Consider the following 72,089-nt stretch of genomic DNA (forward strand, 5'->3'; position numbering starts at 1 on the left):
GTTTTTTTCTCTCTATTGCAACAACATTTCAGGTTTTGAGAATGTCAAGAACAGTATGTGTACAATATATGGCGCATGAGGGCTGCTAAGCGCCTTTAGGAGATATTCTCAGACATCCGTCATAAGGGTGCCCAATAAATTGGATTCTGTCGGACATTTTCACTTAGGTGAAAGAGTATTAGGCCACGGATGACTACCACTAGACGAGGGTCAAGGCCAATAAGGCTAATAGGGTATTTGCCACCACCCACAGGTAGGTCGCTATACACTAGTGGCTCCACTGCAGATACAACTACTGCTAAGAAGATGGTATGTATCATTTGAAAAATGATTAGAAGTCCTACCTTATCTTTCTAATTTTTAAATAAAGAAAATTTTGATTTGTTTATTTTTTTGATGTTTTTAAAAATAACATATATATAAATTTTTTACTCTTTTAAATATTAAGAGGATAATTAGGATTTCTAATCATTACTATCATTTTATACATATTATTCCTAATCTTTATGATTCTTGCCTTTAATTTCTTGTTTATAATCTCTCTATTTCAAATGCAATCTTAAATACACTCTAGAAGAGTGAGTTGGGTTACTCATCTTCCAGATGGGAGCTCTTCGAGCAAATCTACACGAAGAAGGATGATTCCAAGAAGTGAGTCGATCTTTGTTCTATAGAGACCATCATGACTTTAACTAGCTATATTCTCAATTTTCATATATTTTGCAATTTTCACATTTTAATTTTATATTAAATTTAACTAATTTATGTGTAAAAAACGGATTTTGCTAGGTAGGCAATGACTTTTATAAACAATATGAACAATGGACTCTAGAATTGACTCAATAAAATAAAAAGATCCACCTTTAAATTACCTCCTAAACTAATATTAAGATAACAATCTGTACACTTAGTGAATTGAACATCCAGTCATTATTTATTGTGTATGTGTAAATCGAATCAAAAGAAATAACCATCCAATTAAAAATAATGAACACAATCATCTGCATACCTATTGAGTTGACTATCTGATATATTTATTGTTCATATTGTTTAGTATTTTCACTGTCTACCTATATTTTTCTGTAAAAAAAAGTGCTATGAGGAGGCTTGGGAAAAAACTGAGGAAGACCGGGCCACCCAACTCTCTGCGGGCGTCAAACCCCCCTTCTATTTCAAAGAATGAGATCTGGACATAGACATTCGATGGGAAAAAAAAAAAGGACATGGCATATGATGTAGGTAGTGTCAACATCACCATCATTTCTTTTTCCAATACCAAATCACACCTAGTTGAATGGGATCCCCTCACGAAGACGGCATCAAACTTAGTGTGGATGGATCCATCTTTTTTCCGGCTAGTGAGAGCCTACAGGATCTTCTTCGCAATTCAAATGTTATATGATGAACACCGGAAGAACTTCGATCATGTCAGCAGAGCTATGGGTAATCTACTACAGAACTAGGAATCAACAAGCTGTTAGCTGATACTGATTCTACCTGCGCCTTGAAGAGGACTGAAGTTTGTTAGTTTTTCTTCCCCCCCCCCCCCCCCCCCCCTTTACATTTCTCTTCTTCATTTGAATTTTTGTCTTTCTCAAGTGTCAATAATTGCATTAATTATTTAATTTTATGGCATTTGAGATAAGACTTAATAGTGAGACTTGCATTTTTTATGAGTTTTCAACAACTAAACAGCGTGTGACATTTTCTAGCCATTTATTTCATTTTTCCTTTCTTTGTTTTTTTTTCCCTCATTTTTTCTGTGAATTTCAACTCTTCTCAAGTTTAATTGTTTTATTTTTTTCATTTCATCACCTTTTTTTTTTCAAGTTAAGACATGTTTACTAACGTTTTCACTCTTTTCTTTATCATTAGGTTCTTGAGTTTAATTTTGACACTACCCAATCGTGAGATAACTATTTATGCAGTTAATGTGAAAGATAGTTATGTTTTTACTGATATAGCGTTACATAATTAAATACACGTATAAAACTAATTTACACTAACAGTACATCAAAATTAAATTCTAGATTTTTTGTGTCATTTTATTATTTTTCATATTATAATTTCCATTGTGTTAACTCTCATGTTATTCATGTTATACATGTAATATATTTATCGTTTAATAAAAATTTTGATGTCATCATATCTCTTGTAATTAAATTTGTTTACTGATATTATTTTATCTTTAACTACTCAATATAATTTAACATATATAATTTTTCACTTATTACATTTAAGACTATCCAAATCAAGAATTTAAAATTTAGTATATGATAATCAAAATTTCACTTATATAAAATGGCTAACTTTTTTTAGAAAAGGAAAAAAGATTGTTTGTAATCCAATGTAATGATTAGTTAGTGTTTTTTTTAATATGAATATTATTTTATTAATTTTTAATTAACAAATCAGACTCTCAAATGTAAAGGGTAATAACATTTATAAAAAAATCTGATGGTTAGATTTTATAGTATACATATTGTTGGAGAATTTAATTTTTTTGAAGTAAAATTTTTTATTTTATCATAAAATAAATTAGAGGGTCTAATTAGTATATTTAAAATAAAAATTTAAATACTAAAATGATAAATTTAAAGATCAAATTCATATGTTTAAATATATTTAAAATAAAAAATAAAAAAAAATTAAAAATTTTTATATGATAAAAAAATACACCAAATTTCAACCACTTTAGAAAACATTCTTTAAAGATCAATATCAAAATTAAAAAGTGATATAAAATGAGGAGTACATACGGTCCAAATGTATCATGTATATTGTACAAGTGTCGCAAGTCTTTTTCGGTTCTTGTGTGATTAAGGGGTAAGGTAGTAAGAGTCATGCATACAATCTCAAATCAATGTAAAAATTTTAGGGTAAATTATATTTTTTGTTCTTGTAGTTTGATAAAAATTTTAAAAATATTTTAAATTTTTATTTTATTTCAATTTTATCTTAGAAGTTTTCGATTTGCATCAAATATATTCTTGGGGGTTAATTTTTTAAAAAATTTAAGAAAAATTTAAGACCAATTCAACAATAATTTCATAAGAACAACCCTCAACACAAGCAAATCAAGCATAATTTTCATGTATTATTGTTAAATTGGTCTTAAATTTTTTGAAAATTTAACCGTCGATGGTATATTTGATGCAAATAAAAAATTTTTGGGATAAAATTTAAACAAAATAAAATTTAGAGATATTTTTAAAACTTTTGCCGAACTTCAGAAACATAAAATATACTTTTCCCAAAATTTTTTATTTAAAGATACGAAAAAATTAGAAAGAAAGTATAAATGAAAATGATGTATTCTTAAAATTACTGGTACATAAACGATAAAAAGCTGTAATTTGCACAGGGTGTGAAAGATCTGCACAAATGTGGTGTACAAAATGTGATGACAACAGTACTACGTATTTATTTATTGGGTAAAGAAAAAATAGGTCCCTGACCTTTTAAAACGCGAACATTTTCGTCTTTCAATATTGGAAAATACATTTTGATCCCTCACCATGTAAATTCCGTGACAATTAAATCCTTTCGTGGAATTGGTACTTGAAACGGTAACAAAAATTGCTGAGGTGGAGGGGTGGAGAGTGATGTGTCCATTACGGTTGCTGAAGTGGATGGGGAACAAATTGTTGAAGGACAAATTAGTCCTTAATTACCAAAACAATGCCGTATGCATCCCACTTTCATGCGCATCATCCCAGACCTCTTCTTCTTCTTCCATGGCAGTTTCATCGCGCCCTTTCTTCACTTGCACTCCCCATATTGGTTTCACCCATGGATCTTCTTTCCCATACATCAGGCATATCAGCACATCGTTTTCTCTACATCTACATTGCAAACAACACTCAAAATCCTCAAGGTTTGAACCATAAATCATAAATGCATATCCATAGCCATAGCAGTATTCAAATTCTTAATGCTATAATTATTTTAGTATTCTACTACCTAGATAAAGTTTCAGCAAAAGATATTTCAGACTAAAGAGTAAACATGATTGAAGCAAATGATGCTGCGGCAGCAGGGTGCCTTGTGGTTTCAATTATGCGCGAAAATACACTATTTACATTTGTCGAATGATCTGCATAAACCTGATTGGCCTAGAAAATTCAATGCCCATACTTTATTATCATGCCCCCAAATCCTTAAGCTGTTTCTCATAATGGAAAGAACCAACACCAAAATCAGGAAGAAAAAGAACATTTGGTGAATCAATGTTTTCACAACCAACTTTCTCATAGTGTACATTAAATTTAGGTTTCCATTGCCAAAAACAATTACTTATAGGAGCACCAAATTCACCATTTGAACCATCTGGTAACCCTGGAACTAGAATCTTAGAAGCAGCATGTTCATCAATCCCTGCAATTTCATCTTCACTACCAATCACATAGCCATCAAAAGTTCCACTATAAACCCTGAAACTCTTTAATCTTCTGGACTCTTCTGGAATACTTAGTGACCTATGATGAAATCTCATGGAATCACTTTTGAATACGGGTGTTAGAACAAGAAATTCCATGATTTACAAAGCTTGGAAACCTTGATTGGCGTGAATTGAAGTTCTTTTCAACCAATTGGAACAAAAAATTCCATGATTTACAAAGCTTGAAAACTTTGATTGGCGTGAATTGAAGTTCTTTTCAACCAATTTCCACTTTGTCTGCACCACTTGGCAGCAAGGTGTGGAACCATAACAAAGAATTTTCATACCCAAAAACTGGGAAGTTCAGTGAGGTATTTTAATTAGAAAGATTCAATTGAGTCAATGGGTTTATTTATTCGTTCCTTGCAAGGATCTTCTTCTGTGAGATGAGAGAGGAAGAAAGGGCGCGATGAAACTGCCATGGAAGAAGAAGAAGAAGAAGAAGAAGAAAAAGAGGTATGGGATGATGGGCATGAAAGTGGGGATGCATACGGCGTCGTTTTGGTCATTAAGGACCAATTTGTCTTCCAACAATTTGTTCCCCATCCACTTTAGCAACCGTAACGGACACATCACTCTCCACCCCTCCACCGCAGCGATTTCTGTTACCGTTTTGAGCACCAATTTCACGGAAGGATTTAATTGTCACGGAATTTACACGGGCAATTCACCTAAATAAATTGTTTCATCTTCAAAATTACGCAAATACATTGTTTCCAAAACGAAGACGCAAATGCATTGTTTCACGTATCTATGGAAACCGCTACACAAACACAGAATCCGCTACCGCCAGCCGCGGATTACATTGAGTTGTGGTAGCATGGAAACCACTGTTGCCTGCCGCGATTTCTGCATGATTATAATTGGTCATAAACCGCTACTACCAGTAGCGGTTTATGTGCATTGGTTTACGTATGTAAACCGCTAGAGGCAGCAGCGGTTTACGTTGAGTATGAAAATAAATAGTAAAACTAATTTTTATCTAAAAAATAATTACAAAACAAATAATTAATGGTATATACTATTTAAATAATATCATAAATAAAAAAATTTAATTTATCATTTCACAATATAATTTAAAAAATATAAATATACATGTAATAAATTTTTTATTTGTATTTATTATTAAAAGTGAGACTAAATTACAAATAAAAAAATACAATACTCAAAGTATTAAATTATATAAATAATAAAATAATTTATTTTTAGCCAAAAGTTCACTAAATCATATTTTTTTCTCTTTAAAAATCACTTCATTCTCTTTTATTTATATCAACCATACAAAAGAGATTCGAAGAGTTTGGAACATGGGTTGTGTTCTTTACTGTTGATTTGCATTTGAGGTTCTAGTTAAATAATTTTTTTATTTGTGCAACTTTGTTGTTTTATGCCAAAAAAAAAAAACTATTTATATTTTATAGTTGATTGATTGGATAAATAATAGTGATAGCATCATAATTTTGATGAATAAAATAAAAAATATAAATATGCATGTAATAATTTTTTATTTGTATTTATTATTAAAATGAGACTAAATAGCAAATCAAAGAGTGAATATTCACAGAGTACTAAAATATATAAACTAAGACTAATTTTTTTTTATCTTCATCCCTTCTAAAACTCATGAATGATAAAATAATTTATTTTTAGTAAAAAATAGTGATTTTTTTATATTATTTTTAGCAAGTAGTGCATTTTATTTGATAATATCTACCATTAAAAAATAGCAAATGACTATACTATCCCACAATATATATATGATGTGCAAAATAATTTCTTGTCTTGAAATTAATTCTGGTTACTGAGATAAAATTTAAAATATTTTTTATTTTCTTACTCAAATTTAAATTTAAATTTAGAATTGATTAATGACTCATTTTTTTTAATTTCAATAAAAAATAAATTGTTTAGATGTAAAATATTTAGCATTTAATAATTTCAATCATTTAAATTTTAATTACCAAAAATTAGATTAAAAATTAATTATAAACTTAATAATCAATAATATATATTATATTAGTATCTAAATAATAATATCCAATGTATTAATTATTTATTTTTTGACAGAATTAATGTATCTATTGACGATTGATTTATTATCCAAAATTTTTTTCATAAACTTTGTAATATGTAAAAATAGTGATCTTATTTTTTATTATTATTTAAACATTTTTTCATAATTTTTTAATTGGATAATTAACTTAATTAATAACTTTTATTATTGCTTTTATATTAAAAAATATCAATTTATACTATTTACATATTTTTCACTACTAATAAATAAATAAATAAATAAATGTTTGCACTATTGTATTTATTATTCTAGATGATAACTTAAGTTACTTATTTTATATGTTAAATAATATTTTGTATGTTAATTTATTAAATGTTAACATGAAAACATTGTTCAATAAATTATATAAATAGTCATTATAAAAAAAATTATATATCATATATAATAATCCTTGATATATATAGTGTCATGTATATATTAAAATTATCTATTTTAATTATGTGAGTTATTATTGTTATTTTTATTTTTTTGTTATATTAAAAAAATAATATTTAAAACTAAAAAAGAGATAATTAATTTTTTTAATTTGAATTAAAAAAATATCTTGTAAATATATTCAACTTTTACATATATTAAGTGTTATAATATTAAATAGTATAGTATTTGCTATAACAATGACTCAAAATATTAATCCAAGATATATTTGGGCCTAATAAGACTTTAATGCAAGCAAGATCAACTAAAATCCATTGTTAAGGTCCCAAATCCGACTTAGGTTCATTACCTTAAAGGCCCAATGCAGATGAAGTCTACGCGTCCCCTCTTAAATCGACTCAGATTGGATCTCCGTTGCTAGTTAGATATATTAATGAATACTCAGATGAGCGTGAGAAGCCCCTTCCCATCTCTCACTCCTATTTAAAAAAAATGCCTCCATTCCTTCTCCGTCATTGCAAGTTCTTGTTTAATTACCCCTTAGGAAATGCAGATATCTTTGATAAACTTTTCAAAAAAATTAACACAAAAAGACATAATATAATAATCATAAAATCATCAGTTCAATATAATTTAACACAATTTATAACATATTTGTTATGAAAAATAACATTTCAAAAGGAGAAAACTAAAAAACATATTCCAACATAATAACATAACATAATTTTTTGGAACGATACTGAGCGATGTAGTGACGGACTTGAGAGGCAGAGAAAGTGAGTTAGAGAGAGAATCGAGAATGAAAATGAGTCTGAAAGAAAAAGAAAGAATTCAAATTGGAGGCAGAAATTAGGGTTACTAAATTCAAGAAATGAATTTATGAATATATAAATTAGGATAAATTAATAAATTTATTCCACGAGGCAGGTACTTATGTCTGTATCCCCATTAGGGGTGACAAACAGAAAAGCCCACCCTGTCTCGCCAAAAGCCCGTGATCTGGTGGGCTAGTCTGCCCCGCCCCGCCTAGTAAGGCAGTTTTAAATTTCTCCCCGTCCCGCGCTAATGGTAGGCTGGTGGGCTCTCTTTTTTTATAAATCATTAAATATTAAACAATATATATAATTTCACAATAATTTTAATAAATTTATAATTTCTAAAAATATAAAAAAATTATATTTATAAATATGTAATAAACATAATTATAAACCAAATTTTTTAAAACAAAATAATAAAAACAATATTGTCTAAAGCAAAACAAATATTGTCCAAAATATATAATTAAACATCTTCAAGTTTATAATCAATCAAACATAAAAACATAATCCAAAATATAATTTAGAACATCTTCAATTATTATCTTTATCCTCTTGTAGATTAATAAGATCATAGAAATTTGTAAAAAAATAGTCTTGACAAAATAAAAGCTTGGCCCAGCGGAAAAACCTGCACCGTCCCATCGAAACCCGCCAAAGCTCATGGATTAGGTGGTGCGGGATAGGCGGACTTTTTAAGTTTAGCAGTCTCAAATTTCCAACCCAACCCTCCTTTTTTGTCCGGTTATTCAGATCAGCTCGACGAATTTTGGCCCGTTTGCCACTCTAAGTCCCCATCCATTTTCGGGTGGTAGGTCGTGAGGATTTCACGAGTCCCCATCTAGCCCCAAAATGCGAGTAATCCCTGCAAATACCTTTTTTGGCTGTTTTTATGATCATCCTTATCCTAGAAAAATAATGCATGTAGTTGATAAAAATATACAATAAAAAAATTAGTATAATCAAGGAATATAAAAAATGAAAGACAAAAATTAAGATATATTTTTGTTAAAAAATTCAAGAAAAATATTGTGAATAAGAACCTCTTAATCAAATTTTAAAAAAATATTATAAAAAATTTAAAATGTTAGTAAATAAAATAGTAACTCTTTTAAGAATTATTAATCAAAATACAAAAAATTACATTTTCATTTCTAGATATAAAAAAATAATTCAAATTAAATTCATTTATTTTATTTATTTGTTTATTATTTATTAAATAGTTTAATGTTTATTTAATTTTAGTCAAATAAGATAATATAATTAATTAGTTATAATTAATGTTGTTCACCCTAATGGTTTAATTGAAATATATTGAAACTCTAAAAGTAAAATTAAAACTAAATATTAAGGATAAAATAAAAATAAAATTGTATTTGCCATCTTGAATTTTTTTTAATAAAAATTTTATTTAGACATATTTAAAATGCATCACTTTAATACAATAATATTTTTATTAAAAATAAAAATATTAATAAATATCTTTTATATTTGTTAGTAAATTATATACAAATAGTTTTTGAAGTATATCATTTTTATTATATAAAAAATAACTTAAATACTTTTAAATGTGATTATGATAATTTATTAAATATTATATTTTTTTTACTAATTTATATTTAATAATTTGCCTCTAACTTTTAATTATAGTAAAAATGTAAGATATGATGCCAAAAAAAAAAAAGCTAAAGTGACAAAAAATTTTTACTAACAAAAAAAATATATATTTTTTATTTTTTAGACACATATCTATCTTTTTAAGTTATACATTTTAATTTATATAAATTAATGACAATTAAATGTATAAAAAAAATACTAATTAATAAAAAAATAAAATTTAAGATAAACATGTCCTGAATAAGTTGAAATAAAATAAAAATTTTTAATTATGACCATTAATTATAATCACATATATTTACTTCAAGATTCATTTATACTTCAAAAACTCAGTATATTGATATTTTGTATTTTTATTTTTTAATTTTAAACTATTACAAATATTAGTTACTCTCCAATAATGACAATACTTTTAAAAAAATAAACATAATTAAATGATCTTAAAATTATATAATAATTTTTAAAATAACAATAAAATATATGATTACTTAAAATATAATATTTGTATAGTAATTGAAATTTAATTGCCAATATAAAAGTAACATATAATATTATTTCGTAATTAAATAAGTGTTTAATAAAAAAATTTAATATTTATATATAATAATATGACAAAATAAATAAAAGTTTGACTTTAATCATAATATAAATTGTAACTGATTTGATTTAATAATTTTAAAAAAAATTGAATAACCGTTTTTAGAAATATGCCAATCTAAATAATATAGGTTGAAGATAAAAAAATATAACTAAATTATATAATATAACATAATATTCCAAAAAAATTATTTTATAACAAATTTAATATCAAGATATTTATCATCATCTATGGTATAATCTAATTTTATAATTATTTAAACGTTGTTTTTATGAAAAATTGCATTATTTATTTTAAAAAAATACTCATTATTATAATTAAATAAAATATAAAATAGATATTAAACCAATTATTTCTTTTAATAATTATCCAGTCACAAATATCCATCAAAGACTTACAAAGTAAATATAATACTTACAACTTTTACACTACCACAATAAAATGATTATCACAAGTCTTTTTAGCATAAATTAAATAGAACAACATATAATAACAAAAAATAATCAAATCTAAAAAAATTATAGAATACCTGTCATACACTACGACGATTAGTATTGAAAAAGCTTTAACCATTTATTTTTTTATTGAATAAATTACTATTTGTACCCATAAAAGATACATATGTTGACAAATGTACCCATATAAGAATAAAACGATAATTATAACCATGGAAGATGGCTTCCGTGTGCCAAGAGTACCCAGATGTTGGTTATACAATTGGTCCGTAAGGGTATTTTTGGCACACGGAAGCTATCTTCCGTGGATATAATTGTCGTTTTATTCTTATATGGATACATTTGTCAGCGTTTATATCTTTTATGGATACAAATGGTAATTTATTCTTTTTTTATTAGCTATCTTTTTATCTACTCTGCACTTCATCTACGAATATGTTAAGGGCTAAACATATGCTTCAATCTTTCAAAATTTCATATTCTTGTCAAACACAATATTATTATGCCTTTTTTTTTTTTTACAGAAACCATTGAATGGAAGAACCGTTAGTAAAAAGATGAGATTCTCTTATAATATGTATGACTTTTTATAATAATAAAATAAAAATAAAAAGCATAAAATAATATTGTGTAAATTTAAGTTAATTTTAATTTTTTTAATAATCAGATTTGTCATAATGTAACTGATAAACAATGACAGTTAATACGGATTGAATATGTTTTGAGTATGCTATACATTTTATGATTTTGTACGGAACAATATTAATTTTAATTTATATATTTATTATTGGGTATTAAAAATAAAAAGTATTTGTATTATTAGCATTTTTCAAACCGTCCTGAACTCTGATCGTGATTAGACCTAAAAGATCACCCACCTCGTTGGGCATAAATTTAATTCAATCAATTTTCATTTGATAGTGCTATACATTCACATAATCATAGGAGAATCACGTTCGCATAATCATAGGAGAATTAACTTTAGCGAGATAACAATATGGTATTTAATTACCACATGAGTATTTTTATATATAGAATTATCAATCAATTATGTATGGCTTCTGATGAAAATAATATATTCAACATGGATATTATTTGTTACGTAAAAGATAACAGAATAACAAAGAAAATTAATTACAATGGATATATTCATTTAAATTTTTTTATATAATACTATAAAAAATATCATGGTCATCCTGAATTATTACAGGTTCAACTTCCATCGACAGTGGTAAAATACCTAAATTGAGACATTTTCAAACTATAATATTTGTCAAATAAACAATTAATGAAACAATAATTCATACCTTCTCATTTTGAGTATATTTATACATAAAAAGGGGTTGAAATAGTAAAAGTGATAAAAACGATGATTTTTATAATTTTGTGTGGCTATCTATATATCGAAGAATAGAAGACTATGATTATCTAGCAAAATTAATTTTATTTATTGCATTCAATTTGAATAAATAAAAAATCATCTTATTTTATTTTAGTCCTTAATTTACATGATTTAAATTTAGCTCAATATATATGATTTGATTTGATTTAATTATTATTGAAAAATATATTGAGAACCTATTTTATGCATAGAGCCATAGATTTGTTATTTTAATAATTAATTAATCTAATTAATTAATTAATACAGATAATTAGTATAATTAATTTGATTTAATAAATTAAAAAATACTAACAAAACATTAAAAGAAATAAATTAAAAAATACTACTAAATCAATTTGATATAAATGATAATAAATTATGTGATATTTAAATATCTAATTAAATCAATCAGTTGATATAATTGATTTATCATAATAAATTGTATTTAATGAGTTAAAATAAACAAATTGCTAAACACTCTCAAAAGCATGCATGTAACATCCTAAGTTAATATTCTACCTTTAAAGGCCTTTAAGTAGGGTGTCACACTTAATATGAAAAAGCAAAGAACTAAATCGTTAGTTAAGAAAAGAAGGAAAACACGCGCGAAACTTTGGGTGGAAATCGAGTAGTACTAAAAGGATGAAATTGAACAAAACTCAAAGGGGTTCAAGCAAACATAAAAGAATTCCCATGAACACGGTTCTAAAGGAGATAGTGCTTAAAGGTAACTATGACGAAAAGGAAACTAACGCATCCTAACTAGTTTCATCGAAGAAACTTCCATCCTTGTGTCATGTCCTATCCTTGGCTCGGGTTGTCGGATTCCTCTTCCTCGATTTCGGAGTCAGACTCGAGGTGTACCACCTTAGATGACCGCTTCTTAGATGCTGAAGCGTTCCTATCTAGGAAGGTTACGACGGGCAGCTGGGGTTCTTCTTCCACGAACTCTCGATCTAAGTAGATAGTTTGGAGCACGGTAGTAGTGGTCGCAACTACCCACGCGTGCTTCGAGGGGTCATACTCAGAAGTTACCTTCGGGGGACACTGCGTCGTCTCTATCCGCTGTGCCATGTTCCTCTGGAGACAGTATGGGAAAAGAAAGGGAGTGAGAACCTAACGTCTCAGTAGGAGTGCTATGCAACACCTCCATATCCATCTCCAGCCCACGTGCGGGATTTTTAAAAAGAGCGTATAACGTGGCATGTAATATGTATCTTTCTTGTAAAATATGTGTGCAAAAAGGAAAACATATAGGAAAATAGAAGGATAACATCTTAAGTAACATCAACATAATCATAATTAAATCTAAAGAAAAAAAAAAACATAAACATCAAACTTTCATTCATGCTTTCTTCTTTCTTAACTTTTAACTTTTATGGAAGGTATTGAGCTCAAACCGGTATAAATGAGAGTCCCCTTCCCTTACCGAAGGTTCTTATCTCGAGTGTCTTGGCGATCACCTTCCCTTACCGAAGGATCATCTCGATCGATCACCCTCCCTTACCGAGGGATCATCTCGATATCTTGTCTTTGGGGGTCACCTTCCCTTACCGAAGGATCACTCCCTCAGTTCAATTTACAATCAAGGTTATTTTGACATACACAAGAAAAGAGTTATATCAACAAAGATATCTTATTACATAAAATTGATGGGAGTTCCCTTCCCTTACCGAAAGTTCCCAAAGGTTTGTCGATCACCTTCCCTTACCGAAGGATCATCTCGATTCGATCACATTCCCTTACCGAAGGATCATCCCGATTATCTTGTCTTTGGGGGTCACCTTCCCTTACTTCCCTTCTCTTACCGAAGGTTCCCAAAGGTTTGTCGATCACCTTCCCTTACCGAAGGATCATCTCGATTCGATCACCTTCCCTTACCGAAGGATCATCCCGATTATCTTGTCTTTGGGGGTCACCTTCCCTTACCGAAGGATCATTCCCTCAGTTTAATTAGCAAGTAGGGTTATTTAGGCATATACAAGAATAGATCATGCGAGAGGAGAGACATATACCATGATAAAATAAGCATGTTGAATAAGACTTTATAAGAAAGTAGGTACTCTCGTCCCTAGAGGGGTATTAATAATATAAAATAAATGTACATTATAAAAGATAGAATAATTTAAATAGTTGAATAAAATAGTTATAAGAGAGCGTGTACTCTTTGACTCAAGGAAATATTAATATTAATCTAATGGTATAAAAGTCAATATAATTTCATGTAAATAAATGGGGGATATTAATTAGCTGAATAAAATAATTATAAGAAAACATGTACTCTTGACCCTAAGAAGATATTAATGATATAATGTATAAAATATAATCTAAGTGCATATGGTAAGAAAGTTGGTATTTGAAATACTTGGATTAGATATTATAAGAAGCATGTACCCTTGATCTTTAAAATAAAGGAGCAATAATAATATAATGATATAAGGGGTCATTTAGTTGCATATAATAAAATAGGGTTCCTTGAACAAGACACAAAAGGGATCATGTACTCTCAACATTAAAGGAATAATAATAATGAAAAGTCACGTAAATGCACATGTTAGAATTAGAGTATATTAACAAATAAACATGGTAGAAAGGTATGTACTTTTAACATTAAAGGATTGTTTATGATATAATGATATAGAAAGTCATGCAAAAGCTCATGGTAGAATTATGGCATATCAAATAACATGGTAGAAAGGTATGTACTCTTAACATTAAAGGATTGTTAATGATATAATAATATGGAAAGTCATGTAAATGCACTCGGTAGAATTATGGCATATTAAATAATTAAATAAAACATGGTAGGAAGGTATGTACTCGTGAAATCAAGAGATTATGACTGACAAAAAAATAGATAGACATGGGTAATATGGATAAGGGATAAGAAAAAGGGTACTTGATACCATGAGACACATAAACAATAGTAACCATGCATGGAAGACAAATAATTAGAACATACTACATGCCAACATAAGTAAGAAAGGCATAATTCCCTACTCTTTTTCCTAACGCTTCTTCGAGCTTGCCTCTTGTATTTGCCCACAGAATATTATTTCTTTGTAAAGAGAGAAGGGAGATGATTAGTATTTGAGAGGAGTGATTTTCTACCTATGGGTGCTTCCCTATTTATATACATTTGGGGATAGGGTGGTTGGGATATTTTAAATTCAAACAGAAGGCGGTTACTAGATTCCTATCCATAATTCAAAATTCTAAGCCCAGCTTCCAACTGACTTTCGAATTTCAAATTAAATATTTGTTTCTAGAAAGTGTGGTTGTTACATTATCACCCCCGTAAGAAAAGAATTTGTCCCCAAATTCCATGCCTGAACTTGGTCGATAAGGGTCATCTTAAATAACTTAGGGGTCTTACTGAAATTTCCTATTGTTGGAGAGAAAAGGAGATCCTCACCATGATTGTTACCTGTAAACAAGTTCGGGAACTTCTGTCTCATGTCTGCCTCTTTTTTTTTTTCCATGTGTAGTCTCTGGAATTGCCGCTACCCCATGCCACTTTTACCAGTTGTATCGTCTTGCTCCTTAGTTGCTTCATGCTTCTGTCTACAATCTCTATGGCTGGTAGTTCAAAAGTCAGGTCGTCTTTGAGTGTTACATCCTCTTGCTGCAACACATGGCTTGGATCGTGCTGGTATTTTCGGAGTTGGGACATGTGGAACACGTTGTGTAGTCTTGATAGATTTGGTGGTAGGGCAAGCTGGTATGCCGACTTTCCTATACGCCGGAGGATTTGGAATGGACCCAGGTACCGGGGGCTTAGTTTTCGTACCTTAAGAGCCCTCCCTACCCCGGTGGTGGGGTGATTTTTAGGAATACGTGATCGCCTTCCTGAAATTCGAGGGGTTTTCTTCGTTGATCTGCATAACTCTTTTGTCGACTTTGGGCAGTGCGCATTCTTTCTCTTATCCTCTTGATATCTTCTGTGGTCTGTCTTACTAACTCCGGTCCTAAGTAGCCTTTATCTTCTGGTCCGTACCAGCATAAAGGAGATTGGCATCTTCGCCCGTACAGTGCCTCATATGGTGCCATCCCGATGCTACCATGGTAACTGTTGTTATAAGCAAACTCGATCAGTGGTAGGTGACTCTCCCACTTCCTGGTCTGTCCAGGACACAAGCTCATAACATGCCTTCCAACGTCTGGATGGTCCTCTTCGTTTGTCCATCTGTTTGCGGGTGGTATGATGTGCTCAGGCACAATTTTGTCCCGAAATGCCTTCTGCAGTGCGTTCCAAAACCTCGAGGTAAATCTTGGGTCTCTGTCCGAGACTATGGTTGTTGGTACCCCATGTAACCTCACGATCTCTTTGATATATAGCGTGGCTAGTCTCTCCAATGAGTCGGTCGCCTTAACTGGTAGAAAGTGGGCAGTCTTTGTAAGTCGGTCAACGATGACCCCTATAGCGTCACGCCCCGCTTGAGTACGAGGTAGTCCTATGACGAAATCCATCGATATGTCCTCCCATTTCCACTCTGGGATGCCAAGGGGTTGCAATACCTTTGATGGTTTCTGATGTTCAATTTTTACCTTCTGACAAACCAGACATTTATTCACGACTGTAGCTAAATCCTTTTTCATCCCTGGCCACCAGAATATCTTTTTCAAATCATGGTACATCTTTGTCATGCCAGGATGAATGGTAAAATCTCCTTTGTGGGCTTCTTCTGCAATCTTGCTTTGAAGATCGCCTTCCTTTGGGACACAGATTCGACGTTGGTATCTTCACACCTTGTCCTCTCCTTCGGTGAAGCCTTTCAATTTTCCTTCTTTGACAAGGCGCAGGGTTTCTTGAAAATCGGGATCGGAACTCTGCACCTTAGTTATTTGTTCTTTGAATTGACTTGCCGCTGTTAGGTGGTTCAGACGTATGCTTTTTGGAGCGAGGGTGACTTGTAAGTTCATGTCTCTGAAATTCTTTATCAACTCTGCCTCTTTTATCATTAGCCATGATGCCTTGAGTACCTTCCGACTCAGAGCGTCAGCCATCAAGTTAGCCTTTCCTGGGTGGTAATTTAGAACAAAGTCATAATCTTTAAGAAACTTCATCCACCTCCTTTGTCGCATGTTGAGTTCCTTCTGGTCGAACAGGTACTTTAAGCTCTTATGATCGGAGAATACTTGAAACCCAACTCCGTACAATGATGCCTCCATGTCTTCAGCGCAAATACTATCGCGGCTAGTTCAAGGTCGTGAGTTGGATAGTTGGCTTCGTGGGTCTTCAGTTGTCTTGACGCATACGCCACTACCTTTTTGCATTGCATTAGTACGCAACCCAATCCTTGTCCTGAGGCATCGCAGTAAACTTCGAAGGCCATGTCGGGGTTAGGTAAGGCTAGTACTGGGGCGGATGTCAAATGACACTTTAACTCTAGGAAGCTTCTTTCGCAGTCTGGCGTCCAAGTAAACGGGGTATCCTTCCTGGTTAAACAAGTTAACGGCAGGGCTAGTTGAGAAAACCCTCTTATGAACCTTCTATAGTAGCCCGCCAATCCCAAAAAAAACTCCTTATTTCTGTGACTGACGTCGGCCTTTCCCAATTTAGTACCGAGTCTATCTTACTGGGATCTACTGATATTCCGTTGCCGGAAACCATATGTCCAAGAATTTGTACCTCCTTCATCCAAAACTCACACTTGGATAGTTTCGCGTACAACTTTTTCTCTCGAAGGGTCCCCAGTATTACACGCAAGTGCTCCCTGTGTTCTTCTTCTATCTTGGAGAAAATCAAAATATCATCTATGAATACCACCACGAAACTGTCGAGGTAAGGTCGAAAAATTCCATTCATGTAGTCCATAAAGACGGCGGGGGCATTGGTCAACCCAAAAGACATTACTGTGAACTCGTTGTGTCCGTATCTCGTTCGAAATGCTGTCTTTGGAATGTCTTCCTCTCTTACCCTTATTTGATGATACCCTGATCTCAGGTCGATCTTTGAGAACACTGTTGCACCTTGTAATTGGTCCATTAAGTCATCTATTCTTGGGAGGGGATACTTGTTCTTCACCGTGATTTTGTTGGGTTGCCTATAGTCCACGCAGAGACGCATGCTGCCGTCCCTTTTCTTCACGAGCAATACTGGAGCTCCCCAGGGAGAGGCACTTGGTCGGATGAATCCTTTTTTGCAGCAGCTCCTCTAGTTGGTTCTTCAGTTCAGCGAGTTCCAATGGAGCCATCCAGTAAGGGGCTGTGGAGATTGACCCTGTCCCAGGCATCAGTTCTATGGAGAACTCAACCTCTCGTGTTGGGGGAAACGAGGGTATATCTTCGGGAAAGATATCTAAAAAGTCTTGTACTACTGGTATCTCACAGAACTCCTGATGGGAATCTGCTTTTACCGAATTTAGCAAGGCATATCCTTGCCTTGTACGTGTGTCTTCGGAGGATCTTGGAAGATCACGTGTGTCTTGTATGGATTGAGAAGGGAAGATGACTTTTCTCTCAAAACAATCTAACAAGACTCGGTTTTTGTTGAGCCAATCCATTCCTAGGATGATGTCTAATCCTACTAAAGGGAGGCACACTAGGTCAGCAAGGTATGATCTATCTGAAATGAGGATGCAGACCCTCTGACAAACCTGCTGAGTTTCGACACTCTTACCGGCTGGGGTGGTCACTAGTAGGGCATATGGTAGTTTGGTCATGCATAAACTGATTCTACTAGTAGCAGATAGAGATATAAATGAATGAGAAGCACCAGTATCGTATAGGATAGTTAAAGGAGCTCCATTAATTATGCACTTACCCTTGATTCGATCTTCTGACTGGTGGGCTTCTTTGGCTTGCCTTAGGTTTCCTGTTCATGGGTAACTATAGGGAGAAGTTTTATCAGTCGTACCTTCTAAGACAGGATTTCTAGGATCGACTTTGCTCTGATACCAATAATGTAACATCCTAAGTTAATATTCTACCTTTAAAGGCCTTTAAGTAGGGTGTCACACTTAATATGAAAAAGCAAAGAACTAAATCGTTAGTTAAGAAAAGAAGGAAAACACGCGCGAAACTTTGGGTGGAAATCGAGTAGTACTAAAAGGATGAAATTGAACAAAACTCAAAGGGGTTCAAGCAAACATAAAAGAATTCCCATGAACACGGTTCTAAAGGAGATAGTGCTTAAAGGTAACTATGACGAAAAGGAAACTAACGCATCCTAACTAGTTTCATCGAAGAAACTTCCATCCTTGTGTCATGTCCTATCCTTGGCTCGGGTTGTCGGATTCCTCTTCCTCGGTTTCGGAGTCAGACTCGAGGTGTACCACCTTAGATGACCGCTTCTTAGATGCTGAAGCGTTCCTATCTAGAAAGGTTACGACGGGCAGCTGGGGTTCTTCTTCCACGAACTCTCGATCTAAGTAGATAGTTTGGAGCACGGTAGTAGTGGTCGCAACTACCCACGCGTGCTTCGAGGGGTCATACTCAGAAGTTACCTTCGGGGGACACTGCGTCGTCTCTATCCGCTGTGCCATGTTCCTCTGGAGACAGTATGGGAAAAGAAAGGGAGTGAGAACCTAACGTCTCAGTAGGAGTGCTATGCAACACCTCCATATCCATCTCCAGCCCACGTGCGGGATTTTTAAAAAGAGCGTATAACGTGGCATGTAATATGTATCTTTCTTGTAAAACATGTGTGCAAAAAGGAAAACATATAGGAAAATAGAAGGATAACATCTTAAGTAACATCAACATAATCATAATTAAATCTAAAGAAAAAAAAACATAAACATCAAACTTTCATTCATGCTTTCTTCTTTCTTAACTTTTAACTTTTATGGAAGGTATTGAGCTCAAACCGGTATAAATGAGAGTCCCCTTCCCTTACCGAAGGTTCTTATCTCGAGTGTCTTGGCGATCACCTTCCCTTACCGAAGGATCATCTCGATCGATCACCCTCCCTTACCGAGGGATCATCTCGATATCTTGTCTTTGGGGGTCACCTTCCCTTACCGAAGGATCACTCCCTCAGTTCAATTTACAATCAAGGTTATTTTGACATACACAAGAAAAGAGTTATATCAACAAAGATATCTTATTACATAAAATTGATGGGAGTTCCCTTCCCTTACCGAAAGTTCCCAAAGGTTTGTCGATCACCTTCCCTTACCGAAGGATCATCTCGATTCGATCACCTTCCCTTACCGAAGGATCATCCCGATTATCTTGTCTTTGGGGGTCATCTTCCCTTACTTCCCTTCCCTTACCGAAGGTTCCCAAAGGTTTGTCGATCACCTTCCCTTACCGAAGGATCATCTCGATTCGATCACCTTCCCTTACCGAAGGATCATCCCGATTATCTTGTCTTTGGGGGTCACCTTCCCTTACCGAAGGATCATTCCCTCAGTTTAATTAGCAAGTAGGGTTATTTAGGCATATACAAGAATAGATCATGCGAGAGGAGAGACATATACCATGATAAAATAAGCATGTTGAATAAGACTTTATAAGAAAGTAGGTACTCTCGTCCCTAGAGGGGTATTAATAATATAAAATAAATGTACATTATAAAAGATAGAATAATTTAAATAGTTGAATAAAATAGTTATAAGAGAGCGTGTACTCTTTGACTCAAGGAAATATTAATATTAATCTAATGGTATAAAAGTCAATATAATTTCATGTAAATAAATGGGGGATATTAATTAGCTGAATAAAATAATTATAAGAAAACATGTACTCTTGACCCTAAGAAGATATTAATGATATAATGTATAAAATATAATCTAAGTGCATATGGTAAGAAAGTTGGTATTTGAAATACTTGGATTAGATATTATAAGAAGCATGTACCCTTGATCTTTAAAATAAAGGAGCAATAATAATATAATGATATAAGGGGTCATTTAGTTGCATATAATAAAATAGGGTTCCTTGAACAAGACACAAAAGGGATCATGTACTCTCAACATTAAAGGAATAATAATAATGAAAAGTCACGTAAATGCACATATTAGAATTAGAGTATATTAACAAATAAACATGGTAGAAAGGTATGTACTTTTAACATTAAAGGATTGTTTATGATATAATGATATAGAAAGTCATGCAAAAGCTCATGGTAGAATTATGGCATATCAAATAACATGGTAGAAAGGTATGTACTCTTAACATTAAAGGATTGTTAATGATATAATAATATGGAAAGTCATGTAAATGCACTCGGTAGAATTATGGCATATTAAATAATTAAATAAAACATGGTAGGAAGGTATGTACTCGTGAAATCAAGAGATTATGACTGACAAAAAAATAGATAGACATGGGTAATATGGATAAGGGATAAGAAAAAGGGTACTTGATACCATGAGACACATAAACAATAGTAACCATGCATGGAAGACAAATAATTAGAACATACTACATGCCAACATAAGTAAGAAAGGCATAATTCCCTACTCTTTTTCCTAACGCTTCTTCGAGCTTGCCTCTTGTATTTGCCCACAGAATATTATTTCTTTGTAAAGAGAGAAGGGAGATGATTAGTATTTGAGAGGAGTGATTTTCTACCTATGGGTGCTTCCCTATTTATATACATTTGGGGATAGGGTGGTTGGGATATTTTAAATTCAAACAGAAGGCGGTTACTAGATTCCTATCCATAATTCAAAATTCTAAGCCCAGCTTCCAACTGATTTTCGAATTTCAAATTAAATTTTTGTTTCTAGAAGGTGTGGTTGTTACAATGCATGTCACGTCAACTCCATCATTGAGTGTAGAAACCTGGTTTTTATCTAATAAAATAGATAATAAATAGAATATATGAGAATATGATATGAGACATATTTTAATTATAAAATTGGTATTACATAATATATTTTTTTATTCTTATTACTTGTTCGTTGCTAATTTTTACGTAATTACTTAATAATTTTTGCCTATAAAACTATCAACTACCTAATACTATGATTTAATTAATAAGAATGATGACATTAATATTTTTTCATAAGTCTTGTTATTATTTATAATTAGGAAATAGCCATAAATAAATTTATTTTCTTAATGAATGTTAAATTTGTTGTCAAATTCTATATTACTTTTAAAATTTTAGCATAATTGAGTCTAATTTCTATATTTTGAAATGAATTTACTCAAAAAAATTAATATGAAATCACATTATTATTACAAATTACCTTTTTAACATAATTAGTGGTGCTTATTTGAACTATTAAATTTAATTTTTAATGATATTAAAGTCAATCTATTTTATTATCTTGTGCTTTCAAAGAATTTACACAACTAACATAAAAATATAATAATAAAAAAATTCATTACAATGGGTATATTCATTTTAACAAATATTCTTCTATCTAATACTATAAAAGAATACATTGACCACTTTGAATTACTATAAGTCAACTTCCATCCACATTAGTAGAATACCTAAATTGAGATATATTAATCAAACAAACAATCAATAAAATACTCATCCGTACTTTCTCATTTTTGGATTATTTATACATAAAAGAAATTATACATAAAGAAAAAGAAGAAAAAGAAGAAAAGAAGAGTTGAAATAGCAAAAGTAATAAAAATTATGATTCTTATAATTTTGTGTGGCCATCTATATATAGTAGACCAGACAACTATGATTATCTAACAAAATTAATTTTATTTATTGCACTCAACTTGAATAAGTAAGAAATTATCTTATTTTAATTTAGTCTTTAATTCACATAATTTAAATTTAGCTTAATATGTATTATTTGATTTGATTTAATTATTAGTTGAAAATATCTTAGTTGTCTATTTTATTTATAAATTTATTATTTAATGACTAATAAATTAATCAAATTAATTAATTAGTACACACAATAAATTTGGTTTAATAAATTAAAAGAATTAAATTAAAAAATACTAACAGAATATTAAAATAAATGAATTATGAAATATTACCAAATCAAATTGATATAAATTATATGATATTTAAATATCTAATCAAATCAATTAGTTGATATAGTTACTTTATCGTAATAACTTGTATTTAATGAGTTAAAAGAAATAAATTGGGAAATACTCTCAGAAGCATGCCACGTCAGCTCCATCATTACATGGAGAAATCTAATTTTTATATAATAGAATAGATTAGTGGTGCTTATTTGAACCATTAAATTTAACTTTTAATGATATTAAAGTCAACCTATTTTATTATCTTGTGCCTTCAAAAAATTTACACGACTAACATAAAAATATAACAATAAAAAAATATTACAATGGGTATATTCATTTTAACAAATATTCTTCTATCTAATACTATAAAAAAATACATTGGCCACTTTGAATTATTACAGGTCAACTTCCATCTATATTAGTAGAATGCCTAAATTGAGATATATTAATCAAACAAACAATCAATAAAACACTCATCTGTACTTTCTCATTTTTGGATTATTTATGCATAAAAGAAATTCTACATAAAGAAAAAGAAGAAGAAAAAGAAGAAGAAGAAAAGAAGAGTTGATATAGTAAGAGTAATAAAAATTATGATTCTTATAATTTTGTGTGGCCATTTATATATAGTAGACCAGACAACTATGATTATCTAACAAAATTAATTTGTATTTATTGCACTCAACTTGAATAAGTAAGAAATTATCTTATTTTAATTTAGTCTTTAATTCACATAATTTGAATTTAGCTTAATATATATTATTTTATTTGATTTAATTATTAGTTGAAAATATCTTAGTTGTCTATTTTATTCATAAATTTATTATTTAATGACTAATAAATTAATCAAATTAATTAATTAGTACACACAATAAATTTGGTTTAATAAATTAAAAAATACTAACAGAATATTAAAATAAATGAATTATGAAATATTACCAAATCAAATTGATATAAATTATAATAAATTATATGATATTTAAATATCTAATCAAATCAATTAGTTGATATAGTTAATTTATCGTAATAACTTGTATTTAATGAGTTAAAAAAATAAATCAGAAAATACTCTTAGAAGCATGCCACATCAGCTCCATCATTACGTACAGAAATCCAATTTTTATATAATAAAAATAGAAATAGATTTGTGTTAATTATTTTTTGAGTTATTTTTCTGAGTTAATTAATGTTCATTGTTATTAATTTTTTGAGTTAATCTTAGTTGTTAATTTTTTAAATTAATAATTGACTTATTATTTATTATTGTCTAAATTAATTATTTTTTGAGTTAATTAATGTTGATTATTAATTCTTTGAATTTCGTGTTTATTAATCACCTCTTCTTATTCATGGTTGCATTTACTCATTTGAATATGACTTTGATTTATTTGTTTGATTCTACTAATCAAATTCTTCAATGATATTTTACAGTAGTAGTTGTTTTGCACTAAAAAGAAACCTTCTTTCATAGCAACCTTTGTGAATTCTTTTATGGCACTGACAAAAAGTTATTTTTAGAGTTCAAATTTTGAATAGTTGAATCTACCAATAGAACTTTTAAGAAGAAGCTTCAGCTGAGTCTATCATTTGTGTAATAAATAATATATTTTAATTTAGGATTAAGTTTAATTTTGGTCCCTAACGTAGGGGTAAAAAATTTGTTTCGTTTCTAAGTTTTTCTTTTAAACAAAATCGTCTCCGAAATTGACAGTTGTATTAAAATGGTCCGACAGACAATTATACCCCTGAGTTCGTTACTCTCCTTGACTGTTTTTTAATTAATAATAATAATATTAATAATGATAATATTAATAATAAAAGAGAACGCTGTGGGAGAGGGAGGAGAAGATGTTGGGTCGAAGACTGCGAGGAAGAAAGCTGCACTAGGGTTCGACGAAGTGAAGGACGGGGACAGAGACGCCGATTGGATGGCTTCCCAGGATTCAAGATTAGGCAGAATTCGAACACCTGTGAAGGAGATGGTATGTGGGCATGGGGAGAGGCCGATTCTGCGAACCTCAATGACGAAGGACAATCCAGGCCGACGATTTTGGGGTTGTGTCTACTATGAGGTATTTTGTTGGCCTGTAATTTATGAGATTGAGGTTTTTCATCTGGGTTTCCTTCATCTTATGAGTTTTGGGTGGTGATAGGTTCAAAATGGTTGTGATTTCTTTAGGTGGGTAGACCCAGAAGCTGGAGAAACGCTGCGGGATTCTGAGATTACAAGATGCTGGAAAAAGATTACAACGTTGAAGACAAGGTTAAAGGATGTTGAATGGAAGCTGAGGATTGTAGCTGCTTTAGGGATAGTTTGGTGGATTGGGTTTCTCTATTTGTTGTTGCATAATCCACACAGTTGGAGGCAACCATATGGAATGCATCTAATGAGGAGATGATTAGAACATCATTTGTAGGATTTTTGTGTATTGTTTTGGTTATTTGATGCTGTAACTTTTATTGCTACAATGATGTAATGTGATGTATCCCCTGTTAAGATGTTTGAATGAATGAATGAAAGTGTTGAAGCAGTAAAAATGTGTTGTGCAAATTTTCAACCATGAGGCAATGAAAATATGTTGAAAATATGGAAAGAACACTTACGTAAACCAGGATAAAACATTAAGCAATGATTCTTAAAACACTGACAATAAAAATTCACAACAGCATCCATAAGCCAAAATGGCCAATTACAGAGTTGTAGTTAGCACTTAAATAGAAAAAACACAGACCAACATAGTGCATAAACAAACTTAAAATTTGTTCACCACATGGAGCAAAATAACAAAATAACAAAACACCAATATAACATTATTTCAGACCTAATGAAATAGCATAACAGCCAAAACACATAATTAATCCTCTTTAAAGATTGTCCCATGCACTAGGAGGCAATTTTGTATAAGTTATAGACAAATTATTATAAAAAATTACAAAATTTTGTTAGTTTAAAAATTAATGAATTTGAATATTTAAAGGTATATATTGAAATTTTTAACAAATTTTTTTTTAAAAAAATAAAATTGAGTTTATCATCAGATTTACTATTGGTTAAATCCATTAGTAGTTATCAATTTAATTATTAGTAAATAATATATTACCATCGGATTGATTGGGGCATAAATTCGACGATAACAAATTTTAGAATTGCGCCAATTAAAAATTTATACCTGCCGTTAATCCGTTGAAAAATAGTTACGGACAAAATTTATACCGTCAAATTTATTCTGCCGCTAAATTTAATTGTAAATAGACTGGTGATATCAAACAACTTTTTTGTAGAGGTTTTTTATATGAAAAAAAATATTATAAAATAAAACAAAGCATATTCAACCAAATAATCTAATCAAGAAATTAGAAATAAGCACAAGTTAAAAAGAGAAAAAAAATGAGATTACTATCATGTGTTATCTCCAAAACTATTTAGGGTGTGTTTGAGAAACACGTTGAAAAGGATAAAAGTGCGTTTAAGTGCTTTGAATGTTATTCTTTAATGTTTGGCAACTTTTCTTCTGTGAACACAGACGTGATTCTACATCCCAAAAACTCGTTCACTTGAAGCAAGAAATTATAGCTTCTGTGTTCACTCAACGTACGTTTAGGTTTGTTCCTAATCATTATTGATTTTTTTCGTAATTTTTTTTAAATAAAAAATACTGAGAATATTAAAATAATTATTCTAATTTTTGTGCACTATTTATTATTCTAATTTTTTATAATATATATTATTATTTCTATTAAAATAATAAATTAAATAAAAAATTAATTATAAATAATAATAAAAATATAACTAATAAAAAATTAGAATCTAAAATAATAATAAAAATAAGATTATTAAGAGTATTTAAAAAGAGTACTAAAATATGTTATTTTATATATTATTTTTAATTTAATAAATAAATATTAATTTTTATTATAAAAAACTTAAAAGTTGTCAATTTTTATATGTTATTTTTAATTTTATAAATAAATATTAATTTTTATTATAATAATAAAGATTATAATATACTAAAATAGAGTACTATAAAAAATATTATATAAAAAAATAGTAAAAGAAGTATAAAAAAAGATTAAATATACTTAAAAAATAATATTATAATTTAATATTAATTTTTTTAATAATTAATTAATTATTTATCTAGAAGTCACTACAAGAAAATAGAGTTATTTTAACACTTTATTTTTTAACATCATAATTAAATGTCAAAATTAATATATATTTTTGACAAATATCACAAATGTCAAATTTTCTATGTTTTCTTGATGAATAATTTGACCGTAGAAAATTACTCTTTAATTTTGACACTTATTTATTTTCAATTTACTCCACTATTTTTCTTCTTCTTTGGCTCTGTTAATTTTGACATCACACTGCTCTTAGTTTAGGATTATACTACTCATTCTTTATCTTCAAAATCTCAATTTATTCTTTAGTTTCAAGATCTCATCTCATTCTTTGTTAAAATTTTTTGTTGAGAATATTTTATAGTCAATAAGTATCAAAATAAATAGTATATTTGACAATTAATAAGTATCACAGAAAATATGTTCTCAAAATTTTCTAACAAATTATTTTTGACAGCCAATATTTATCAAAATAAGATTTAAATTTTTTTCACAATCACTTATATGTTAAAAATACTATTTTTGACAAAACTTTTATTAACATATTTTTATAGTTAAAATAGTGTCAAAATTTGTTTTTTAACAAATTTTAATTTTCTTTTACACATTATAACCCTAAAAAATAATCTATATTGTTGTAGTGAGTAATTTTAACAAATATTATTCAAACAATATTTATTTTATCAAAATTAATTTTAGTAAAAATTGCCAAACATAAATTATATTGACACAAACTCACTTTTATCCAAAATCAATTCTATAAAATTACTTTTATTCAAACTCTAATTTGACCAACGTAAACCAAACACACCCTTAGTTCTCACTACCAATGAGATATGTTCGTTAAATTCCTCCTGCAATCTCCTTTTGTTATGATACCTTTCAATAAATGCAATATATCGAGCAGGAATTACATAGTCAAGAAACAACTATTTGTACCATATAATCATTAACACGTACCAGTTTGGATACAAATTAGAATCTCTACCCTAATAAGTACCAAACAATGGGATAAAAATAAGCTGACTCAACTAAATAAAATTACCAGAACACTACAAAAAATTATTGAAATAGCGATCGAATTAGGATCGATTTTGGTGATCGCTAAAATTTTGGTCGCTAATTAGAAAATAACAACTAACTTCGATCGCTAATTGTTAGCGACCGATTTTAGAAACCGATTTTTGAACAAGATTACCAAACTCCTCACCAAATAGTATCGATCGCTAACATAATCGGTCGCTAAATAGTGACTAAATTTTCCGTTACTAAATCGGACGCTAAATAAATCGATCCCTAAATAGCGACCAAACTTTCGGTTGCTGAATCAGTGGCCGATGGAATCGGTCGTTAAATTAGTCGCCAATGCCTAATTTGAAAATCTAAAATCGGTCACTAAATTGGTTACTAATTTTTTAACTAAAAAACTAAATTGGTTGCTAAAACGGTCACCGTTCCTATTCATATAATTATAAATTTTTACTAATTTCACATTTACCACTATTAAAACTTAATTTCATATATAATTATATTTCCACAAAATATAAAAAGAATCAAACATAGATCAATTTTTTAAATTAATATCAAAAACATTCACAATATCTACATAAAACTATAAAATTTAAAATATTAAAAATTTTTAAATACATCAAATTTATGATCCACAATCTAAACTAAAGATAAAAATAATTAATAAATAACATAACTATACTCTATTCAAGTACAATCAGTATGATTCAACAATTTTTACACTAATTTTTTCTCTTTAATTTTTCCACTACTCTTGAAATTGCAATCAATACAAACCACAACAAAATATTTAAGCAATCTTAAATCTTTATCTAATAATCCAACATGTTTAGGGCAAAATATACCTAATCCAATTGCCTCAGACGCTTTCATGACAAAAGAGAAACCAACCGATCACCAACCAGATTATACACCATGGCAATAAGGAGTTCTTCTTCTTCAGAAAATTCAATCTTGGAAGCTTGATTGGTTTGCTCTGGACAGCAAATAAAATGAAATGAAATGAAGTAATTTAAATAAAATACAATAATATAAATTCTTCGTAACTTGTCTAAGAAAATCTTAAATAAATTGAAGTGTCATACAAGAACAGAAAAATTTTAAATAACACATACTCATTCTAAGAAGTAATTAAAAACTTAATATTCAAAAAGAAAATAAATACATTGTATTGCAAATATGAGTTTAAATATAGTGTCAAATATTGAAATTGAACTGCATGCATGAAAAAACAGAAATCCAGCACAAAGTATGAAGGTACATAAAACTAAAATTCATCTAGTAATATGAAAATGGTTTGCAAAATATGAAAATGGTATTGGTGAATTGAGTTAGGGTTTGCGAGGTATTCTAGTAACACTGTAATTATATTATTTTATTTAAATTAGTGACCAATTTAGTGATCATTGTCTTAGCGACCGAAGTAGCGAATAAATAATTTTGTATTTTATTTTTCTATCGATTGCAAAATCGGTCGCTAAATTAAAAGAATAGCGACCGATTTTGTGACCAAGAATTCCAAAGACATTAATTCTCTTGTTTTGGTTGCTAATTCGGTCGCTAAATTAAAAAATAGCAACCGATTTAGTGACCAACTTTATTCTGGTTGTATAATAAACTTATCGGTTGCTAATTCGGTTGCTATTAGTGACCGATTTTGTTGGTCGCTGAAATCAGTCACTATCTTAACAATTAGCAACCGATTTAGCCACCATTGCCTTAGCAACTGAATTAGTGACCAAACAAATTTTCACCCTATTTTTCTATCAGTTGCAAAATCGGTCACTAAAATAAAAAATAGCGACCGATTTTGTGACCAATAATCCTAAAGTCATTTCTTCTCTTGTTTTGGTTGCTAATTCGGTCACTAAATTAAAAAATAGTGACCGATTTAGCGACCAACTATATTCTGGTTGTAAAATAAATTGATCGGTGGCTAATTCAGTTGCTATCAGTGACCAATTTTGTGGGTAGCTAAAATCAGTCATTGAATATAATTTAGCAACTAATTTTTTTCTGGTCCTAAAAATTCTATATCGATTACTAAATCAGTCACTATTAGTAACCAATTTTTTCGGTTGCTAAAATTGATCGCTATTCTAATAATTTTTTGTAGTGGGATACGAGATGAAATAATTATATATAGAAAATCAAAGAAAACATCATCACTATTAAAGTTCTAAAAATTGTATTGATGATCGAATCATTCTAATTATTGATTCACTAATTTAGAGGTTTAATCAATTTAATTGTAGGTAAACTAGAATAACTAAATGATAAAAAAATAATATATAAATTATAAACAAACACAAAAAAATATATAAATACAATCTAATATAAATTTAAAAAATACACAAATTAAAACAACAATATACTAACTCATCAATTCTCATAATTTCATATAATTAAAGTTTTAAAAATTAAATTGGACATTAAATGGCTAAAACTACCGGTTCAAAGATTTAAAAATTTAATTTATAATTAACAATCAACTGAATTATATTAAAATAAATAATGTATTTAATATATCAATATATACAATATTATTGTATTATATATTATAGAATCAATAAAGAATAATAAAATATTATTTATCACCTAATATAAAAATAATTATTACAAAAAAATAATATTGATTAAAATAATAAAACAACGATAATTTTTAAGAATACATAGCAATTTAAAATATGATATTATATACCTAGTACCTAATAATACTTTTTTATTATTTAAAGTTAATATTTTTTCACTAACTAATATATACAGGTTCCTTAGTTTGATGTTTAAACTAATATAGTTTGTTTTTTATTTTTTCTTAAAAATTATGTAATAAAATATTTAACAAAAAGAATTATGGGTATTGTAAATTCGTAAAGACTGATACATAAACATCATAAGTGTCTTTGGTATATAATTAAGATGGTGATTTATTAATTTGTTAGAAGAATTTGGTAAATTATATTCTAGTATATGCTAATTTGAGTTATGTTGTATTTTTTGTTGATTTCATATATATTTAACAAAGAAGTGGCAAGAATTAAAAAGACCGTTAAAAAAATTTCAAATTTTTTCTATCGCTTTGGCGCTAAACGCCACATCACCAACGTTTAGCGCCAGCGCTCTAAAACTCACCCTTCTTTTCAAGATAGGTGGCACTATATGTCACAACCTGCATTTAGTGCCGGGACCTTTGAATTGCGTGTAAGCTCCTTGGACGGTGGCGCTAAACGCCACATCACCGGCATTTAGCACTGGCAGCGAAATTTGGAATGGTTCCCACGCAAGCAACCAAATCACACGGAAGAAATCAAATTGTTTTAAATTCAAACAAATCAATAGATAAGATATTATTAGGTTTAGTTAGTATTATTTTTGAATCAATTAGGATTTGCTATAAAAAAAAGGAACAAAGATTTGCCCTGCGGGCTTCTCTTCGGACTTCTGCACTTTCAGTTTTACACACTTTTTACACTTGAGGATTTTTTCTGCATCATGAGCCACTAAACCTCCATTATTAAGGTTAAGAGCTCTGTTTGCTTTAATGTGGGTTAATACTGTTTCTTCTTCTACACATGATTAATGCATTGATTTCTGTTTTAGAATTGATTTCGTTCCTCATCCTACAGATTAGAGTATATGGAAAATAATCCTAATCTAAATTGAATTCATTTGAATCTTGGAAAAGTTAAATCACTGGAATTAAAGCTTGAAATTCCTTTTCTCATAATTCTTTAGTTATCTGGATTTAATATGATACATGACATATAATCAGATTATTTCTGGGTTCTTAGGAATTGTGTGGCTTGTAAATCAGAATTTGAACTTAACCTTTTAACACAATTGATTGATCAAGGGATTGATAGTTGGTTGGGTTAGAAAATATTGAATTGCCAAGGAATTTGAATTCAATCACTTAGGGTTTGTCATGAACTAAATCTTTGCATGATCAAGGTAGTTGACAATGATTGTTAATCCAAAAATTTAAATATCTCCAAAGCCTTAACTCTCTTCTCATATTATTTTCTCACACATTTGTTATTTGCATTCTTCAATTCACTATCTTTTATGCTGTTTGATATTCGAAACTCTTAACAACTACTAGTTGATTGATTACCTAGATTAGATTTTTTTTGTTTTTATTTTTAACTTATCTTCATTTAATTTTTGCCATTTTATTCTCTTATTTATTTTTCTTTTATTTTTGTGTGCTTTACTGGGGATTCGCTTCACTATGATGTTAAGGATCCTAAATTTCTTTGTTTTCTAATTGTTTATGGAGAAAAACAGGGATAAATAACCTCTTCTGTACAATCCTTAAATTAAAAGAACTTGTAGGAGAAACAGAACACAAGTCAGAGCTCAGAGAGCTACAGGAATTCTCAGGGACAAATCAGAAGAGGAAGTTGAAGTCAATATGGCAGACAACAACAAGCATGCTGTTGTCAACAATTCCAACAATGTCCCATTGGTTAGGAGAACTCTGTAATCGTATACTAACCTTGATCCTAGGAATTGTGTGGGAAGCATTGTACCACCGGCCATGCATGCCAACAACTTCGAGTTGAAGTCTCAACTCATCACTTTAGTCCAGTAGAATTGTCAGTTTAGTGGAAGCCCTCAAGAGGACCCCAACCTATTCATCTCCAATTTTTTGAGAATTTGTAATACAGTCAAGATCAATAGGGCTCCCGCTGATGTCTACAGGTTGTTGCTTTTTCCGATTTGCTGTAAGGGACCGAGCTAGTCAATGGCTTAAGACACAACCCAAGGAAAGTATAGCAACTTGGACAGATTTGGTTAGTAAATTCTTAACCAAATTCTTCTCACCTTAGAGGTTGACTAAGCTGAGGACAGATATTTAGACTTTCAGACAGCTTGATGGAGAGTCTCTTTATGAAACTTGGAAGAGGTACAAGGCTATGGTAAGAAAGTGCCCTCCAGACATGTTCGCAGATTGGGTACAACTGCAAATTTTTTATGTGGGATTACTCCAGCTTCGAGACTTTCACTAAATAATTCTGCAGGAGGATCTTTGCATATGAAGACCACTAATGAAATGGATTCTAGAAATGGAGAGTTGAAATGGATTCTAGAATAGACTGTCAGTGCTTCAAGGAAGGACTGGGCTAGGAAGATTGATGATGCTCTCTGGGCTTACCGGATAGCTTTGAAGACACCTATCGGCATGTCTCCTTATCAGTTGGTCTATGGCAAAGCCTTTCACTTGCCAGTAGAGTTGGAGCATAGAGCTTACTAGGCTACAAAGCTTCTAAACTTTGATTCCAAGGCCTTAGGAGAAAAATAGCTCCTCCAACTCAATGAGTTTGATGAATTCTGAAGCACAGTATATGAAAATGCCAAGCTCTATAAGAAGAAGACAAAGGCGTGGCATGATAAAAAGATAACCACTAGAATATTAGAGCCGAGCCAGAAAGTCTTTCTATTTAACTCAAGGCTCAAGATATTCCTAGGAAAGTTGAAATCCCGGTGGTCGGGACTGTTTTTGGTCACTAAGGTTTCTCTGTATGGTCATATTGAAATCATGAAACAATAGTCGGACAGAAGGTTCAGTGTCAATGGCCATACATTGAAGCACTATCTTGGTAATGATGCTGACCAACAAAAGACCACTCACCTGCTTACTTAGCAGAGTTGAATCGTCAAGCTAGTGACGTTAAAGAAGCGCTTGTTGAGAGGAAACCTAATGCTTAGTATCCTTGCATTGTTTTTCTCTTTTATTATATTTTTATTTGTTAGTTTTCTTTACTTTTGGTTCTATTTGAGTCATGCCTATTGTAGGAAACAAAAACAGGGATGCTTGAAACAAACAGGGGAACATTCTGAAGTTGGAATTGCATTCTGGTGTCTCGGTGTTTAGCGCCAAGAGTACGTACAAGGAAAGGTTGGCCACTGGGCACCTGGCGTTTGGCGCCACCTCTGGGTGTTTAGTGCCAGGTGCACAAACTTCGAGGAAAATCTTACTGGACCCCTGGCATTTAGCGCTGGCTGGTGGCATTTAGCGCCAAAGGGTGTGACACTATGGGAGTTAGCCACTGCCACCTTTGTGTCTAGTGTCGGTTGTTGGCGTTTAGCGCCAAGGTGGTAAAAAAACTGGCATTTAGCGCCAGTTGCCCGGTGTTTAGCACCGGTATGACAAATATCGCATTTGTTGTTACGAGTAAGGTGGCGCTAAATGCCGCCATCCTGGCATTTAACGCCAAGTGCGCTGCAACACCCTATCCCCTTTTGAATTCAAATTTTGCATTTAAATTTCCTTGATCCTCACCCCTGACACGTCCCCAATCCCCAAATCCCTCCTGAATCCTTCCTTTCCCCATAAACCCACCTCACCTAACCCCATAACTTCCCCTTATTCATATAACTCCCCACCCCTTTCTATAAATTCCCCCAAACCCTCTTCCCCACTCATATACAAACAATTCCCTATCCTTTTTTTTCTTAAACCGTTCCCCCTCCCTTATTCATTCTTCCTCTTATTATTTTTCTTCCCCAAAACCACGCCCACTCTACTTATCCGCCACTCTCTCTCCCTCTGTTTTTTTATTTTTTTTCTCTTCCCTTCCCCTCTTGCGCCCTATTTTTTTGTTCTTCATCTATTTTCTATTCTCTTTTGCTTGGGACAAGAAAACCTTTAAGCTTAGTATTGTCGAACAAGCTTTTACTTTTCTTTCATCAATGGCACCAAAGCCTCATGATTCATCAAGGAAAAGAAAAGACAAAGAACCGGCAATCGGCTCCTATGATTCACATAGGTTTCGCTCCAAGTTACATGAGAAGCACTTATTTGAACTCACAAGCATGAAGAAAGTCATTTCGAAAGTTAAGTTTGATCTCAAATCGGATGTGTAAGAACCGAAATTAAATTAACCGCTTAAATAAAATAAAATAATAATTGAATTACCCGAGATAGGTTTAAAAATATAGAAATATTAATTTGAAACTTTTGAGGTGATATTTGAATTCAGTAGATTTCTCCGAGTGGAAAAATGTGTCTTTCTGCCAAAAATTGCGTAAAAATTCGTACCAGTAAAATAACTGGCGTACCGCCTTAAATCTGTTTGGTACTGCATGGAAAAAATTAAAACTGTAGAAACTCTCAGAACACATTTAGAATTGAAAATCGGATGCTATCTTAAAGATTTTGGCCCAAAGTTAGGCCAAACGAACAATGGATCGGGTCTATGTTGGGCCCAAACCCAACATATAAATACACATTAAGTGAGCCAATTTAGCTTATTTCAGCACATTTTGAGAGAAAGGGGTGCTAAAGCGAAGAGAGGAAGAAGGGAGTAAAGGTTACTATTCATCTCCTCCTTCATTTGATCATATCTTGAGCTATGGAGCTCTGATTTGCATACTATTTGCAGCCACGCGAAACTCTCGCCGAGTCTGTCATTTCTAGTAAAATAAAATTGGTAAAAACTCAAAATTCATACTCCAGTTTTTTGCCCTAACATATTTTGCATTTTAGGTTTGATTTTTTAGTAGATTTTGTATTTTTGGTTGTTTATAGGTGATCTAGCATTGAAGTATTGTTGGGTTTTGCCCCTAATACTATTGAGTAAGGTTAGTCTCTTCAAAAACCCTTGTGATTTAATGTTTTGGTAAGCCCTAGTGTTAATTTGGTGTATTGTATGATATTAGAGTAATTACATGTTGATTTGGAGTTGACTTGGTAGAATTATAGCATTGCAATTGAGTTTGGAGACTTGTTTAGACTTGGAAGATTATTTGGAATCATTTTTATGCGTGTTGGGAATCGGCCAAGGTATGGTTTTGGTTTTCTTTAGTTAATATGTAATATTTCGTGAAACTTAGGCTAGTGGACCATAGGATAGGATTGAACTGATGATGATTGTTCATGCTTATTTATTTTGGTGATGGTTGTTGATGAATATTGATGATGATGTGATGGATAATGAGTATTATTTTTGATGTTGATGACAATTGGTGATTATTGTGAGTTTTATGAGGTTAAATTTTGGAATAATGATTCTAATGGTTTTGGTTAATACTTGATAATGCTTTGTGATAATATTATTGATAATGGAGTTAATGAGTGTAAGAATCGAGCCTAATTAACCGCCTAATTAGATAATTAAATTTTCTAAAATAGGATCCGACAATTTAGAATGAGAATTGAAAGATTTAAATATGATTTTTGGACTCAGTAGGTTTTTTTTGCGTCAGAAAATGTATTTTCGGCGAAAAATTGAGAAAAACCGCAAACCGGTAGCCAAACCGATTGAACCGGTTGAACCGGTTCAAGTCTGACCGATACTTTGTGAGAAAAAGTGAAAACAGTAAAAAACTTTAGAAAAATATTAGAAGTAAAAAATTGGGCATTAATTTTAAAGGTTTGGCCCAAAGTTGGACCAAACAAGGTAAAAACGCTAACGGGTTGGACCGAGTCCAAGTTGGGCCCAAGCCCAACATATAAATAGGTCCATTAATGTACCCTTCAGCCACATAAACAACAAAACACAGCTGAAGTGAGGTTGCAGAAGAGAGGAGGTTTCAATTAAAACACTATTCACATCTCACTTCAATCCGCGATATCTCGAGCTACGGTGCTCCAATTCACGTGCTGTCAGTGGCTACGGGAAGCTCTCAACGAGCCCATTACTTCTATCTAAGTCTTGTGGTAAGTTTCTCTAGATTCTCTTTCCATTTTCATGCCCTTGTGAAATTTAAATTTTGGGGTTTTGATTTTGAGTGAAATCTTGTGTTTTGGGTGTTTAGGTACACTCTAGCCCTTGATTAATGTTGGGTTTGGTTTTCAAAACTGTTAGGTAAGGTAAGTGGTCTTGAACTCTTGTGAAATTTCAATTATAATGAGTCCTAGGTTGAATTATTGTAAATTATGTGTTATAGCTTGAAGTTGTGATTATTGGAAATTGTTGGAGCTTGTTGGTGCTTGATTGGAGTTGATTGGTAGCTTGGATTGTGGTTGAAAGCTTAACTTGTACTCAATTGGAGTTTTGGTTCATATTGGGAATCGGCCAAGGTATGGTTTCGGTTTCCTCTATGTATTATATAATATTCCTGGACACTTAGGCTAGTGACCCATAGGATAGGTTTGAATTGATATGGTTGGTTGATGATGTATGATGAATTGATATTGTTAATATTGTTAAATAATGATGTTGAGATATGATGTATGATGAATTTGTATGAATGAACATTGTTGATCATTAATATCGAGCATGAATGAGTTTGATGATGAAGATTGATAGTGATAGAATGATGATTGGTGAATGTGTTGGTGGAAAATTGTTTGTAATGTTATATATTTAATAATTGAGATTGAGAATGATGAAGTGTGATGAAAAAATTGGTATGAATGGTGAATTATTACCCAAGAGGGTAGATTGTGATGTAAATTGGAATTTGGTATTGTCTTGGTTTGATGCTGGTTGAGAATTTGGAAAATTGAGTACTTGTGAAATTTGGTAAAAAAATGGATTTTTGGTGAACTTCCATGAATCATTTCTTGAGCTACCTTGCTTGAAATTCAATTCTTTTTATACCAAATGAAAGATTATTGAACAAGCTTTAAAATGGTTTAAGTTTTGTGGAAATCTGATTTTGGTAGAGGAAGATATGATTGCGGAAAGTTTGGTGTCAAAATCTAAAATTCTGCAATGTTGCAGAATTTTGTGATTTCTGGTATGTGCACACGCACAGCCTTGTGCGCACGCATGCCCCTGTGATTTTTTGAACCTGTACGCACGCACATCCTTGTGCGTATGCACACACAGGGGAAGGCTTTTTGTTTAGAGCGCTAGCACAACCTGTGCGTGCACATGACCAATGGAGTTTTACAACCTGTGCGCACGCATAGCTCTGTGTGTAACACCCTCACTACCAGAATGTCACGCTTCCGGTTGCGCCACTCTGGTTGCAAGAAGCATTACGACTACTTTATATACTAAATATTAAAATATGAGCCTGTGACTCAATACCGTATCGCTGATTTCTTTGAAAACCGGAAATGAATAATTTATCTTAAGAAAAATATAAGCAGGCATAGATTCATATACAAAACCCCTTACAAAATATCTCATAATATAATATACATATAAAACATACAACTCCTATCCCTCTTACAAACTTGTAATAACAAAGGCGAGGGAAGAAAATAATCTAATTAATACAACATATAAACCAAACGCAGTATAACTCTTCATAATGCTTCATCTGGTTCCTGAAAAGGTAAAGCTGTAGCAGGGTGAGAACCTAACCACACGGTCTCACCACGGAGTTTCAAAGTTGTCAAAAGAAAATATTTAACAAGAAAACTATTTTCAAGCTAAGCGATTATCATTGCCTTATGAATCTTTTAAAAACCAATAGATAATCGTTCAAAACCTTTTCAAAGAAACAATGTTTAATCTTTCAAAAATCCGAAACATTTTCTTTCTTATAAGAAAAACCACATTCAAAAACCAACCACGCAATCAAACCACACAATCATTAATTCAGCACCAAAGTTCATTCTCAAATGTAACACGCCAGGACAAACACAGGCAAGACAGACAAGGAAAGCACAAGTAGACAGCAGTTAAAGCAAATAGTTCAAGTAGCAGTTAAGAATAGTTTAGCAATTAGGCAAACCAAAACAAGTTCAAACTCAAGCAAAGCATACAAATGCATATGATGCATGCCTGTCCTATGACTGATGAGGCTCATCTGTCGGTTATCCAGCCAACCCGACAAGTCTGAATTGTACTTAGACTGTCCCCCGACATGCATCCCCAAGAGTCTATGCATAGCTTTTTCTCAAATAATCAATATTGCTCAATGGGGGTAACATTCCCGGGAATTTATATAGTGCCCGGTCACACTTACGTCGTAGGGTCAACAGAGTATCGAGTTTTCAACCTGGTACACGTGGTGGCAAGCCATGGTACTTTATCCAGGGAACCTCGTATCTCAGATAATTCAAATTCATAAGCCATGTGAATAATTCAAAGTTTGTATATCAACATTCTCAACATTCTCAACATCATAATCATTCATCAATCCAAGTCTCATTTCCAATTTCATTCAAAAACCATATTTCAAAGAAAATCCTCACCATCCTTCGTTCCATTCCATCCATTAACAATCCCAAATCAAAACATAATTCTTTCTTTGATAAATAAATAAATCTTAAAACATATAATGTTTAAAAACAAATCTTTTTAATTACTTACTTCAAATAAAACTTCCAATTTTATAAAATTTTGGCAGCATCTCTTCTAAAACTCGGACACTGCCACCCTTTTCGTGTCCCATCCAAATATTTCTCAAACCTTTTCTCAACCATTTCCAAACTCCAACCATTTTCCAGAGTTGAACCAGTTCCAATATCAAAATTATTCTCAAATCAGACCAATTCCAATAATAAAACTCTTTTTAAAATCAAACCAGCTCAAGTATTAAATCATTTATAAAATCAGACCGACTCAAAATCAAACCGCTTTAACTCCAAACCAAGAAAAACCACTTTTGATAATAATCAAGTAAATAACTTTTCAAACCCATTTCTTATCAACAACTGTACTTCACTCAAGCAATCAAGCAACCAGTAATTTAGTCTAACAAACCATCACTTTCACAAGACAAGTATAATCACAAAAGTATATCTTTCTGCGTCAATATCTATTTATAACAACTCTGTAATATAAAATAGACTTTAAGAAAAACCCTACCTCATTTACAACTTAGCTACGAGATAAATTCGATTTTTCTCTCGGCCCACAATGCGGCAGCCTCATCCTCAACTCCAAACCACTTTTACAGCAACCACAGCTACTCTAATCGTAATAAGAAATAACCAAAACTCAATCAAATAGCAAATAGTATCGCAAAGTCTTAGCCACATATAACAGAACAACGATTAAAAGAGTTTCAGAGCAAGAACGACTTACTGTACCAACAAGAAACTAAGTACAACACAGCCGCAGCTCCAGCGATTAATTTCGGCAAGCTCCAACAGTGGCCGCCTCAACCAGCAGTGGAAGAACTCACTGCGACAACATCATTAAACATATACGACTTAAACGACGACTCTTACGGTAATAAGGATTTCAACGGATGAGGAAAGAAATCTGAAACAAGGCTAAAACTTACCAAGAAAATGGCGGCTTTGACACTCGAAAGAACAAAACCTAGCATAAATGAACCAGAGCCAGAACCCAAACTGGAGGGGAATGGGATTTGGCAGCTGCAGGGGCGTCCTCTGGTGGCTGCAGCCGCGGTTTTTCGGCAGCGGGGCTATAGCGGTAGCGGGCATCTCAGCGGTGACAGTGACATAACACAATAGCAGTAACGATGAACCCAACAATGACGGCACAACTTCCATCCCTTCCACCGCGTTCTGGCGACAATGACAGATTTGGCGGCGGTTCTCTGTTCGCGATTCGACGCGATGGCAGAGGTGAGTTCAGCACCAGAGATCTGACAAAGCTGGCGATGATATCTCCTTCCCGCTCTGGCTCGTGGTTGGTGGCAATGGATGCGAAGTTAGTGACAGCTCCTCCCCTGTGCGCGTCTCTGTCCTTTGATGACGACAACGGCGAGAGAACGGGTTGGCTTAGCGAGGCGACGGTCCGGAGCAACGCGGCGGTGGTGGCGAGGCACGGTCCTCCTCCAAGGTCCGATGGCAGCGCGACTTCTCTTTCTTTCCCTCTCTCGGATCTCTTTCTCTCACAGCAGCGGCGACGGTGGCAGTGACACCCACCGTGCCGCCTTTCCTTCTCCCCCATCTGCTTCCTTCTTCGGTCCCCTTCCCTCTTCCCTTTTCTTTTCTTTTTCTTTCTTCCTTTTGTGGGTATCTATGTGTGTGTGAGGGTGAGCCGTGGGTGAGGGGTGGGGTGGAGGGAGTGTCGATTAATTAGATTTTAGGGTAGATTAGGAAATTTTAATAAAGATAAGGGTAATAATATAATTTCATAAAATAAATGAAAAGATAAAATAATAATTAAAAACCAAATTAAATGTAAAATATCCATCTTTAAAAATATCTTTTAATTACCAATCTGTAAATTATTTTCAATTAAATGCCAATTTAATAAAAATTAGAGATAAGTAAATTAATTCTCCTTTATTTATAAAATAAGGTTAAAAATCTATATATTAAAATTAAGGAATACAAAATACTCATGATTTTTTTTTCAATTATAAGGACTCTAAATAATAAATAAGAGTTTACTCAACTTTTATATAACAATATCTAAAATATAGTCTTAAATAAATATAATACATCATAATAATTTATTAACTTCTAAAAATTTAGGGGTCTTATACTGTGCGCACGCACACGTTGGGAAGGGCAGTCTGTTGAGGGCGCTAGCACACCTTGTACGAGCGAACAGACTCTGTTTTCCAACTTAAACTTTGTATTCAACTAATTTACCTTCCCAACAAGCTTGTACACTTCTGAGTCACCATTTTAAGACTCTCGAAATTAATTTTGGGTATTAAAACATGGGAAAGAACCTAAGAGATTTAATTGATATTATTTTGAAAAATTAAAAAACGGAGGCTTAGGTTTCGTGTGTACTGATGATGTGTTTGATGGCGTGTGAAGGTAGATTGGTATATGAATTGAGAACTGATGAACTGCTGAGTTCAGAATAAAAACGTGAATTGACAGTAGTTGAGATGAATCGAGGACTCAGAATGAAAATGTTGATTTGACAGTGGTTGAGATGAGTCGAGAACTCAAAATGGAATGATGGATCCATATATATTGAAAATATTTTCTGAAAAACCATTGAACTATTATTTTATTTTGAGATTAATGAGACGCTATGCGCCTGGCAGGGACGGTGGTTAATCCCGCCTGTCGAGGTAGCGGTGGCGGCATAAGGATGGTGGTTAATCCCGCTTACGTTGAGATGTGAGGTCTGTGGCAAGAGTATCCCGCTCGCATCCCTTCGGATCAATAGAGTGTGCTGGCACAAAATCCTGGATGGTGTTCCGAGCACCATATCTCGGGGGTTCCCAATGATGATTCCGAAGGGTGACATCTCCATGGAGGTGTGTCGGGTTGGCAGTTGAACCGACAATGTGATATCACAGCCAATAGGACAGACATTCATCATATACATCTTCTATCTGTTTGTTTGCATTGCCGACTTGTAATTGCTTGCCTATTTGTATATCATTCCTAATTGCCTACTTGAATTATTTGCCTTATATGCATATACTTGTGTTTTACTTGCATTGTATATAATTGTGCTTTCTACTGGAGGATAGCTTGGTGAAGGCTGTGGGACAGCGGAGATCTGTTAGAGTAGAAAATCCCCTAAGATATAGTACCATGTTTATTATGTTAATGTTTTAATTATTCTTTACTGTTTTAGTTATACCTTAAGATGAATCTTGTGATGGATATGAAGTTCTAGGATTGCCTCTGGCGTCTCGGGGTCTTATATCTTACATCACTGGGCACTGTTACCATACTGTGAACCTCCGATTCTCATACCATATTCTGTTGTTGTTTTGTAGATGCATGTCACAACCCACCTTGGTAAGTTGCTTTGATGGTGATAGAAGCGGAGGATCATGGATACTTTTTGGAGTCCTTTTGATTATTCTGTTTATATATCTCTCACTTTTGCATCTTGCTTTTGCCTAGAGGCTTGTATTGAGAGAGAAAATTTGTATAAGCTACTTTAAACTTCAGATTCTGTTTTGTCTGTATATAGCTAGCCAGCTTAAACTCCGTGAGCCGTGGCTAGATTCTTATGCTATTATACTCTTATTTTTTGTTATATTATATATATATATATATATATATATATATATATATATATATATATATATATATATATTGTGCTTTAAGTTAGTACCTTCGTGAGTACGTCTTGCGCTTTTCAAATCCTGTTTTTGAGCTATATTCTTTATTGGACTTCTAGATTATATTAATTCTTCTATTTATTATATGTATGAGATTTAGAATTGTCGTAACCTTTGATTAACCTTTTCTTTACGACGCGAGGTAAAGCTTAGGCTAATTAGGGTGTTACAATGAGGATCTAACAAAGTCATTGAGAATGGAATGTTCTAAGTAATTGAATGATTGAGAAATGGTTAGAGAATATTTGGTATGAGTCTTTAGGTTATTTTGGGTATGGTTGATTAGGTTTGATTTTGAGTTTTGGAAAACTAAAGGACTTGAAACATTTTGGTAAAATCCTTTTTTGTTGAATTTTGACGAGGCATAACTTAGCCTCCGGATCTCCAATTGAATAAAAGTTTATTTAAATGAAAGTTGGGTTCGAGAAGTTTAAGACGTTTGAAGAATGAGTGAAAAATGTTTTAAAAACGAGAAAGTTATGCGCATTTGAAGTTCGGTATAAAAATATGAATTCTGCAGCTTTTAAATTTTACAAAGGTTTTCAAGGCATGCGTACGCGACACTGGCATGCGTACGTGAGAATGTCATTTTTACAGGCATGCGTGCGCGAGTTGTAACACGTGACGCAGCCTCCCCTTCATGTTTCAAGTGTTCGCGTACGCAGACGTAGCTCGCATACGCGACCTTGGCGATTTGACACCCGTGCGTATACGAGAAGGCATATGCATACGCGAGGCTTCTAGTTTGCTGAAAACTTTTTTTGACATTTTAATGGTTCTTTTTGCTTTCTAAACTCCTTTAATGTCTATTTAGGACTCTTAGTACATAATTGGGCATTTGAGATTAGTGGGGACAATTTAGGTGACTTAGAGTTAGTTATTTTTCTATTATGAGTTTAGAAGACGGTGACTTAGACTTGGGATGTACTATGGAGGGATTAGTTATGTGAATTGATGGAACAATAGATTGATGGTGAATTTGAGAAATGGAGAACTAATGATGGCTATGATGAGTTTGGAACCTAGAAAGGAATGGTGGAATTGTTCGATATTGAAAGTGATCTCTAAATGATAAATTATGATGATATATTTCTTTGGTAAGTCGCTATGCACCTCAGGCAAGGACGGTGGTAAATTCCGCTTGTCGAGGTTGCGGCGTCGGCGTAAGGACGGTGGTTAATCCTACTTGTGTTCAGATGTGAGGGCTAAGGTAGTATCCCACTCGCATAACCTTCTCTGCTACAAGAGTGTGCAGGGCACTATATCCCTTGCATGGCAGAAAGGCTACATCTAAAAGAATGTGTCGAGTTGGCAACTTTGAACCGACAATGTGATATTACAGCCAATAAGACAGGCATTCATCATATACATCTTCTATGTACTTGTTTGCTTTGCTTAACTTCATTATGCCTAAATGAATCACACGCCTACTTGCTATTTGTTTTACTTGCTATATATGTATATTACTTGTACTTTACTTGTTTGCATTAATTGTGCTTTCTGCTGGGATTGATGAGGCTTGGTAGGCGGTGGTGATGGGATTGCATGGAGGAAAGGTTAGTGAAGGCTGTGGGACAGTGGTGACTAGTATTAGTTAGAAATCTCTTAAGTTAGATTACCCTATTTATGGTTTAATTTATATATTTTAGTAAGCTTGAATATCTTATATTGATGTGAAGTTCTAGGATTGCCTTTGGCTTTCCAGGACCTTATATTTTATCTATTGGGCACTGTTACCATATTGAAAACCTCCAATTCTCATACTATATGTTGTTGTTGTTTTTCATATGCAAGTCACAACCCACCTCGGTGAGTTTGCAAAATGGTGACAGAGTGGAGGATTACTTTTATCTTTTGTATTTTGTTTATTTTGATGTAGTATTCTCTCACTTTTGGATTATTGTATTTTATTACCTTAGAGGCTTTACTTCTGGAACTTTGAGAGATAGGATGTTGCTATTTTAAACTTCAAATTATGTTGTATTCTGTTTGAGATAGTTAGCCTAAACTCCGCAGGCTATGACTAGTTCTCTTGTATTCTCTTTTGTTTACTTTAATTATTACCTTGTGTATCCTGGAGCTATCTACAAGGTTTTATACATATTATGTTTTGTACTTTTTGTTCCAACGCGTTTAGTTATCGTGTGTGAATGCTTCGCGTTTTGTATCTCTATTCTATGAGTCTTCGATCCTTTATTCCTTTCATCGGGCTTCTAGTTATACTATTTCTTGACTATATACTATTATATGGAGCTTTAGAATTGTTGTTATACTTTATTGTCTTTGTTTCACGGTTATAGGGTGAAGCATAGTGTGATACGGTATTACAAGATGAGATCCAGAAATTTGGCAGCATATTGAGAGAAGAGGCTGGAGCGTGCTTTGCAATATGCACATTAAGGTGGGCCAATTGAAGGTCCAAGAATTCTATGAGAATACTTGGATTACATACCGGGATGTCTGCAAGGTGAATACAAAGGACTGCCGCACTTTTGTGAGAAGAAAAGTCCTTGATTTTAGTCTAAAGGGCTTCAGGGAGATCCTCCAACTGTCACCCAAAGTCACACTTTGAACACTTACAATGAGAGGATGAGTCGAGACCGGAGATATGATCAAGTACTTGCTGACATTTGTCTCCCGGAGCCCAGTGGAGACTAAGTGCAGATGGACAGCTAAATCAATTAGGGTGGAGTGACCTCAAACCAATAGCAAGAGGATGGTTAGAGTTCATCCAAAGATTCCTCCTTCCAACAAGCAACTACTCTAAATGCACTATGGACAAAGTATCATGATCCATTGTATCATGATAGGGTATGAGGTAGAGGTGGAAGACACAATTCCACTACAAATATACAACATTACCTCTAATTCGTCCTCACATGCCAAGTTAGCATTTTCGTATCTCATCCACCGCATATGTGAAGCCTCTAGAGTGAACTTGGAGAATAGCATTATCATCCCAGTTGAGAGGTCAATCTCCAAGAAGATAATGGAGTATGCAAGAGTTCAAAGGAGAGATCAAGCCAAAAAAGCACAAGAAGCTCCACCACAACAAGAGCAACCCCTCATGCTTCAAGGACACTATTTTTTGCCACAAGAGTATTAGAAAAAACTCACTGCATCTCTTAAGCAAATGAGGGAAAACTAAGATAGCCATGGTGTCTTTCTCTATCAGATTGTGACTAAGCAAGAAAGTCAGCATCTCGAGCTCACCCAAGTGAGACAAGATATAAGGAGGCTATGAGGACCACAAGGAGCACAATCAAATGAGGGAGATGGCCACCATAATCATTGAGGTGGTTGAATTCTTTTCATACTTGTCTTCTATTTCTCTTCCTTTATGATTATAATTCTATCTTTCTGTTTTCTGTTTATTTGCATGATTTTTATTTTTCTATTTTCTTTAGTTTTTAGTTTAATATTTTTATTTTAATGATGTCTTATGTCATGTCTTCAATCAACATTTAAAAAAAAAGAGAGAAAAGTGGTGTTATTATATTATAAGTTGAGTTTATTTTACAATTGTCTTGTCATATTACATGTGGTGGTATATAATTGTGATTATGATTGCATAGAGGGAATGATGTATGAATGACCTTGGAAATGAGGGATGTTAATTCTTGATGAATAAAAACTTAAAGAAGTATTATGAAACCTCAAAAAATAGACAAAAGATTGACCCTTGAATCAAAAGAATTAAACAAGAAAAAGAAAAAAAAAGAGAGAAAAAGAACTAGCAAAAAAAAGAAAAAGAATGATAGAAAAGATCAAAAAGAAAATCAAATTGCAAAGCTCTAAGTATCAATGGCTGATACCCAATTATGTGTTTGTGGTGTCTATTGTCCAATGGATAGCTTGGGTGATTAGATCCGAGGGATGCTTCATCACCCGATAACTTGGACCAACTAGTCCGGGATTGCCGTTTGAAAATCCGTTACACAAGCCACCTTGAAACAAGAGATTTAGCAGTCCAAAGAGACTATGGACATCGATATTTGGGATCAAAGTTTTAGCTATATGCTTGTGGTGCAATAGTGCCAAAGAGAGGCTTGAGTAACTAGATCCGCAAGGTGCCTCATCACCTAGTAACTTGGACCGACTGGTCTACGATTGCCGATCGAATGCACACTATCAAGAGTCGCCTTGAGATGGAGCATTTAGAGTTGTCAACAAAAAAATTCTCTCTATTTTAAAGAAAGTAATTCAAGGATCAATCAAGACTTAATGGGAATGAGGTTTCATAACATCGTCCGAGTTCTAGTTTTGTTGAGATATCGGCATGTCTAAGTTTTCGAGGAGTAGTGAAAAGTAAAGAAGCACTTAGGATCACAGTGTTGCTAAACCCCACTCATAATATGGACATGAACTTCGATAAAACTCCAACTTTTTAAATCAAACCCATTTCAATTTTTTAATGTTAAAGTTCCTTGAGGGCAAGCAACACTTTAAGTTTGCCGTTGTGATTCATGAACATCATAAGTGTCTTTGCTATATGATTTAGATGGTGATTTATTGATTTATTAGAAGAATTTGGTTAATTATATCCTAGTATATGCTACTTTAAGTTGTGTTGCATTTTTTGTGATTTCAGGTAGCATTTGACAAAAAAGCGGCAAGAGTGAAGAAGGAAGGAAGTAGGGAAATTCACATCTAATCAAAAGCTTCAAATTTTCTTCTGCCACCTCGATGCTAAATGCCACATCTCCGGTGTTTAGCGCCAGCCCCCTAAAACTCACCCTTCTTTTCAAGATAGGTGGCATTAAATGCCACAACCCAGTGTTTAGCATCGGTGCCTTCGAATTACGTGCAATCTCCCTGGACGGTGGCTTTAAACGCCAGTGATGTGGCATTTAGCGCCAACAGCGAAATTTGGAATGATCTCCACGCAAGAAACCAAATCACACAGAGGAAATCAAATTGTTTTAAATTCAAACAAATCAATAGAAAAGATATTATTAGGTTTAGTTATTATTATTTTTGAATCAATTAGAATTTGCTATAAAAATGAACAAAGATTTGCCCTGCAGGCTTCTCTTCAGACTTTCGCACTTTCAGTTTTACACACTTTTTGCACTTGAAGATTTTCTCTGCATCATGAGCTACTAAACTTTCATTTTTAAGGTTAGGAGCTTTGTTTACTTTAATGGGTTAATACTATTTGCTCTTCTACTCTTGATTAATGCATTAATTTCTATTTAAGAATTGGTTTCGTTTCTCATTCTACGGATTAGAGTATATTGGAAATATAAACCTAATCTAAATTAAATTCCTTTTATTCTTAGAAAAGTTAAATCACTGGAATTAAAGCTTGAAATTCCTTTTCTCATAATTCTTTAATTATCTGGATTTAATGTGATACATGACATATAATCAGATTATTTCTGGGTACTTAGGGATTGTGTGGGTTTTAAATCAGAATTTGAACTTAACCTTTTAATATAATTGATTGATCAAGAGATTGACAGTTAGTTGGGTTAGAAGAGATTTAATTGCCAAGGAATTGGAATTCAATCACCTAGGATTTGCCATGAACTAAATCTTTGCATGATCAAGATAGTTGACAATGATTGTTCATCTAGAAATTTAAACATCTACAAAGTCTTAAATCTCTTCTCATATTATTTTTTTCACATGTTTATTGTTTGCATTCTTCAATTTTACTATCTTTTATGCTATTTGATATTTACAACTCTTAATTTCACTTGTCTAACTAGAATAATTAGTCAATTATTGGTTGCTTAGTCCATTAATCCTCATGGGATCGACACTCACTCACTGTAAGTTTATTACTTGATACGACCCGGTGCACTTACCGGTAGCTTGTGGTAAAATTCTGCATCAATGATGCATTAGAGTTATCTTTGTATGGACTTTTATTAAGTCATTATTTCATCACAGTCCATCAAAAAAAAGAAAGTAATGCTGATGGGATTCTAAAAGTCTAAGAGCTAATATAAATTTTAAACAATGATTGTACAAGGTAACCCTAAAGCCAACTTAATAACATCTTTCTTCTCTTGCTTCAATTTGTACCGCCACTCTGGGCTTCCTTCAACAAAAAAGAAGCAAGTGAGAAAAATATTCAATGAAAAAAGAGCAATAACAAGAAAATTAACAAATCAACATAACACAGCAAAAAGAGAACTCACCTAACAGAATTTTGGCAAGAAGCAGAGTAGCACAGCAAGACCAACAAGAGCTACGAACAGCACGACTAGGAGGGCGAGAAGTAGGTCAGCAAGCATAGACAGAGGGGAACGACGACTATGGAGTCTGGATAACAAATAGGGTTTTTTGGAGTGTATTTGTCTTTCTGAATTCAATTTGTTTGATAATGAAGAGTGAAGAAAAAATTAGAGTATGCTTCATTTTTCTTTTTTGATTTCGGTATTTTTTTTCTTAACCTTAAAACAGCATTATTTTAGACTTCAGGAGTGATTTTTAAAAATCAGATGAGTTCTAGTTTGATTCAACTGGTCGACTTTTTTATTCAACTTTGGTTTTTAAAATAGACGGTTTTGTATATGACCAAATCGGATTAGTCATCGGTTCCCCATTTAACCAGTTTGACTGGCCAGTTTGATCTAGTTTTCAAAAGATTGATCACTACTCTATAGTTTGGGTGTCAGGACACTCTTAGCGAGTGCAGTCTACCTGCCTACACATCTCACACTACTTCTCTTAGTGCTCCATAAATTTTATCTCATTCTTAATCCTTGTGGAAATTGGCCTGCCCTTGGTTGATTATCGCATGGATGGATTAGGTCAGAGTTGTGTTTCATGCCACTCATGCCAGAGCTTCTTCTCATTTGGAATAAGTAGGAACTTTATCTCGTACACCTTGAACACAACCTCCATCCTATATAACATACATGTCCTACTCAATGCTTGCCACTTCACAAGCAACAATTGAAAGCCTCAATACATGAAAGGAATGCATAAAAGACCTTATCAAACTAACTTGAATCATAGTCCACCAAATCTTTATTATAGAAGAAAACAATTTAGGAATCGGATACTGTACCTAGGAGGCAATGCTTCAACACTTGAAATAGCTTAGGGACCTTGTTGTAAGACTCTTCCTAGTTGTCGTATATCTTTGCAATTTCCTTCTGTTTCCCGATGTATATTTATTTTTGTAAGAATGCTTGAAGTGGTAACTCTGTTACGCTACACTTTACAACACCGGAATGAAAAACAAAAGAATTAGCTTGGTTGATAGGAATTATCCAATTAGACCCCCTACACTTTCAAACCTCATAGTGAAATAATCCATAGTTACAACCACGTTACCTCAATGATATAAAAAAATACAATGTTCTATACAATAAATTAAAACAACTAAAACTATTTTTAAAATTGTCATCTAAGGCATCGCTAATATTTGAGGTTATGCCTTAGTGATACAAGTATACTCCAGAGATAGCCTGCTGAACTCTGCTTGTATCAGCAATGGTACTTTAGACGATCAAACTTAATCACTTTGCACTCTGTACTACTCTATGTATTATAATTTTTTACCGGCGTATGCATGGCTTCCCTGCTCCTGAACCGATGTTTCACGTGAAAATCGACACCCTTGTCCAAGTTATAATCATTTTCTCCACCCTAATACTGCACAGTTGATACTCCTACATTGCATCAAGGTCCATTGTGTGATAATGACTACAAAGACTAAGAATTTGGGTACAGAGAATGACATCAATAAAAGAAACTTGTGTCTCATTAGGATTTCGATAGTAATCTTCTCTTCTTCATCATTACCACTAGATGCATTGATCTCATTGATGTTCTCCTCATCTAACTTGGAGTCCTCCTCTATATGATCACTTGGAGTAGGATGATGCAAAAGAGGAGCTACTATTGGTGGATCTAGATGCATGGAAATAGGCAGGCATGCACCTAGCCAACAGCCCAACAATATCATAGACCTCAGCATACAACTCTATGGTTTGCTGGGATATAATTCTTACATGTATGTTGAACATTAGGTGCACATGATCGTTGCGTAAAAAAAATCTTATATCAAAATTGTCGGCTGTCCAGTGTTGTAAGAAACCTGTACCCGAGATTCCTAATCTCTTTCTGACAAAGTTTCCTAAGATATTCATTAGTATTAGATTCTTCAATTTGTGAAAGGTATCCACACATCGTGTACACAACAATATAGGGTCAAAACATTCAAATAAAACCCCATCATTAGCTTTTCTAAGAGATGCATTTGGGTAAACACTAAATTTATAATCGCCACTAACCATTTTATAAGAATGTTATAAGGGAATAAGAATAACAAAACAATTTCATATGTTTAAGACTGAATGGATTTATTTATTTAGTGAATGGTTCTGTACTTATCATATTGACACAGACAATGAGAAGATTTACAAACGAATTTTTTTTACCCTGCCAATGAAATATGCTTTACAATAAAAAATATAAATGTATCTCATGAGCAAAAGAGATGCGTATAATAAATTTTATTATTTATCTTTCTAATGGTGTATACGATATATAATTAAAATTATTTTGTTGTCAATGGCAACAAGATAAGTAATCGATTGCAACAATATAATTTTTTATAGAGAAAGTCTAGGGGGCCAGCACTTTTATTAAAATTTGGCCAGTACTTAACCATCAAAAGAAAAGTGAGTATTCCCATACCATTGGATGTAATCTCACACCATTAAAAATACTATTGATGGTAATTGATGCTTACAAATTACAAAACTTGATGGCTGCCTTTTTTTTAAATGAGAGTGGGAGAGAGGGATCGAGAGCATAGGAGGTGGGGAAACACAAGGGGGGACACCTGCAAAGAGTAAAAATGATAAAGATCCTAGGGTTTGGAACAAAGAAGAGTATCAATACTTGGAGCTTGATTCTTTTTCTATCTTCGTCAAAAATCTGCTGAAAGATATATCAAAAAGAGAACTTTTTAATATGTTCAAATGGATAGGAAGAATCATCAACATATATCTATCACGAAAGAATAAAAATGACCAGATATATCTGTTTGCTTTTGTACGGTACACTACTAAAAGAGGTACTTTGAAGGCTATTGCAGACATGAATAGTATGGTGCTGAGAGGCAAAAAGTTGTTTGTTAGAGAAGCGAAGTATAGAAGGAGAGCTGTGGTGCAAAATATAAAGGACAAAGGAATAAAGGTGATCACTAGACACGATGTTGTAGGTTACGATCCACAGACGGAGAGGGTGGGAGTAGCGGAAGAGAAAATGGTGAGGCAGCTGTCAGATGCACCTGTCAAAGATCCAGACAGTAATGGATGGACAAAGAAGTTAGAAGTGTCGATAGCAAGTGAGAATGTCGTCTGGCTATAGAGAAGTATTGTCGGAGGTACGAAGGTGGCGATTGATTTTAATTCACTTCAGTAGAAGATCTATAGGGACTGGCCAGGTGTGACGCAGGTAAGGGAGTTGGGGGCATATAAAGCAATGATAATGTTTGATACAGTACTTCGTGCTGAAGAAGCTTACACTTTTAGAATGAATGAATTATTAAAATTATTTTATATGGTATGGAGATGGGACAAGATTGAGAAAAGCGAGTCTAGAAGGGTTTGGTTGGAATGTTATGGGGTTCCATTACATGCATGGTCAAGGAACACTTTTCACAGAATAGGAGAGCTATAGGGCGAAGTGGTGGAATGTGATAAACTGACGAAATCGTGTAATTCATTCAGTGTGGGTAGAGTCCTAATTGATATGTGTGCTTTTGATATGATTAACGAATGGATTTACGTTACAATAGGTGCAAGTGGATTTGACGTCCTTGTAAAAGAAGTGGGTGGAGAGGTATATCGGGAGGAATGCCTTCGAAAGAGAAAGGAGGAGGCAGGAAACAAACACATGATGAACGGAAAAGAGATACAGCATGAACGGAGTGTGGCTAGTTGGGATCAGGCAGCAGTGCTGATGATGATTGACCATAGAAATGTCGAACAAGAAAGGGACAGATTGGAAAATTCATGTCTAGTTTTAAACAAATGGAATCACAAAAATTCAAATTCCTCTCAAGGGAACGGTAATCTCACGACATTAAAAGATAAGGAGGATTCACAGGGATCGTATAAAATTAATAAGATTGACTCAGAGGAAAACAGATTCAAATATTTATGAAGGATATGATTGCCAAAGATATGGTTATACAAGGAATGAGAGTGGGCTGGGAGTTAATAGGCCTAATAGGATTATTATGAGACATGATGGTGGGATGATGGAGAGGGACCGAGGGACTAGGCCAGCGGTTGGACTCCCTAACTGGGTTGGGTCTAACCCAAGCCCAATGCTGACCCGGCAAGAACTGGTGAACCTGATTCAGGATGGGGAGAGCACGGCGCCTCCAGCCTTGGGTAGGGAAGATGCTGGGACGCAGAACAGGGGGAGGAAGCCTGTCGACAGGACGCATCAAAGGTGAGGGAGCCGTGTGCAAGGCCAACCCGGCAAAAGCGGAAGCCAGCGACTGTCTGCAATGATCATGGACATATGGGTGGCGCAAAAGGAAACACACGAAACTGTGTGGATGGCGGCTGTGGACCGCGATGTAAGCGGGAGGTTGGTGCAAGGGAGGCGGTATCGAACGGGACTGATGAAGGGATGAGCACTGCCGTTGAAGCCACTCATGAGGAGAGAGAACGACGACAGAAGAGGAAAGAGACGACCATGATTACAGAAACTGAACAAGCTCTATGGACCTACTGCAACTCGAGTGATACCAGGAGGACGCGAACTACAGAAAATGTGGGCCATGGTAATGTTGATGGCGTACTCAAAAACTGCAATGCACCAGAGGCCGAACGGCATCCAGGAGGTAAGTTAGGATTGTAACTGGAGGAGGGGGAATCTGGATGGATGTATCGGCTCGGGGTAATGGTAACAGACATGAGGAAGAACACGAGAATGGCACAGAATCAGGCTCAGAGATGGAGGATGGCTCGGATGGTGGTAGAAAACTAAACACTAAAGAACAGAGGCTGACTTAGAAAGAGGATATGGCTGAGAACAAAGATGATTGGAAATTAGCTGTAGAGTCAGGTGCTCGTTGCAGTGATGAGGATGATATTATGGCAATTTTGTAGGAGCAGAATGAAGTAATTACTATGAAACGACTACATGCTAAGCAAAAAGAAAAAGTTCGAAGAAGCTGGCCAAAATATCGTAAATAAGTGTGTAAAAATTTGGTTAAATGATTTCTAGTTCTTGGAATATAAGGGGGTGGGAGGTGCTGCAAAAGTTAGTATGCTAAAGAATTTTAAAAATAAATTTAGGCTGGAAATGTTGGGTTTGGTAGAAACAAAGAAAGAGGTACTGACTAAATTTGATGTTGTTTGTATTTGGAGAAGTGACAGAGCATGTTGGGAGTTTGTAGGTTCTATTGGGTCTTTTGGAAGATTGTTGCTAATATGGAATGAAACGGCCTTTAAACTATATAATTGCTATAAAGGAGATAGATGGCTATGTTTAGAAGGGGTTATGGTAAAAGATAACTTTCATTGTGCTATTTCTTTAGTGTATGGACCGCATGAGAGAGCTGAGAAAATCTCCATGTGGGAAGAGTTAAGTTATATTGCAAGATTGTGTCAGGTGCCATTCTGTTTTTTGGGGCACTTTAATGAAATTTTGCATTTAGAGGAAAGGAAAGGAGCGACTACATTATCAGTGTCTGCGGCAGAGTTTAGAACATGGATAAATGATATGGAGTTGGTCGATTTGGCACTTAATAATCGTAAGTATACATGGTTTAGGGGACAATCGTGCAGTCGTATTGATAGGAGCCTGATTTCCTTAGGGTGGCTTGATGTGTACCCAGAGATGCGTCTAAGAAGTGGTCTAAGAGGTTTATCAGATCACTACCCTTTGATCATGGAAGACATCAGAAGGTTTGATGGTCCAAGACCATTGCATAGCTTGGACTTGTGGTTCACGCATGAAGGGTTCTTGAGAATGGTGAAGAAAGAATAGAGGGAATTAGAAGATGTAGAATTCTTAGAGAAGATGAAAGCACTGTCAGAACCTCTACGCATATGGCATAAGCAGTATTTTGGGGATATGACTAAGCGGATAAAGAGGTTTGAGGAAGAAATAAGGAAGGTGGATGATATGGTTAGTAGTGGACGGTATGATGGTACAATAGAAGCAAGGAGAAGGGCACTAGTGAGTTGTTGTGAAAAGTGGCATATAAGGCAGGATTTGCTTTGGAAGCAAATGTCAAGGTCTAGGCATGCCACTGAGATGGATAGAAACACAAGGTACTTCTATAATATTGCTTCGGCAAGGAGAAGGAATAACAGGATTGAGGCTTTGGTGATTAATGGGAGGCTAGTGAGGAATCAAGCAAGAATCAAGATTGCGATCCGGGACTTTTATAAACGTCTGTACCACCAGGAAGCATCCCCAAGGGTGAGATTTAGGATGGATTAGTTAACTGTCTAGAGACGGAGGAAGCGAAAACTTTAGAGGCGCTAGCATCAGTAGAGGAAGTGAAAGAGGCAGTTTGGAACTATGAATCTTCCAAGGCTCCAGGTAGTGATGGATACAACATGAATTTTCTAAAAAAGTGTTGGAATGTGATTAGAACGGAATTCACTATAGCTGTGATGAAATTTTTTGAGACAACAACATTGCCAGCAGATGCTAATGTCACTTGGGTAGCATTGGCTCCGAAATTCATTGGGGCTAAGGAGATAAAATATCTTAGACCTATTAGCATGGTTGGATGTACCTATAAAGTTATCTCTAAACTGCTGACACGAAGAATGAGGAGTGTAATGCCAAGCTTAGTTGTAAAATCACAGAGTTTCTTTGTGAAGGGGAGAAAGATATATGATGGAGCTTTAATTGCATGTGAAACTGTGTAATGGTTAAAACTGAAGAAGAAGACTTCAACAATTATTAAACTGGACTTCCAAAAAGCCTATGACAAGGTTAAATGGTGCTTTGTTGATACTATGCTTGAGAAGATGGGCTTCGGAAGAACATAGATGGCGTGGGTAAAGGAGTGTGTTACATCGGCATGTATTTCTATTCTAATTAATGGATCACCATCGAAACCTTTCAAAATGGAGAGGGGGCTACGTCAAGGAGACCCATTATTGCCGTTTTTGTTTGTACTGGTGGTTGATGTGCTGAATAGGATGATCAGAGAGGCGGTTAGAAATGGTCGAATATCTCCTCTATTAGTCGGTAGGAATAATATAGAGCTATCACACTTAAAATTTGCTGATGACACTATTTTATTCTGCTCGCCAGAGGAGGAGATAGTGAGAAACTATAAGAGACTTCACAGGTGCTTTGAAGTGATGTATGGATTGAGCATTAATTTCGAGAAGTCTAACTTGATACCAATGAACTGCAGCCAAGAGTGGGTTAACTAGATGTCTCAGCTACTAGGTTGTCAGGTGGCATCTCTACCGGTGAGGTACCTTGGCATTAGCCTAGGAACGAATCCTCGGTTGGTAAAAACCTGGAAGCCGGTTATTGATAAGGTGGAAGAGAAACTCAACTTGTGGAAAGCAAAGGTTCTTAGTAAGGTTGGAAAGCTGGTACTCATCAAGTCAGTAATCAACAGTGTGCCTATCTATTACCTGAGTTTGTACAAGATGCCAAATGCGATTGCACGGAGAATTATCTCTTTGCAGAGGAGGTTCTTTTGGGGGAAGGATGATGGATGACCTGGTATAGCCCTAGTGAAGTGGGAGATGATCAAGGCACCAAAGAAGTTAGGAGGGTTGGGGGTGAGTGATGCGGTGGTCTAAAATACGGCATTATTATTTAAATGGTGGTGGCGCTCTAAGAAGGACTGTCCCCTATAGAAGAAGATTGTATGCTCTTGCAATATCTTGTGATGGTTTCAGTGGCTTAGAGAAGGGGGGTTGAATCTTAACCCCTTTTTAACTTCTGAACACTTGCTGGTCTTTGTAATACTTTTTGGAGACTTTTTATTTTTGTCTCGTCCCTAGCCACGAGACTTTTCTTTTTGTCTCGTCACTTGGCATGAGATATTTTTCAGTTTTATCTCCTATGCAGCAGAAACAGAAATGGAGTAGAAGAGAGAGAAAATTACACCCAGATATATCCTAGTTCAACTGTTAAGTGCAGTGCAGCCTACATCCAGTCTCTATCACAAAGATGATGGAATTTCACTATAAAATCATTCTTTGATTACAAGCACCGATTCTCCTTAGGAACTACCCTTCCTATCTGGGACAAGTCCAGAATCTAATCCCAAACTGAACTTGACTTGGTCACTACCAAGATTTCAACTGTAAAGTGCTAACCCAACTTACAAGGGGATTCCCACAGAATCATGAAACACAACATAGATGAACAAAGGAACTCTAAGGACATCTATGGCTTTTTCTTTTAATTTTGCACTCTCTGCCTTTTTCCGCTCTATGGCTTTTTCATACAAACCTCATTGTTTTCCTTTTTCTATGAGACTCAAGACATGACAAAATTAAACAGAAAAATATAAAACAGAATACATTGAAGGAGAAGAACTTCTGTTAGCTCAGGTAGCTTTGAGAACTCTGTGCCTTGCACTCTCACACTTTCTCCTTGCTCCAAATCGTGGTTGTTCTCTCTTTTTATAGAAGAGGGAAGCCTCCACATTTGAAGCCAAAAAATCAAGCCAACTTCTTCTTCTCAAAGAACAAAACCGGTTCGGCTAGAGAGAGAGAAGAGATAACCCATGCAATTACCTCTAGTCCTTCCTTGGTCATCAATCTTCATCAATCCGAGCGCTCCATCCTTGGCTTGCTCTCCAAGATGGATTTCTGGCCCTTGATGCTTCATGATGATGATAGCTTCATCTGCTCCACTTTTGCTTCCTCCCTCACGTAGCAACCCTAGCTACCTTCTGTGATGAGTGAACCCAAAAGCAGAGACAAGCCATCCCAAAGATCTTTTCCTTGCTGGCTGAATCTCCTTCAACCATTTTTGGTATGGAGAAGCCAAGATCTCATCACCATATCTTACCATAAGTGATAAGAATCTCAGCCACTATATTTTTTATATTTTCTTGCCATCATGGTGATGGTCTTTTTACTAGCTCCTTCTTCTTGTTGTTGGTAGCTTGCTAATGCTTCCATGTTTTCTTATGGAAAATGACAGAGAGAGAGAAGAAAGAGTAGAGAAAGAAAAAGGAAAAGCAAGGCTATGAGTATTATCAAAGATAAATTAATTAGGTGCGATTCTCCATGCTTTGTGTAGCAGCGTGTAGACTTCCACCAAAGCCATAAAATCACTTTGCTTTTCTCTTTCATGTTTCTAAGATAATTAATACAAGTTAAATGAATTTTGAAATCCAGCATGTGATGAAAATAGGTATCCGTTACAAGCATTGCAACCTTTGCTTTCTTTTCTTTTAATTTTCGGACCAAGCATTGGATTGTGTAGCAACAATTATTAATATGGGCTTGTAGCAATAATAGTTCAATTTTGGCCCAAGTAATGTAACCATTAATTCAGCCATGTGGATCAAAGGATTTTTGTATCATTGCTGAATGTTAACTTTAATTTGGGCTTACACCAGAATTCTTTTATTTTCAGCCCAATTAAAAACCTGCATCACAAAATTATTAATTTAACAAATAAGAGTTAGAATCAATTTAATAATTTTGCAATTAATAAAATTAATAATGTTTAGTCATCACAAATTTAGAGTTTTCCAAACTCATCAATCTCCCTCTTGATGACAAACATTATTAAAATTGAAATGGAAAGAAATTTAAGATTTTGAGTAAAGAATACTCCCTTTGAAGATTTGTATTTCTCCCCCTTTCTACTTGTCACATGACTCCCCCTTAATATATACTTTCTTTACCAAGGGAAGTTCCATCCTGAAACAATTTTATCAAGCCTAAAGCAATAATGTTATTCAACATATTCAATGTAAGGTGTTGAATGGCTTGATTTATGAGCAGAATTGAATGATAATCAAAACTCATTTGTTATCAATAATTTGATTTTCTGCCCAATATATACAAAGCAATTGAGTACATATCAACCAAAAATATTTTTGATACTTCAAGAAGTTGCTATTCAATCTATTCGAAAAATCTTTTCCAATCAACGTATCAAAGCAAAATAATCAAAGCATAGAAAATATTTTAATCAAGCATGATCATCTCAAAACATCTCAAAACATGGCAATTATCAGAATTTATTTACATATCACAGCTGCCAAAAATAAAATATTCTTAATCCAAAACACAACAATCATATTTACCAAGGTAAATCAAATGCTTCATACGCATCAAGCAGATCACCACAACAAGTAATTGAAATAAGGGTGATCATAAATCCACAAAGGATTTCATCCCCTGTTTTCCCTGTTTGTCTTAATTTCAATTTTTCAGCCAAGTCTCCCCCTTTTGTCATCAATGGAGTCTTGCAAAATAAATGAAAACAACATAGAAAAGGCAGAATATTTGTTTTTCACTAAAACACAATAGTCCAGTCAGCACACATACATTTGAGCAAATGACAATCAAAGTTCAACTTGAAATTAATCCACTAACACAAAGTGCTCAAAACAGAGCCAGATTAGAGTATAAAACAGAGCAAAACAGGTCTGCAAAATAGTGCAACAAATCAATGAAACATAACAATTTCAATTTTCAATTCAGCCTTTTTTTTCTCCTCCCCTTTTTGTCATCAAGGAGGGACCCTGCAAAAAATGAGGAAAAAGCAATGCAGTCCATAATAATTCAAGACAAGTGAAAATAGTTCCTAGAATCAAGGGATGAGGAAAAGGATAAAGATTTAATTTGACAACTTCCAAAAAAAATGAGGAACGGGTCAGAGTGAGGTCAAAGAGATTTGGTGGGGCGCAAAATAATTAACTTCAGTTCAGTCTCCCCCTGTATCATGACCCGTTTAACACATCTTGAAATTTGTCTCCTGCTTTTCTACGAGACAAAAACAAACAGAATAAAAAAAATTCACAAATTCTCAACAGAACTTAATTCTATCATTCCCAAACTATTTCTCAAGGTGCATAATCTGTCTTCACAGAGGGGCTTAGTGAAAATATCCGCAAGTTGATCTTCGGATTTTACAAATTGAATATCAATAGTTTCCTTTTACACATGTTCTCTAATAAAATGATATTTTATTTCAATGTGCTTTGTTCTTGAGTGCAAAATAGGATTTTTTAAATATTTATGGCACTCATGTTGTCACAGAACAAGGGTATACTATTGATCTTTAATTTGTAATCCTCTAATTGTGGTTTTAACCATATTAATTATGAACAACAAGCAGAGGCAGAGATATATTCAGCTTCAGCTATGGATAGGGCCACGGTTGCTTGTTTTTTGCTTGACCACATGTTGAGTGATCTCCCAAGGAAACAACACATGCCGGATGTGCTTCTTCTATCCACCCTATCTCCCACATAATCTGCATCACAAAACCCTACTGCACAAAAATCATCAGATTTTGGATGCCATAAGCCATAATCACTAGTTCCCTTAATGTATCTAATGATGCGCTTAACAGCTGAAAGATGGGATTCTTTTGGGTGAGATTGAAACCTTGAGCATACACCCACACTTTGAACAATATCTGGTCTAGAGGAGGTAATGTACATGAGTGAACCTATCATTCCTCTATACCTTGTTTCATCCACATTTTTCCCATTATCATCTTTTTCAAGTTTAGTGTTAGGATGCATTGGTGTTCCCATTGGTTTAGAATTTTCTAGGCCAAATTTCTTGATTAGTTCTAGTGTATACTTTCTTTGGTGAATAAAGGTGCCACTAGGAGTTTGTTTAATTTGGAGACCAAGAAAGAAGGTTAGTTCTTCCATTAAACTCATTTCAAACTCACTAGTCATGAGTTTTCCAGACTCTTCACACAAGGACTTATTGGCTGAACCAAACACAATGTCATCAACATAAACTTGAACTAGGAGTATATCATCATTAGATGCTTTAATAAATAAAGTAGTGTCGGTGGTACCCCTTTGAAATTGATTTTCCAACAAGAAGGCACTAAGCCTTTCATACCAAGCTCTTGGAGCTTGTCTAAGACCATAAAGAGCCTTAGATAGTTTAAAAACATGGTTTGGAAATTATTTATCTTCAAAACTGGGGGGTTGTGCCACAAACGCTTCTCTATCAATAAAGCCATTAAGGAAAGCACATTTTACATCTATTTGAAATATTTTAAAGCCTTTATGGGCAGTGTAGGCAATAAGCAACCTAATTGCTTCCATTCTAGCTACCGGAGCAAAAGATTCATCAAAATCTATACCCTCTTTTTGATCGTAACCTTGGGCCACTAGTCTAGCCTTGTTACGAACAACTTGTCCATCCTCACCAAGTTTATTTTTAAAAACCCACTTAGTACCCGTTACCTTCTTACCATCCGGATGAGGTACTAGTGTCCAAACCTCATTCTTGTCGAATTGAGCAAGCTCTTCTTGCATGGCCTTCACCCATGATGGATCTTCAAGAGCTTGTTTGACATTGTTGGGCTCCATTTGTGATAAGAGTGCAAAATTGCTTGGTTCGGATTGCCTTTTGGTTGAGGATCTTGTAGTTACTCCTTGAAAGGGATCACCAATGATAAAATCATGAGGATAACCCCTCATGGACTTCCATTCTCTAGGCTTCTTTTATGGTGTTGAGCTTTGATGAACTTCTGTGGGTCTCACTGTTTCAGTTTCTCTTGCTGGCTCAGGAGACAAAATGGAAATGGCTCCTCCATTCTGACGAGACAAAACTGGACTGGCAGATTCTTCATTTTGAGCAGATGGTGCACGAAATTGCAATAACACTTTTGCAATCCCGCACAACTAACCAGCAAGTGCACTGGGTCGTCCAAGTAATACCTTGCGTGAGCAAGGGTCGATCCCACGGAGATTGTCGGCTTGAAGCAAGCTATGGTTATCTTGTAAATCTTAGTCAGGATAGCAGAAATTATCAGGATTGTTTGTGAAAAGCAAAAGAACATGAAATGGTTACTTGTTTTGCAGTAATGGAGAATAGGTTGAGGTTTGGAGATGCTCCATCTTCTGAATCTCTGCTTTCCTACTGTCTTCTTCTTCAGTCACGCAAGTCTCCTTCCATGGCAAGCTGTGTGTAGGGTTTCACCATCGTCAGTGGCTACCTCCCATCCTCTCATTGGAACGATTCCTAATGCCCTGTCACGGCACGGCATTCCATCTGTCGGTTCTCAATCAGACCGGAGTAGAATCCAGTGATTCTTTTGGCGTCTGTCACTAACGCCCCGCCTTCAGGAGATTGAAGCACGTCACAGTCATTCAGTCATTGAATCCTACTCAGAATACCACAGACAAGGTTTAGACCTTCCGGATTCTCTTGAATGCCGCCATCAGTCTAGCTTATACCACGAAGATTCCGATTAAAGAATCCAAGAGATAACTACTTAATCTAAGGTAGAACGGAGGTGGTTGTCAGTCACACGTTCATGGTTGAGAATGATGATGATTGTCACGGATCATCACATTCATCCGGATTAAGAACAAGTATTATCTTAGAATGGAAGCAAGCATGATTGAATGAGAAACAGTAGTAATTGCATTAATCCATCATGACACAGCAGAGCTCCTCACCCCCAACCATGGGGTTTAGAGACTCATGCTGTGGAAGAAAAGGTGTACAATGTCATAAGGTCGCATTCCGTCCTGATTACAAAGTCAAAAGGTCCTATAAGTAGTAAACTAGTATCCTAAGGTTTACAGAAATGAGTAAATGACAGAAAAATCCACTTCCGGGCCCACTTGGTGTGTGCTTGGGCTGAGCATTGAAGCTTTTATGTGTAGAGACGTTTTCTGGAGTTAAACGCCAGTTCTCATGCCAGTTTGGGCGTTTAACTCCAAGTTTTATGCCAGTTCCGGCGTTTAACGCTGGAATTTCTGAGGCCGGTTTGCTACGCAGGTTTGGGCCATCAAATCTTGGGCAAAGTATGGACTATTATATATTGCTGGAAAGCCCTGGATGTCTACTTTCCAACGCCGTTGAGAGAGCGCCAATTGGGCTTCTGTAGCTCCAGAAAATCCGCTTCGAGTGCAGGGAGGTCAGAATCCAGCAGCATCTGCAGTCCTTTTCAGTCTCTGGATCAGATTTTTGCTCAGAACCTTCAATTTCAGTCAGAAAATACCTGAAATCACAGAAAAACACACAAACTCATAGTAAAGTCCAGAAAATTGAATTTTAATTAAAAACTAATAAAAATATACTAAAAACTAACTAAAAGATACTAAAAACATACTAAAAACAATGCCAAAAAGCGTACAAATTATCCGCTCATCACAACACCAAACTTAAATTGTTGCTTGTCCCCAAGCAACTGAAAATCAAAATAGGATAAAAAGAAGAGAATATACTATAGATTCCAAAATATCAAAGAAACATAGTTCCAATTAGATGAGCGGGACTAGTAGCTTTTTGCCTCCGAACAGTTTTGGCATCTCACTCTATCCTTCGAAGTTCAGAATGATTGGCATCTATGAGAACTCAGAACTCAGATAATGTTATTGATTCTCTTAGTTAAGTACAATGATTCTTGAACATAGCTAATATATGAGTCTTGGCTGTGGCCCAAAGCACTCTGTCTTCCAGTATTACCACCGGATACACACATGCCACAGACACATAATTGGGTGAACCTTTTCAGATTGTGACTCAGCTTTGCTAAAGTCCCCAATTAGAGGTGTCCAGGGTTCTTAAGCACACTCTTGTTGCCTTGGATCACAACTCTATTTCTTTTCTTTTTCTTTTTCTTTTTCTTTTTTTTTTCGAAATTTTTTTTTTGTATTCACTGCTTTTTCTTGCTTCAAGAATCAATTTGATGATTTTTCAGATCCTCAATAACAGTTCTCTTTCTCCTCATTCTTTCAAGAGCCAACAAATTTAACATTCTTAAAAACAACAAATTCAAGAGACATATGCACTATTCAAGCATTCATTCAGAAAACAAAAAGTATTGTCACCACATCAAACTAATTCAACTAGTTTCAGAGATAAATTTTGAAACCCTGTACTTCTTGTTCTTTTGTGATTAAAGCATTTTTCTTTTAAGAGAGGTGATGGATTCATAGGACATTCATAACTTTAAGGCATAACTTTAATTTTATTAATTATGAATTAAAAACAAGACTCAAAAATAGATATAGAATGAGACTAGAAAAACAAAAAATAAAAACAAAATAAAGGAAAATAAAAAAAACGAAAAACAGAGGCTCCTAATGATAGAGGTTTTCACAGAGTTAGGACTCAACAACCTTGATTTTGAGAAGTGGATGCTCCCTCAGCTTGAGAGGAGAGCTTTTGGCGTTTCAACTCTTGGAGTTCACGCCCCTGCTTCTCTTGTTCCTTCAGCAATTTGCAGAGCATGCAGTTCTGATTCTGCTGTTCTTCCTTCAGTTGCTTCATAGTCTCTTGCAGCTTGTTAATAGATGCTTCTAGGCTGGACCAGTAGTCAATTCTTGGGAATTCAGGGAGGAATTCCTGCGCCCTCCTCTTGATGGAGTTGTCTTGCACTTGTCCTTCCATTGACTTCTTGGTGATTGGGTGTTCAATGGGTATGAACTCATCTACTCCCATCTTCACCCCAGCCTCTTTACAGAGCAAGGAAATCAAGCTTGGATAAGCCAATTTGGCTTCAGTGGAATTCTTATTTGCAATTGTGTAAATCTCACAAGCAATCACATGATGGACCTCCACCTCTTTTCCAAGCATAATGCAATGAATCATCACTGCTCTCTTGATGGTGACCTCAGAACGGTTGCTAGTGGGCAATATGGAACGCCCAATAAAGTCTAGCCAACCTCTTGCAATTGGTTTGAGGTCTCCCCTCTTGAGTTGGTTTGGGACACCCTTAGAATTGGTTATCCACTTAGTTCCAGGGAGGCATATGTCCTCTAGAACTTGATCCAACCCCTTATCTACTCTCACCATCCTCCTATTAAAGGAATCAGGATCATCTCGCAGTTGAGGCAACTTGAAGATTTCTCTTATCTTGTCCAGATGGAAGTATATAACTTTCCCTCTGACCATGGTTCTATAGGTATGGTAAGCGGTTCCAGTCATTCTCTGCTTATCTGTTAGCCACAGATTTGAGTAGAATTCCTGAACCATGTTCCTTCCAACCTTTGTTTCAGGATTGGTTAGAACTTCCCATCCTCTGTTTCGAATTTGCTCTTGGATCCCCGGATATTCATCTTCTTTCAGATCAAATTTCACTTCCGGGATCACTGACCTCAGACCCATTATTTTATGATAATGGTCTTCATGTTCTTTGGTTAAGAACTTCTCTTCATTCCAAAGATTCTTTGGATTATTTTCTTTCTTGCCTCTTAAATTGGTTTGTTTTCCCTTGGGAGCCATGATCTTGATGAATCTTGGCTTAGTGATCACGGAAAAGCACACCAAACTTAGAGGTTTGCTTGTCCTCAAGCAAAAGAGAAGAGAGAAGAGAGGGGGAGGAAGAGAAAATTCGAATGGTGTGGTTGGAAGAGGGGAACAAACGTGTATTTATAAGGTGGGGAGGGGAGTTTTCGAAAAAAAAGGAATTTGAAAGAAGATTTGAGAAGATATGAGAAGAAATTGAGAAAAGGGTGAAATTTTTGAACAATGTTTGTAATTGATTTGAAATAAATTTTGAAAAAAAATGGTTTTGATTTTTGAAGATTTGAAAGTGAATGATGAATGATTGAAGTGTGATTTTGTAGAAAAGTATGGGTGAGAAAAGGAAAGTTTGAAAAAATTTGATTTGAAAACAAAATTGTGGTCCCCCCACCAAGCTGGCGTTAAACGCCCAGAATGGCACCCATTCTGGCGTTTAACGCCCATTTGTTGCCCCATTTGGGCGTTTAACGCCCAGCCAGGTACCCTGGCTGGCGTTAAACGCCAGAAATTCTTCCTCACTGGGCGTTTTTCCAAAACGCCCAGGATGCTGCACACCTGGCGTTAAACGCCCAGAATGGTGCCCATTCTGGCGTTTAACGCCCAAAATGGTACCATTACTGGCGTTAAACGCCCAGAATGGTGCCCATTCTGGCGTTTAACGCCCAAAATGCCCCTTACTGGCGTTTTTTCGCCAGTAAGCTCATTTTCTCTGCTTTTTGAGCTGAATCCTTCTGTAACTCTGTGAATTCCTTCATTTTTGATACTTGCCTCTGTAAGAACTAATCATACAACTTTCTAATGACTGGGTTGCCTCCCAGCAAGCGCTTCTTTACTGTCTTTAGCTGGACTTTCACTGAGAATCACTCAAGTCTCAGTTTTGAGCATTCCTGCTCAAAATTTCCTTCAAGATAGTGCTTGATCCTTTGTCCATTAACAATGAACTTCTTGTCAGAATCAATATCCTGAAGCTCAACATATCCATATGGTGATACTCCTGTAATCACATACGGACCCCTCCACCGGGACTTGAGTTTTCCTGGAAACAGTTTGAGCCTGGAGTTGAAGAGCAGAACTTTTTGTCCTGGCTCAAAGACTCTGGTTGACAATCTCTTGTCATGCCACTTCTTTGCCTTTTCCTTATAAATTTTTGCATTTTCAAAGGCATTGAGTCTGAACTCCTCTAGCTCATTTAGCTGGAGCAGTCTTTTCTCACTAGCTAACTGTGCATCCATGTTTAGGAATCTGGTTGCCCAGTAGGCTTTGTGTTCCAGTTCCACAGGCAAATGACAGGCCTTCCCATACACCAATTGGTATGGAGAGGTTCCTATAGGAGTCTTGAATGCTGTTCTGTATGCCCACAGAGCATCATCCAAGCTCTTTGCCCAATCCTTTCTTCGGGCTATCACAGTCCGTTCTAGGATTCTTTTTAGCTCTCTGTTAGAGACTTCAGCTTGCCCATTTGTCTGTGGATGATACGGAGTTGCCACTTTGTGGCTAATTCCATATCTGACCATAGCAGAGTATAGTTGTTTATTGCAGAAATGAGTGCCCCCATCACTGATTAGCACTCTGGGAACGCCAAATCTGCTGAAAATGTTCTTCTGGAGGAATTTCAGTACGGTCTTAGTATCATTAGTGGGTGTAGCAATTGCTTCTACCCACTTAGATACATAGTCTACTGCCACCAGAATGTAAGTGTTTGAGTATGATGGTGGGAATGGCCCCATGAAGTCAATTCCCCATACATCAAATAGCTCTATCTCTAATATCCCTTGTTGAGGCATGGCATATCCATGAGGCAGGTTACCAGCTCTTTGGCAACTGTCACAGTTACGCACAAACTCTCGGGAATCTTTATAGAGAGTAGGCCAGTAGAAGCCACATTGGAGGACTTTAGTGGCTGTTCGCTCACTTCCAAAATGTCCTCCATACTGTGATCCATGGCAGTGCCATAGGATCCTCTGTGCTTCTTCTCTGGGTACACACCTGCGGATCACTCCGTCAGCACATCTCTTAAAGAGATATGGTTCATCCCAAAGGTAGTACTTGGCATCTGAAATTAATTTCTTTCTCTGCATGTAACTGTACTCTTTGGGTATGAACCTCACAGCTTTATAGTTTGCAATGTCTGCAAACCATGGAGCTTCCTGAATGGCAAATAATTGCTCATCTGGGAAAGTCTCAGAAATCTCAGTAGAAGGGAGGGACGCCCCAACTACTGGCTCTATTCTGGACAGATGATCAGCTACCTGATTCTCTGTCCCTTTTCTGTCTCTTATTTCTATATCAAACTCTTGCAGAAGCAACACCCATCTGATAAGCCTGGGTTTTGAATCCTGCTTTGTGAGTAAGTATTTAAGAGCAGCATGGTCAGTGTACACAATCACTTTGGATCCTACTAGGTAGGATCTAAACTTGTCAATGGCATAAACCACTGCAAGTAATTCTTTTTCTGTGGTTGTGTAATTCTTCTGTGCATCATTTAGAACACGGCTGGCATAATAAATGACATGCAGAAGTTTATTATGCCTCTGTCCCAACACTGCACCAATGGCATGATCACTGGTATCACACATTAATTCAAATGGTAATGCCCAATCTGGTGCAGAGATAACTGGTGCTGTGACCAGCTTAGCTTTCAGGGTCTCAAATGCCTGCAGACACTCATTATCAAAGATAAATGGAGTGTCAGCAGCTAGCAGATTACTCAGAGGTTTGGCAATTTTCGAAAAATCCTTGATAAACCTTCTGTAAAATCCTGCATGTCCCAGAAAGCTTCTGATTGCCTTAACATTGGCAGGTGGTGGTAATTTTTCAATTACCTCTACCTTTGCCTTATCCACCTCTATTCCCCTGCTTGAAATTTTGTGCCCAAGGACAATTCCTTCAGTCACCATAAAGTGACATTTCTCCCAGTTTAAAACCAGGTTAGTCTCTTGGCATCTTTTCAGGACAAGTGATAGGTGGTTAAGACAGGAGCTGAATGAGTCTCCATATACTGAAAAGTCATCCATGAAGACTTCCAGAAATTTCTCTACCATATCTGAAAAGATAGAGAGCATGCACCTCTGAAAGGTTGCAGGTGCATTGCACAGACCAAAAGGCATTCTCCTATAGGCAAACACGCCTGAAGGGCAGGTGAATGCTGTTTTCTCTTGGTCCTGAGGGTCTACTGCAATTTGGTTGTAGCCTGAATAGCCATCCAAAAGCAGTAATAATCATGGCCAGCTAGTCTTTCTAGCATTTGGTCTATGAATGGTAAAGGAAAATGATCCTTTCTGGTGGCTGTATTGAGCCTTCTGTAGTCAATACACATGCGCCACCCTGTGACTGTCCTTGTGGGAACCAGTTCATTTTTTTCATTATGAACCACTGTCATGCCTCCCTTTTTGGGAACAACTTGGACAGGGCTCACCCAGGGGCTATCAGAAATAGGATAAATGATCCCAGCCTCTAGTAATTTAGTGACCTCTTTCTGCACCACCTCCTTCATGGCTGGATTTAGCCTCCTCTGTGGTTGAACCACTGGTTTGGCATTATCCTCCAACAGGATCTTGTGCATGCATCTAGCTGGGCTAATGCCCTTAAGATCACTTATGGACCACCCAAGAGCTGTCTTGTGTGTCCTTAGCACTTGAATCAGTGCTTCCTCTTCCTGTGAATTTAAAGCAGAGCTTATAATCACTGGAAAAGTGTCACCCTCTCCCAGAAATGCATATTTCAAGGATGATGGTAATGGTTTGAGTTCAGGCTTGGGAGGCTTATCCTCCTCCTGAGGAATTTTCGAAAATTCCTTTACTTCCTCTAGTTCTTCTTGATCAGGTTGAGCATCTTTGAAGATGTCCTCAAGCTCTGATTCTAGGCTTTCAGCCATATTGATCTCTTCTACCAGAGAATCAATAATGTCAACGTCCATGCAGTCTTCTGGTGTGTCTGGATGCTGCATAGCTTTCACAGCATTCAACTTGAACTCGTCCTCATTGACTCTCAGGGTTACTTCCCCTTTATGTACATCAATGAGAGTTCGTCCAGTTGCTAGGAAAGGTCTTCCTAGAATGAGAGTTGCACTTTTGTGCTCCTCCATTTCCAGCACCACAAAGTCAGTTGGAAAGGCAAATGGCCCAACCTTGACAATCATGTCCTCTATTATGCCTGATGGGTGTTTAATGGAACCATCAGCAAGTTGGAGGCATATCCTGGTTGGTTTGACTTCTCCAGTCAACCCAAGCTTTCTGATAGTGGATGCAGGTATTAGATTGATACTTGCTCCAAGATCACATAGGGCTATCTTGGTGCAGGCGCCTTCTAATGTGCAGGGTATCATAAAGCTTCCAGGATCTTGAAGCTTTTCTGGTAAGCTTTTCAAAATGACTGCACTGCATTCTTCAGTGAGAAACACTTTTTCAGTTTCTCTCCAATTCTTCTTATGGCTTAAGATCTCTTTCATGAACTTAGCATAAGAGGGTATTTGCTCAAGTGCCTCTGCAAACGGAATCTTTATTTCAAGAGTCCTTAGATAGTCTGCAAAGCGGGCAAATTGCTTATCCTGTTCCGCTTTGCGGAGTTTCTGAGGATAAGGCATCTTGGCTTGATATTCTTCAACCTTAGATGCTGCAGGTTATTCCTTACAGAAATGGTTGAAGAGGCCTTGTTAGGGGGATAATCATCAGAACTCTCAGGTGCCTGATTCTCCTTGGGCGTTTGAACGCCAGGAGTGAATGAAGTTTGGGCGTTAAACGCCAACTTCTCCCCCTTTTCTGGCGTTTGAACGCCAGAACTGGGCAGGGAATGGGCGTTTAACGCCAGCTTTCCTCCCTGTTCTGGCGTTTGAACGCCAGTATTGGGCAAGGAATGGGCGTTTAACGCCAACTTTCCTTCCCTTTCTGGCGTTTGAACGCCAATAATATTCCTCTCTGGGCTCTTACTGTCCTCAGAGGGATTTTGAACAGTGGCTTGGTCATCCTCTGTCAACTGTTCCTTAATTAACTTCTTGCTCTTTTGAGCAGTGGCATTCAGTGTTTTCCCACTCCTCAGTTGAACTGCTTGACATTCTTCTGTTATTTGTTTAGATATTTGCTGTTTTGCTTGATTCAACTGCAGTTCTATGCTCTTGTTAGCAACCTTAGTATCATGGAGCATTTCTTTAAATTCTGCTAACTGTTCTGTCATCAGGAGCAATTGTTGATTAAGCTCATTCATCTGTTCTTGAGGATCAGGATCATTGACTACTGCCATGACCTCTTCTTGTGGAACGAATTCCTTGCTAGAATATAAGTATTGGTTTCTAGCAACAATGTCTATAAGCTCTTGAGCTTCTTCAATTGTCTTTCTCATGTGTATAGATCCATCAGCTGAGTGGTCTAAAGACATCTGAGCTTTTTCTGTAAGCCCATAGTAGAAGATGTCTAACTGTACCCACTCTGAAAACATTTCAGAGGGGCATTTTCTGAGCATACCTCTAAACCTTTCCCAGGCATCATAAAGGGATTCATTATCCTCTTGTTTAAAGCCTTGGATGTCCAGCCTTAGCTGTGTCATCCTTTTTGGAGGGTAAAAATGATTCAGGAATTTTTCTGATAACTGTTTCCATGTCTTTATGCTTGCTGTAGGTTGGTTATTCAACCACCTTTTTGCTTGATCTTTTACAGCAAATGGAAACAGTAACAGTCTGTAGACATCCTGATCTACCTCTTTATCATGTATTGTGTCAGCAATTTGTAAGAACTGTGCCAGAAACTCAGTAGGTTCTTCCTCTGGAAGACCGGAATACTGGCAATTTTGCTGCACTATGATAATGAGTTGAGGGTTTAGCTCAAAGCTGCTTGCTTTGATGGGAGGTACACAGATGCTACTCCCATATGCAGCTGTACTGGGGTTGGCATAGGACCCCAGAGTCCTTCTGGACTGGTTAATTCCACTTAAGTCCATAATGGACAAAAGGGAAATGATAATAATTGCAAAGAGATAAATTTTGTTTTTTTTTTTTTTGAAATAACCGAAAAATAAAAATAAAAACAAAAAGGAAATTTAAAATAAAAATTCGAAAATCAAAAGGAAAATAAAATAAGATTTCGAAAATTAGAAAGAAAATAAGATCAAAGCAAATTGAGAACTGAATCAATTAGCTAATTAAAAAGATTTTGAAAACAGCAATTAAGAAGATCTGATTGAAAAGTTTTTATGAAAAAGATTTGATTTTTTAAAAAGAGGAAAGAGAAAAACACAAAATGACACCAAACTTAAAATTTTAGAAAATCAAACACTATTTTTTTTCGAAAATTTTAAAGGAAGAACACAAAGAGGACACCAAACTTAGAACTTTTATGAATCAAAAAGGGACTAAGAACATGCAAAAATCGAAAATCAAAAAGAAAAACAAAAGCATGCAAATGACACCAAACTTAAAATATGAAACTAGACTCAACTAAAAGACTCTAAACCAACAAAAATAAAACAGTCCTAATCTAAGCAACAAGACAAACCGTCAGTTGTCCAAACTCGAACAATCCCCGGCAACGGCGCCAAAAACTTGGTGCACGAAATTGCAATAACACTTTTGCAATCCCGCACAACTAACCAGCAAGTGCACTGGGTCGTCCAAGTAATACCTTGCGTGAGCAAGGGTCGATCCCACGGAGATTGTCGGCTTGAAGCAAGCTATGGTTATCTTGTAAATCTTAGTCAGGATAGCAGAAATTATCAGGATTGTTTGTGAAAAGCAAAAGAACATGAAATGGTTACTTGTTTTGCAGTAATGGAGAATAGGTTGAGGTTTGGAGATGCTCCATCTTCTGAATCTCTGCTTTCCTACTGTCTTCTTCTTCAGTCACGCAAGTCTCCTTCCATGGCAAGCTGTGTGTAGGGTTTCACCATTGTCAGTGGCTACCTCCCATCCTCTCATTGGAACGATTCCTAATGCCCTGTCACGGCACGGCATTCCATCTGTCGGTTCTCAATCAGACCGGAGTAGAATCCAGTGATTCTTTTGGCGTCTGTCACTAACGCCCCG

At 34.7% G+C, this 72,089-nt stretch overlaps 1 protein-coding gene, 1 long non-coding RNA gene and 2 pseudogenes across 2 annotated transcripts; all 4 read right to left on the reverse strand.

The window, feature by feature from the left end:
- Nucleotides 1-3,670: 3,670 nt before the first annotated feature.
- On the reverse strand, nucleotides 3,671-4,726 carry LOC130945440 (pheophytinase, chloroplastic-like; annotated as a pseudogene).
- A 7,831-nt stretch (nucleotides 4,727-12,557) lies between these two features.
- On the reverse strand, nucleotides 12,558-17,745 carry LOC130945441 (uncharacterized; annotated as a pseudogene).
- A 58-nt stretch (nucleotides 17,746-17,803) lies between these two features.
- LOC130945442 (uncharacterized) lies at nucleotides 17,804-19,328 on the reverse strand. The gene is made up of 2 exons (XM_057874158.1): nucleotides 19,205-19,328; nucleotides 17,804-18,573 (listed from the first exon to the last, which is right to left on the reverse strand). The coding sequence occupies exons 1-2, from the start codon at nucleotides 19,326-19,328 to the stop codon at nucleotides 17,804-17,806; spliced, it is 894 nt and encodes a 297-aa protein (XP_057730141.1).
- Nucleotides 19,329-37,821: 18,493 nt separating this feature from the next.
- On the reverse strand, nucleotides 37,822-40,675 carry LOC130946384 (uncharacterized). The gene is made up of 4 exons (XR_009072268.1): nucleotides 39,951-40,675; nucleotides 39,749-39,847; nucleotides 39,530-39,634; nucleotides 37,822-38,040 (listed from the first exon to the last, which is right to left on the reverse strand). It is a non-coding gene; the product is annotated as an uncharacterized LOC130946384 (long non-coding RNA).
- Nucleotides 40,676-72,089: the final 31,414 nt, after the last annotated feature.

The sequence above is a fragment of the Arachis stenosperma genome, chromosome 8, assembly GCF_014773155.1.
Source record: "Arachis stenosperma cultivar V10309 chromosome 8, arast.V10309.gnm1.PFL2, whole genome shotgun sequence".
Classification (NCBI taxonomy): Eukaryota; Viridiplantae; Streptophyta; class Magnoliopsida; order Fabales; family Fabaceae; genus Arachis; species Arachis stenosperma.

What these genes read in the sequence shown, in the direction of transcription:
- LOC130945442 (XM_057874158.1), bottom strand. Translation starts at nt 19,328, where the DNA reads ATGGATATGGAGGTGTTGCATAGCACTCCTACTGAGACGTTAGGTTCT. An exon ending in CGACGCAGTGTCCCCCGAAG is followed by an intron (nt 18,574 to 19,204) that starts GTAACTTCTGAG and finishes ACCCATGAACAG; the next exon opens with GAAACCTAAGGCAAGCCAAA.